General features: G+C 37.7%; 1 protein-coding gene across 1 annotated transcript; it reads right to left on the reverse strand.

Moving 5' to 3' along the window:
* Positions 1-53,742: 53,742 nt before the first annotated feature.
* HTR1A (5-hydroxytryptamine receptor 1A) lies at positions 53,743-55,011 on the reverse strand. Its single transcript, XM_036848916.1, has one exon. It carries the CDS (start codon positions 55,009-55,011, stop codon positions 53,743-53,745), a length of 1,269 nt encoding a protein of 422 aa, XP_036704811.1.
* Positions 55,012-72,089: the final 17,078 nt, after the last annotated feature.

Below are 72,089 nucleotides of genomic sequence, written 5' to 3' on the forward strand. Positions count from 1 at the left end.
AAAGTCACTTTAATTGGTTAGTTTGGCTATTTAGTGTATTATTTTAAATTATTAATTATTCCTAAACCATGCATGAAATGTATGCATTATAAGTTTTGTATAATATACAGTATTGTTAGAGAACTGTTGGGATGATAGAAATGACCAAATATTCATGAACTTTAAGAAGTCATTCTTAAGTATCCATCTCCCTTTAATCGTAAACTCTTTGAGGTCAGGAACTATCTATTATTCACTTTATTCACTTTTTTTAATATAGTGCTTATTGTTTTTGTTCTAGTTTTAATTGTTAAAAAATGGAAACTTTTAAAAATATACAAAGTTTTACATTACATATACATTATAGTTAATTTGATTTTTTCCAGAATGGCTAATATATTGTCTTGCACATAACAGGTATTTAACAAATGCTTGTTAGGCTTAATTCAAAGAAAGGTTTAGAAAGATGGAAGTACAGTTTACTGGGGCTAAGAGTGAGAAGTAAGGTATATTCTGATGACCATAAGTAAGTTTTATATAATGACTGGCAACCAGAGATGAAGGGGCTCAGGTTTAACTTAATCAAACACCCATCTTTTGCTTGAATCCTCTATAGAATCCCTACCCTTAAATATCTCTGTGATGGGAAACTCTTCAACTCTGAGGCAACCCTTTCCATATCTAGGAGTACTTTGTTAGCTGATAAGAAAACAAAAACGAAAATACTGGGATTTTTTAGCATGTAGGGAAAGTGACAGAAAAGAAGCCATTAATTGACACATATCAAAAACTAGGAGTTAATATTTATAAGTACAAATTTTGTGATTTATTTCACCTATGTTTTTCCCTCCTTCAATGAAAGAGAAATTAGGTGCAATATAGCTCAAATCAATGTTAACTTCTAGGTACACTAAAGAACACAGAAGCATATTCCCATATTATTAACTAAGGAAGAAAAATGATTTCGAATTGTAATAATACTTCATTGTATAGTTAAAGAGTTGTTCCATATATAAGTGTTCCACATATAAAATGAATGCTTTCATAGGATGCCAGACTTCCATTTACTAACAATTCGGTTCTTATTTTTGTATCTACTCTAATTAAACCACTGTACATAAACAGAATTTTCAGTTTCATTTTCTGAAATAATATACAACCTAATAGAAGAACACCTGCAAGGTAAAAATATTTTCCCCTCTTAGAGTACTATCAAATATTTAAAAAATAATAAACTACAAAATCACTGGTTTACATTGTATTTCTCTTCTCCCTCAGCACTGACTTACTTGTGATATTAAGAAAATATGGGTAATCTTGAGTTAATGCTGTTCCAGATTTATTGAAACCTCTCCTAGACTCTGTCTTTCTTACATGAAGTTATGGACTGGTATTGGCAGAGACAGAAATACTACAAGAGAGCACTTTTCACTGTAAGCAGAATCCTAAAGTCAACTGCAAAAGAGACCCTAGATATTTTCCTAATAGGAAACAGAAAGACAAATTTCATAAGCTTGAAATTTAAATGGAAGTCTTAGCCTGATCATTTGAAAAGAGTTTGTCTTCTTTTACTCCCTCACAAATCAGCATAGTTGGGAAATAAGACCAACTACTGGTCATGTATATGAATAAATATTAACTCTCCAATATACACAAAATTGATATTCCCACTTTCTTTCGTGTTTTTAGTTAGGTAATGGTACATGTTGATGACAAGAAAATTACCACATTTTTCATAGACTGCACCCATGGCCTAGCCAGGTATCTAAAAAAGAATGTTTTTGGTAACAAGAGAGCCAAGCAAGAGAGTGAAGATATCTTGAGTGAGTGTCCATCACTTCTACTGGATTAAAAACAAGTTTTCTATCGATAGTAGGCCATAATTGAGAGCACACTCTTGTTTCCTGATGACATTTCCAATGATGTTAACCTATAATATACAATTTTCTTTAATTCTCTCTTTAAAAAAATTTTTTGCCTCTCTATTCACACTATATGACTTAGCAAGAGTTTTATAGACTTTGATTTTAACTAAGAGTACAATGCATCTTTGGATGTATTGTAGCATACATGCTAAGGTCCTGCTCCCTACAGGCTCCTCCCAGCCAATAACTAAGCACAGCAAGGTACTAGAGCCAGATCATTTCTGACCAACACAAGATTCTGCTAACAGTCAATCTCTGCTCAGGGACTCTATTGGCCATAAGTTTCTCAGAGCTATACAGCAGACTAAAGTCCAACCTATCCAATCCTCTTCCTTCCCTCTCTCCTTTCACAAGTGTCAAACCTATATTGTGGTCTGAAGACTCTACAATGCCTCCTCCTGCTTCCCCTCCTCTCTATCCTCAGGCTTGTTTCCCCCAATAAATCTGCATGTCTAATATTGTTTATGCATCTGCTTCATGAAGGACCCAAAGGGACTCTTATAATTACTAATCTTCTTTAAAATCTTAATTATTAGTGACGTTAGCATTTAAATTTGTTGTACTTGGATTTCACACTTTTCGCCCCTGACTTGAACAGTATACCCAGATATTGACACTTATATTTGAATTCCTTGCCTTTTAGCTGACTTCCCTTTGGGAGTATTATCTACTCAAGTGAGACAAGATTGAATAAAAGGTTCTTTTCAGTTGGATCTTCTGCTTTCCCTGGGAACTGATGGTTTGTTTTGTTTTTCGGTGTCTTCTGTTGGCATTTTTTCTTGGGCTTCCAGTTCATTGAGGTCTTTTTCTGAATGACTGTAAGCACAGAAGGGTATAATTTGGAGTAATTTGATCCTTGCTATTGCAAATGGAAGAATCAGGTTATAGAGGACCCAGTGGGAGATCAACACCCAGAAAACTGAAGGACAGGCCTTTAATGGCATGCCCACCTAGGTTTTTGAAATCACCATCTAGGACAAACTCTATTTTATAGCATGAGCTTAATACTACTCCTAACAAATGGAAATGCAACTACCCTCCAAAAGCCTTACCAGTATGACCTTCAAAACTCTTGAACATTTTGAAAAATATTTCCATATTAGTAAGGGCTGTTTTCTCTGTATTTTCCATTTATTCTTTGAATCCAAGATTTATAAATACAGGACATTCAAGAGGAAAACCTTACTCTATTTTTACCCACATACACTCAACCCCAGACAGTCGCTGATCTACTTCGTATCATTATATATTAGATTTCCCCTTTCTAGAATATTATACAAATGGAATCATACAGTATACACGATTTTGTGCCTGGCTTCTTTGGCTTAGCAAAATCTTTTTGAGACTCATCCATGTTGTCAAATGTATCAGTAGTTTGTTCCTTTTAATTTGAGTAGAATTCCATTCTGTGAATACAAGATGAATAATTCATTCATTCACCTGTTGATGGATATCTGACATATTTTTGGTCGTTACGAATAAAGCTGCTATGAACATTTTAGCACACGTCCTTGTGTGAAATTTGTTTTCATTTGTGTTGAATAAATACCTAGCAGCGGAATTGCTGAGACTTGGAATAAGGGGCTTCCTTGCTTAATTAGACAATCAAATATACCAAGTTAAATGTTCAGGTAACTCCTAGATCCTTCTAAATCCTCATTGTTAGACTACTTCTTCCAAATATGTTTCCAGAGAAGTTATTTTGTATTGTAGGTATTCTGAGGTCTTATATACCTGTGAATATATTTATTGTGCCATCATATTTGAATAATATTTTTGCTGGATATAAAATTCTAGATTCACAGTTGCTTTACTTCAACATTTTAAGTTTATTACTCTAAGGTGTCTTGTGGTCACTGTTGAGTAGTCAGATGGAAACCTAATTCTTGTTTTTTGAAGGTGGCCTACACTGTCCTTCTGGAAACTTGTAGTATTCTCTCTGTGTTGTGTGTTCTCCAATTTGAATATTTTAATGAGTAGTGTGTTCAGGTGTGGCTTTCCCTTATCTCTCCTGTATTACACTCTATGAGATCTTCCAATCTATATTCCATTCTCTTAGCATTTCTTTTATATATTCCATCTTTTAATTCCGCTCACATATTTCCTCAGATGTTGCTTATATTAATTCTGCTATTTATTATATCTTATATTCTTGATTTTGCTATTATATTTGTCATCTCTATGTTTCCTCTTGGATATTCCTTAAAAATACTTGTTCCCTCTTCACTTTAACAACCTTCACTTTTATATTTTCCAGGATATCAACTGTTTTTTATACAATCTTGATGTTATATAAGTTACTTAATTATCAAATAACATTTTTTGAGCAGTTGTGCTGCTCAGGTATCTTTTTTTTTTTTTCTCTGTCTTATGTGTGCTCATTTTCCTGAGAGTATTAGTAACTTTGGTTAATAATATCCATCCAAGGTGTGGATCAAAGGCGTCTTCTACTATGTTCCATGTCTGGCAGGTTTTAGGGATGGAGCCTTGCCCAGGACTCTCCACCCATGCCTCACTCTGGCTTGACCACACCATCCTTACCAGACAAATCTGTTTTACATGAAGCACGCTTATATGTCTACCATGGCACCATCCTTCCCAAGTAATTTTCTCCCTTCAGTATTATCACCTACCCTTAGATGTAAGAGAAGAGGGATGTGAGGGAGAAGAATATTCTCAGGATCTGGCCAAGAGCTCAGTTTTTTGCTCCTCACTCCAGCCAATGTCTCCAATTTCTCCCTAACACTATTATTGCAGTCCTCGTGATACCAGGCTGGCGCCGTTTTCCTGACTTGCAGTAGTTGTGGTGCAAACAAGCCAATCTGGAGGGGGAAAATTGGCACAACTCAAAGAGTTCTCCAAAGAATTTTCTGTATCTCAGAACCTATTCATAGTGAGTATATTAACTAATCTCTAAGGGAGAAAGCACTCAAAGAGAAAATAAGACTTTGGCCCTTACCTGACCCACTTCAATTCAAAGGAGAATTAAAGACCACTAACCCTGTGTCTGCTGCCACCCATCCCTCTCCTTCTGAAATGCAGCAAACTTGAGATGGAGAACAGTGGTTAGTGGGAAGTGGCCAACTCTGGCAGTAGAGAAGAGGCAAGACTGCCAAGAAATGATAGGGAGGATCTAAAATGTTCTGAGAACTCCCCTTTCTGCTGGCCACAGTGGTAGTCCAGTTCACCACTAACTTGCTGTGTGATGATGACCAGAATATTTAACCTCTCTGGGCTTCAATTTCCTCATCACTAATATGAGGATTCCTTCCAATTCTAGTAGTATATGACTTAATCTTTATATTTTCAATGAATGAAAGATTCTTTAAATTCTATAGTGCTTTACAGTTTTCTAAAGTTTCACAGATGATTTCATATAATCCTATAATAATCCCTGTTTTTAAATGATCATTTCCAATGAAGTTTTGTACCTACACTTTAACCCTTACTCCTTTTGTCTTCCACATCACAAAGCTTTGCTCTTCTTTCTCTAACTTTATCTTTGTCTTTAATTCCACACACTTCACAACTTACACCCATTTCCCATCAGTATAGGCATGAAAGGTAACATGATGCACCAATGGTATAAACTTTAAAAATTGAGATCAAGTCTTTCTACTTCAGAATCTCTCTTCGGCTTAATTACCATCAGAAAAACTAACATCCCACCTTCACAAAGGCATCCCTTTATTTTTATATGCTTAGATTAGAGAGAGAAAAAAATAAAAGTAGAAAAGGCCCTGAGGTGCAAGTTTTGGAAATTAAACCACAGGTTTTCTGTGCTCTCAACCAGAAATTTCCAATTGATAAATGACCTGTTAAGAAATGCTTTGCAGATAGCAGTTTCTCCAATGACTAAATACTCCTACCTTCTTGGCCATGAGATGCTAATGTTCATTTATAGTGTTTGAAGTAGAGAGAGCAGTATGGAAAATGGCCTGGAGATAAGAGGGAACTCAATGTCTTGGATTATTTCCATGTGGCTGGAGCACAGAGTACACGGTAGGAAGAGGCAGCATCAGAGGTATAAGCAAGGCCAGGTAGAGAAAAGCCTTAAAAACCATGATAGGAAGCCTAAGGGCAATGGGAAGCCACTCCAGTATTTCAAGCATGAGAATATCATGCTCAAATTGCACTTCAGGGAAAATCACTGTGATTTAAGCATAGAGCCTCGATTGTATAGGGGAAGAACTATAGGTTAGGACCCCTGTTAGGAGGTGATAGAAGCAGCCCAGGCAGGTGGCAATGGTCGCCTGGCCTAAGTATCAACAGTGGGGATGGATAGAAGTGAGTTAGTGTGACAGAAATAAGCAGGAAAAATTGACAGGACTTTGTTATTATATTTGTGTAGGGAAAGAAAAAGCGAGAAAAATCAAGGAATTCATGCAGTTTTCTGGCTTGGGCAGGAGGGAGAATGATGGTGCCATTTATTAGGTGAAGGCACATAGAAGCAGTAGCATACATGCAAGTACATGATCAGATGAGTTTTGGGCATTTTGAGCTTGAGACACCCTTTAAGAGCCACTACAAGGTCTTTGGCAACGTGTGCACTACTCTATCCAATGGCATTCTCTGTAATGGTCTTTCTTCCTGAATTGCACACAAGCATAGATGCTGATCCCCTCACTTAAAGCCCCCCAGCATTGCCACCAGAAACCTGTGCTGGGCAGAAACCTTGGCTACGGATCAGACCTCCCCACTGCATAATTCTAGGAGGCATGATTCACATTATAGTGCTGCTGTCACAATGTACTTTTCTGTCTCATAAACAAATGTTTTAATGGAATCTCCAACTAATGGAACTCTGGGGCCATGTGACAGAATCCCTGTAGTGTTTGCTTACTCTTGCTGCCCTCTTCTTTACATCTTTGTGGTGGAGAAAATAAACAAATCCCTATTTGGATAGTGCAAGGGGAGGTCAATACACTAGGCTTGGTTTTTTTTTTGTTGTTTTTTTTTTTTTACAAAATTGAGGTCTTGCTGGATACAATTTGTGTAGCACAAACAAAAATCTGGTTTGGGGAAGGATTTCTTCATTCCATTAGGCCAGTTGTAGCCCAACTGGAAAATTTTCCTAATTTCTTTGAGGCAGACCTCTGCAAGACTGACAACTAAGCTCTGACTAGCAATATTTAAGATTTATATGTGAAAAGGATATCAAAAAATCCAAGAATGAACTGGGAGGGGGTGGCATTAATTGCTGCATTATAACTGAATCAGCAGTCTCACTGTCACAAACTATAGTATGCTCAGAAAGAACTAATTTGCCATATAAGTAATTCAGTATTTGGATAGAAAATTGTTAGTTATTAAATCAAGGCAGGGCCTTGGAGGTCATCTGGCCCAGTTACCTACATTGGCAAATAATAAAACTGAGGCCCAAAGAAGTGTAAGCTTTGTGGAGCAGTGGAGGTGCTGTGCATAGAAGCCAGGTCACCTCACTCTAGCCTATGCCTTTACTGCTAACCTACACAGCTTCTCCATGGAATATCTCATAGGCCACTCTACAGAATCCACAAAAGAGCACAGGAAGCTGACACTATATCCAGCTCATACCCTACTGCATGTGTTCCAAATAATGCAATCATCATTTTAATAGTATGAAAACAGGTGGTTCCTATAACTATAAATTCATTGGCCAGCTGGCCCCTGTCAGCATTATTAAGTGTCCAAAGTACTTTACAGAACACACACACACACACACACACACACACACACACACCACAAGACATATTATCAATCCATGGTCAAGGTCTAGCTTAGTGGTTCTCAACCTGGCGTAACTTTGCCCCCAGAGGACATTTCCAGAGATATTTTTAGTTGTCACAACTGGAGGGTTGCTACTGGCATCTAGTGAGTTGAGGCCACAGATGATTCTAAACACCCTACATTACACATGGCAGATCTTCATAAGGAGAACTATCTGGACAAAAATGTCAGTAGTGCTGAGGTTGAGAAATCCTGGTCTAGATTAATTACACAGGCAGTAACTCAAAAGTCCTCCATCATCCATCACTGGCTGGTGATCATGATGTTTGTTACAAAAAATTTAGAAAATGAAGAGTGGTAGACAGCTGTCTAGGTATAGATGAAATGCACCCCATAAGGCAAATGCAACAACAAGCAGAAGATAGACTCTCAAGAGGAAGGGTAGGGTAGTGGCTAAGGTCAGAGGCTAAGGTTCATGCTCTCCTGGCTGTGTATCTTGGGTAAGTTACTCTAACCTTCCCAAGTCCTAGTTTCCCCAGCTCTAAAATATGGGTAAAAAATTAGTGACAACTAATATATATACTATATATAAGTGTGTATATACATATATGCTTAGTATAGTGCCTGCATCTAATAAATGCTTAATAAATGGCTATAAGTTTCACCAACTGTAGAGATTAACAGAATTATTTGTTGAATCCAAGGCTCCCATTTTACAGATGGCAAAACTAATTCTCAGAAAGGCATAAACCTATCTTATATTTTCTCTACCATTATAAATCAGGCCTAGATTGTAGACATTCAATAAATATCATGTCGGTTTTATTTGTGACTAAATTCTCAACATCTCAGGAAAGGAAGAAAAAAATCTGGATACTGTTGTCCTTTTTCACAAATTGATAACTGAGGCCAAACATTAAGTATCTCACCCAGATCTCCCTTTTGCGAAAGTGAGGACCTGGTCCTGAATGTAAACGCCACATGCTCATTTGCTAATGTCACAGCAGGGCAAGTTTCAAATCATTTCGAGTTATTTTTTCAAGTCTTTGGTCTAAATCCAACCATTTAGATCAAATTCATATTTCCCTCAAAAGTGCAAGTTTCCAAATGAAAGATGATTGATCAATTGCTGACCACATAAATCATTCATAGGCACTAGCTCAGACAGCGCCCAGTTCATTAGGCATCTTCCTGACAAAAAAGCAAATTAATACACCAGTTCTAATAAACCTTGGGCCAGTCCATCTAAATCAATCAAGAATAATAAAATATTAGCAGTTACAATGCTAATGAGCAAACCCCTTTCCTCATAAGGATTCTAGATTAGTGATGTATTTGAAAGGGTATCTAGCAAGCAGCTCAAGATTCTCAATACATGTGATGTGCCCTGTCTAGTTCTCCAGACTCTGGGTGGGTCAGGAGTCTATCTGAAACTCACAGAGTGGAGCTATAGGAGCCCTGATCAAATAATAAAGTCTTTAATCCTAAGGGGAAAATACTATGATTCCCTGCCCTACTCCACCTCAGGCATATAGAGAAGGGTCAGTCACTGGCTTCAGAGGCTAGGACTCCAGGGTTACATTTCTTCCCGTTTGGGAAGGAAAGCAAAGATCCAAGAGAGGCCTTGGGATTAGACTTGAAGGCTGCAACTCCTCTGGGAGTCTGTTCCCTGTTCTGTTACATTTTCACTGAAGTGCCATGATTCCTTTGACATTGTTGCTGGACTCGCCATTCCAAAAGCTGACATGTCACATGCCTGGTTTTAAACAAGCCTGTTGATCCACTGCAATTACTATGCCAAAGGGATACAGTTAGCTCAAAGGGTATCATACCCACAGGAAATCAAGAGAAAAACCATACCCCTACCATACTCCTCTCTCCCTCTGATTTTCTGCCAGCTTCCCCACGACCCACCCCATTGACACACCTAGAGGGCAAGGGCCTCCAATGATGAAGTTCATACCTGGCAGCTTCTTGGAGATAGAGAGCAGCATGGCAAAGGAAAGCCATCACCGCTGGAGACAGACAGAGGCTATGTGGTACACTTACTTTGAACTGAAAATCTCTGGCCCTTTGTCACAGTGAGTGCAATAGGACTGCACTTCTTAGAGGTCTTTAGACACTTACAACCTGGGTGTGAAGCCGAATTATCTCACTGGCCATCTGTATAGTCCTAAGCAAATTATGTTACCTCCCCAAGCCTGTTTCCTCATCTGAAAAATTAAGAAAATAATAATAGCTAATTTTCACTGTGTGTCTACTATATGCCAGGTACTGTTCTGAAAGTTTTAAATATTTAGATGTTAAATCAGTTACTCTTCACAACAAGACTGTTATTATTATTCCCTCCTTACAGATAAGAAAATTAGGCACAGGACGTTTAGGAAAAAAGCCCAACCTCACACAGCTAGTCTAGCAAATGACACAGTCAGAATTCAGTCAGGGAGGTGAGCCCTAAAATTCATACTTCAAAGCATTATGCCCTGCTTCATCTCAGTAATACGTATACCTATTTCATGGGGTTATTCAAGTAATTTAAAAAATAAATGCATGAGAGCAGTTGGTGCTTAATAAGTAGGGGGTTCTCAAGAGATACTACCTAAAATTAACCCTATCATTTTGTAATTTCCCAAGATTGTTTTTTTTTAATACCTAGGCATAGTAGACAATGTTTAAAATGTTCCCCAAATAAGATTACATTACCCTGGGGACATGGGGGAAGGGAAGACAGTCTGGGAAAGAAAAACATGAAGGTGTTCCTTCATAGCTAAAAATATCCTGAGATTTAATATTGACCCCTAGGACCCAGCTTCAGATTGCTTTCTCTCCCAGGATGTGTCAGGACCAAGGTCAAGAAAGTTTCTGACTCAAAAATGCTCATAAAGGGTTTAGTAGACATCTAAATTAAACATCTGGGCTTCTGGGAGACATGGCTCCCCTCTTTTGTTTCTGTAACTTATGTTTCTGAAAGAGTTCTCACCTCCTTTCTTATTTCTTTTCTTTGGAATCTTCCTCCTCTTACTGATGCATGAGATAAACCCCTATTTGTCTATTCAGTATATGTATACGTATATCCCCATATCCCTTTCCACCCTCCCTATCTCACCCCTCTAGGTGGTCACAAAGCACCGAGCTGATCTCCCTGTGCTATGCAGCTGCTTCCCACTAGCTACCTGTTTTACATTTGGTAGTGTATATATGTCAGTGCCACTCTCTCACTTTGTCCCAGCTTAAACTACCCTCTCCCCATGTCCTCAAGTCCATTCTCAACGTCTGCATGTTTATTCCTGTCCTGCCCCTAGGTTCATCAGAACCATTTTTTTTTAGATTCCATATATATGTATTAACATACAGTATTTGTTTCTCTCTTTCTGACTTACTTCACTCTGTATGACAGACTCTAGGTCCATCCACCTCACTACAAATAACTCAATTTCATTTCTTTTTATGGCTGAGTAATATAACATTGTATATATGTGCCACATCTTCTTTATCTATTCATCTGTCCATGGACACTTAGGTTGCTTCCATGTCCTGACTATTGTAAATAGAGCTGCAGTGAACATTGTGGTACATGTCTCTTCTGAAATATGGTTTTCTCAGGGTATATGTCCAGTAGTGGGATTGCTGGGTCGTATGGTAGTTTAATTTTTAGTTTTTTAAGGAACCTCCATACTGTTCTCCATAGTGGCTGTATCAATTTACATTCCCACCAACAGTGCAAGAGGGTTCCCTTTTCTCCACACCCTCTCCAGCATTTATTGTTTGTAGATTTTTTGATGATGACAATTCTGACTGGTATGAAGCGATACCTCATTGTGGTTTTGATTTGCATTTCTCTAATGATTAGTGATGTTGAGCATCCTTTCATGTGTTTGTTGGCAATCTGTATATCTTCTGTGGAGAAATGTCTATTTAGGTCTTCTGACCATTCTTGGACTGGGTTCTTTGTTGTTTTGATATTGAGTTGCATGAGCTGTTTATATATTTTGGAGATTAATCCTTTGTCAGTTGCCTCATTTGCAAATATTTTCTCCCATTCTGAGGGTTGTATTTTCGTCTCGTTTATGGTTTCCTTTGTTGGACAAAAGCTTTTAAGTTTCATTAGGTCCCATTTGTTTATTTTTGTTTTTATTTCCATTTCTCTAGGAGGTGGGTCAAAAAGGATCTTGCTGTGATTTATGTCATAGAGTGTTCTGCCTATATTTTCCTCTAAGAGTGTGATAGTGTCTGGCCATACATTTAGGTCTTTAATCCATTTTGAATTTATTTTTGTGTATGGTGTTAGGAAGTTTTCTAATTTCATTCTTTTACATATGGCTGTCGAGTTTTCCTAGCACCATCTATTGAAGGGAATGTCTTTTCTCCATTGTATATTCTTGCCTCCTTTGTCAAAGATAAGGTGACCATATGTATGTGGGTTTATCTCTGTGCTTTTTATCCCGTTCCATTGATCTATATTTCTGGTTTTGTGCCAGTACCATACTGTCTTGATTACAGTCGCTTTTTAGTATAGTCTGAAGTCAAGGAGTCTGATTCCTCCAGCTCCATTTTTCATTCTCAAGATTGCTTTGGCTATTCAGGGTCATTGGTGTTTCCATACAAATTGTGAAATTGTTTCTTCTAGTTCTGTGAAAAATGTCATTGGTAGTTTGAAAGGGGTTGCACTGAATATGTAGATTGCTTTGGGTAGTATAGTCACTTTCACAATGTTGATTCTTCCAATCCAAGAACATGGTATACTTCCCCATCTGTCTCTATCATCTATAATTTCTTTCATCAGTGTCTTATAGTTTTCTGCATACAGGTCTCTTGTCTCCTTAGGTAGGTTTATTCCTAGATATTTTATTCTTTTTTGTTGCAATGGTAAGTGGGAGTGTGTCCTTAATTTCTCTTTCAGATTTTTCGTCATTAGTTTATAGGAATGCAAGAGATTTCTGCACATTAATTTTGTATCCTGCTACTTTACCAAATTTATTGATTAGCTCTAGTAGTTTTCTGGTAGCATCTTTAGGATTCTCTATGTATATTATCCTGTCCTCTGCAAAGAGTGAGAGTTTTACTTCTTCTTTTCCAATTTGGATTACTTTTATTTTTCTTCTCTTATTGCCATGGCTAAAACTTCCAAAACTATGTTGAGTAATAGTGGTGAGTGTGGGCAACCTTGTCTTGTTCCTGATCTTAGAAGAAATGGCTTCAGTTTTCCACCATTGAAAATGATGTTTGCTGTGGGTTTGTCATATTTGTCCTTTATTATGTTGAGGTACGTTCCCTCTATGCCCACTTTCTGGAGAGTTTTTATCATAAATGGGTGTTGAATTTTGTCAGAAGCTTTTTCTGCATCTATTGAGATTATCATATGGTTTTCATCCTTCAATTTGTTAGTATGGTGTATCACATTAACTGATTTGTGTATATTGAAGAATCCTTGCATTCCTCAGGTAAATCCCACTTGATCATGGTGTATGATCCTTTTAATGTGCTGTTGGATTCTGTTTGCTAGTATTTTGTTGAGGAATTTTGCATCTATGTTCATCAGGGATATTGGCCTGTAGTTTTCATTTTTTGTGACATCTTTGTCTGGTTTTGGTATCAGGGTGATGGTGACCTCGTAGAATGAGTTTGGGAGTGTTCCTCCCTCTGCTATATTTTGGAAGAGTTTGAGAAGGATAGGTTTTAGCTCTTCTCTAAATGTTTGATAGAATTCACCTGTGAAGCCATCTGGTCCTGGGCTTTTATTTGTTGGAAGATTTTTAATCATAGTTTCAATTTCAGTGCTTGTGATTGGTCTGTTCATATTTTCTATTTCTTCATGGTTCAGTCTTGGAAGGTTGTACTTTTCTAAGAAGTTGTCCATTTCTTCCAGGTTGTCCATTTTATTGGCCTATAGTTGCTTATAGTAGTCTCTCATGAGCCTTTGTATTTCTGCAGTGTCAGTTGTTACTTCTCCTTTTTCACTTCTAATTTTGTTGATTTGAGTCTTCTCCCTTTTTTTCTTGATGAGTCTGGCTAATGGTTTATCAATTTTGTTTATCTTTTCAAAGAACCAGCTTTTAGTTTTATTGATCTTTGCTATTGTTTCCTTCATTTCTTTTTCATTTATTTCTGATCTGATTGTTATGATTTCTTTCCTTCTGCTAACTTTGGGGTTTTTTTTGTTCTTCTTTCTTTAATTGTGTTAGGTGTAAGGTTAGATTGTTTATTTGAGATGTTTCTTGTTTCTTGAGTTAGGATTGTTTTGCTATAAACTTCCTTCTTAGAACTGCTTTTGCTCCATCCCACAGGTTTTGGGTGCTTGTGTTTTCATTGTCATTTGTTTCTAGGTATTTTTTGATTTCCTCTTTGACTTCGTCAGTGATCTCTTGGTTATTTAGTAACATATTGCTTAGCCTCCATGTGCTTGTAGTTTTTACAGTTTTTTTCCTGTAATTGATATCTAGTCTCATAGCGTTGTGGTCGGAAAAGATACTTGTTATGATTTCAATTTTCTTAAATTTACCAAGGCTTGATTTGTGACCCAAGATATGATGTATCCTGGAGAATATTCCATGAGCACTTGAGAAGAAAGTGTACTCTGTTGTTTTTGGATGGAATGTCTTATAAATATCAATTAAGTCTATCTTGTCTAATGTGTAATTTAAAGCTTGTGTTTCCTTATTTATTTTCATTTTGGATGATCTGTCCATTGGTGAATGTGGGGTGTTAAAGTCCCCTACTATTATTGTGTTACTGTCAATTTCCCCTTTTATGGCTGTTAGCATCTGCCTTATGTATTGAGGTGCTCCTATGTTGAGTGCATAAATATTTACAATTGTTATATCTTCTTCTTGGATTGATCCATTGACCATTATGTAATGTCCTTCTTTGTCTCTTGTAATAGTCTTTATTTTAAAGTCTATTTTGTCTGATATGAGATTTGCTACTCCAGCTTTCTTTTCATTTCTATTTGCATGGAATATCTTTTTCCATCCCCTCATTTTCAGTCTGTATGTGTCCCTAGGTCTGAAGTGGGTCTCTTGTAGACAGCATATATATGGGTCTTGTTTCTGTATCCATTCAGCCAGTCTATGTCTTTTGCTTGGAGCATTTAATCCATTTACATCTAAGGTAATTATAGATATGTATATTCCTATTACCATTTTCTTAATTGTTTTGGGTTTGTTATTGTAGGTCTTTTCCTTCTCTTGTGTTTCCCGCCTAGAGAAGTTCCTTTAGCATTTGCTGTAAACCTGGTTTGGTGGTGCTGAATTCTCTTGGCTTTTGCTTGTCTGTAAAGGTTTTAATTTCTCCATCGAATGTGAATGAGATCCTTGCCGGGCAGAGTAATCTTGGTTGTAGGTTTTTCCCTTTCATCAGTTTAAATATGTCCTGCCACTCCCTTCTGGCTTGCAGAGTTTCTGCTGAAAGATCAGCTGTTAACCTTATGGGGATTCTCTTGTATGTTATTTGTTGCTTTTCCCTTGCTGCTTTTAATACTTTTTCTTTGTATTTAATTTTTGATAGTTTGGTAAATATGTGTCTTGGCATGTTTCTCTTTGGATTTATCCTGTATGGGACTCTCTGTGCTTCCTGGACTTGATTGACTATTTCCTTTCCTATGTTAAGGATGTTTTCAACTATAATCTCTTCAAATATTTTCTCAGACCCTTTATTTTTCTCTTCTTCTGGGACCCCTATAATTCAAATGTTGGTGTGTTTAATGTTGTCCCAGAGGTCTCTGAGACTGTCCTCAATTCTTTTCATTCTTTTTTCTTTATTCTGCTCTGCAGCAGTTATTTCCACTATTTTGTCTTCCAGGTCACTTATCCGTTTTCTGCCTCAGTTATTCTGCTATTGATTCCTTCTAGAGAATTTTAAATTTCATTTATTGTGTTGTTCATCATTGTTTGTTTGCTCTTTTGTTCTTCTAGGTCCTTGTTAACCATTTCCTGTATTTTCTCCATTCTATTTCCGTGATTTTGGATCATTTTTCCTATCATTACTCTGAATTCTTTTTCAGATAGACTGCCTATTTCCTCTTCATTTGTTTGGTCTGGTGGGTTTTTACCTTGCTCCTTCATCTGCTGCATATTTCTCTGTCTTCTCATTTTGTTTAACTTACTGTGATTGGGGTCTCCTTTTCGCAGGCTGCAGGTTCATAGTTCCCATTATTTTTGGTGTCTGCCCCCAGTGGGTGAGGTTGGTTCAGTGGGTTATGTAGGCTTCCTTGTGGAAGGGATTGGTGCCTGTGTTCTTGTGGATGGGACTGGATCTTATCTTTCTGGTGCACAGGGCCATGCCCGGTGGTGTGTTTTGGGGTCTCTGTGAACTTAGTATGACTTTAGGCAGCCTCTCTGCTAATGGGTTGGGTTGTGTTCCTGTCTTGCTAGTTTTTTGGCATGGGGCATCCAGCGCTCGAGCTTGTTGGCCATTGGGTGGAGTTGGGTCTTAGTGTTGAGATGGAGATCTCTGGGAGACCTCTTGGCAATTGATATTACGTAGGGCCAAGAGGTCTCTGGTGGTCCAATGTCCTGGACTTGGCTCTCCCACCTCGGAGGTTCAGGCCTGACACCCGGCTGGAGCACCAAGACCTTGCCAGCCACGTGGCTTGGAAGAAAAGAAGGAAAAACAACGAACAGATAGAACCCTAAACCAAATGGGAAAAGCAAAACTAAACAGACAAAATCACACAAAGAAACATACACATACACACTCATAAAAAGAGAAAAAAGGAAATTAATTAATTAATTAAAATTTTAAAAAATAAAAAATAAAAAAAAGAAAGGAAGAGAGCAACCAAACCAATAAAAAAATCCACTAATGATAACAAGCACTAAAAACTAAACTAAGGTAAACTTAAAATCAGAAACAAATCAGGTGCAGAAAGCAAATCCCAAGTCTACAGTTGCTTCCATAATCCACTGCCTCAATATTGGCAACATTTGTTGTCTATTCAGGTATTCCACAGATGCAGGGTTATCAAGTTGATTGTGGGTATTTAATCTGCTGTCCCTGAGGCTTCGTGGAAAAATTTCCCTTTCTCTTCTTTGTTCGCACAGCTCCTGAGGTTCAGCTTTGGTTTTGGCTCCGCCTCTGCATGTAGGCTGCCCTCAGGCGTCTGTTCCCACCCAGACAGGAGGGGGTTAAAGCAGCAGCTGATTAGGGGGCTCTTGCTCACTCAAGCCGGGGAGAGGGAGGGGTACGGTAGTCATAATTGGAATGTGAGGCAAGCCTGCGGTGGCAGAGGCCAGCATGACATTGCAACAGCCTGAGGTATGCCATATGTTCTCCCAGGGAAGTTGTCCCTGGATCATGAGACCCTGGCAGTGGCGGGCTGTATGGGCTCCCAGGGGCGTATGGGTAGTGACCTGTGCTTGGACACAGGATTCTTGGTGGCAGCGGCAGCAGCATTAGCGGTTCATGCCCGTCTCTGGGGTCCAAGCTGATAGCCACGGCTCATGCCTGTCTCTGGAGTTCACTTAGGTGGTGCTCTGCCTTCTGTGGGCACATGGAGCAGGAATCCCTTCTCCTCACACACCCCAAAACAATGGTCCCTTGCCTCTTAGGCAGGTCCAGACTTTTTCCCTGACTTCCTCCCGGCTAGCTGTGGCACACTAGCCCCCTTCAGGTTGTCTTCACGCAGCCAACCCCAGTCCTTTCTCTGGGGTCTGACCTCCAAAGCCTGGGCCTCAGCTCCCAGCCCCCACCCACCCCAGTGGGTGAGCAGACAGGCATCTCAGGCTGGTGAGTGCTGGTCAGCACCCATCCTCTGTGCAGGAATCTCTCCGCTTTGCCCTCTGCATCCCTGTGGCTGCGCTCTCCTCCATGGCTCTGAAGCTTCCGCCCCCACACCCCCTGCCCAGCCCTTGTCTCTGCCAGTGAAGGGGCTTCCTAGTGTGTGGAAACTTTTCCTCCTTCACAGCTCCCTCCCACTGGTGCAGGTCCCATCCCTATTCTTTTGTCTCTGTTTTTCTTTTTTGTTTCGCCCTACCTAGGCATGTGGGGACTTTCTTGCCTTTTGGGAAGTCTGAGCTCTTCTGCCAGCATTCAGTAGGTGTTCTGTAGGAGTGGTTCCACATGTAGATGTATTTTTGATGTATTTGTGGGGAGGAAGGTGATCTCCATGTCTTACTTCTCCGCTGTCTTGAAGGTCTCTTCGCGTGTATCTTTTTGAATTAGTGTTTTCATTATTTTTTGGATATAATAACAGGAGTGAAATTTTTGCTGGGTCATATGGTAGTTCTATTTTTAGCTTTTTGAGAAACCTCCATACTGTTTTCCACAGTGGCTGCACCAATTTACATTCCCACCAACACTGTGTTACAGTTCCCTTTCTCCACATCCATGTCAACATATGTTATTTGTGGTGTTTTTGATTACAGCCATTCTGACAGGTGTGAGGTAATATCTCACACATTTCTCTGATGATTAATGATGTTGAGCATATTTTCATGTGCACAGATTCACTTTTGCAATAATATTGTTCACCATATTTCAAACAAAAGAAACCTTCCAATCAAGAAAGCCCCCAATTGTAATGGCCAGTTTAGTTCCCATCTTTGCTCTGCTAAGCTTCTACTCTTCTAATTGTCTCCCACACAGAAAGGCATACTTAGAAATAACTTTAGACAATCAAGAATAGGTACCTCAACCTCAGGAATGACCAGATGCTCTGGAGGCCCCCTGTGATGCCAAATTAAACCTTCTCCTGGCTGGAATGAGAGGGATTGACAGGCTGTTTGAGTGGAGACCAACATGTATGGGACTCCTTAGTTTTTTAACACTGAATATTGGCACCTGTAACCTCTTATCCCCTTCTCAATCAACAACATATACCAACACCACCTACACTATTATCAGACATGGCAAGTTAGAGGTTCTGCTCAAAGGATATTCAAATTACTGAGACTAAGGAGCCAGGAATCTGTGGCTTTTTATTTCTTTTCTCCTAGTGGTAAATATTATAATTCTAAGTAGTGAATTAAGACCTGATGTGTTTTGAGTCCTGAGCTAAACACTCAGATCCATATATGTAAGGATTAAGTCAGAAAGGGAGAAAGTCATATCACAGACTAAACTCTCATGTCAGTTAAATGTAAGCCAAGAGGTTCTCAGCTTCAGATGCACATGGTAGGTTTTAAGGAACTTCATAAAAATACAAATACCCACACCCCTCTCCAAACCTACTAAAGCTTGACCTTCAAGGATATTACCAAGGCAGACATTAAGCCATTAAAAAAAATAGTAAGGTAAAACACAGCTTGACATATAATTCTCAAGTACAGCCATAGTTAAGAGCCACTAATGTGGCCAAAATTTCTAAGTGTACGCACACATCTCCCTACCTCCCCACTTCATTAGTGTTATCTTCCAGACATTTTCAGATCTGGAGTGCTTGGTGTCAGCGAAACCAGGAATCAGGTGCAGGATCTCTCTGCTAAGCTGTCACTCATGCTGCAGACCCTGAGCCCCACCCCATCCCATCCCCACCACTGAAGCAAAATAGAAGGTAGCTTAAGCCATAGCAACAATTCAAGTAGGAGGTTTCTTTATTCCTGTTTCCCAATACTAGATGCCACTTACATTAACTTTTTTACAAAGCATATTTGCTGGAAATCAAAATGTTCCCTGTATTTTGGAACTACAACTTAGGCAGTGACTCATAATTAAAGCTTTTTCCAGTCCTAACCAAAAAAATAAACGAGTAAAGGTAGACAAAATTTTATCATAATGCAGGCTGCAACATAGTCTCTCTATAACTGTGTCGTGTGAATTTCATGTCTTTGGGGTTTGATATTCTTGTCTAATTATTTGTGCAACCATTTTGCATCTAGACAGGATGAAAGCATCATTATTTTTGGTATCCTAGTCATGTCTCATAGCCCCGAGTAGAGCAGATGTTTGTAAGAACAAATAATGAAAATGGCCCATGGAGGGAAAATGAAGTGAAAGAACTGCTGCTAACCTTTCCCTTATGCATGTGAAATGTGAAGACACCATAAGTATGTAAGTGCTGCTTTATTAAACTCAGGGAATTGAAGTCCATTTTTTTGCCTTTAAGGCTTAACTGTTTCTCTTTAGCCTTGTGAGTGTACCTTTTGTGGCACTCTGTTAGAATTTAAAATCTGAAAACTTGAATATTTCACATGAAAGTGAGAAACAAATAAATTACACAATTAAATGAATCATTCAGAATTTTTCATCTCTCATTGGCTTTCTAAATTTAATCTCCAGTTGGATGTTGAACTCATAAGTTCTGCAAAACTTGATAAAACTATTTAGCCATTTATCAGCTAATCATTCATGACTTGCCTCATCTTAAATTTTTGAGAATCAAACGTTCAAAACCTTAAAAATCTATGGGTTGGAAATCTGAATTCCAATTAAGTAAGTATAAATGTTCTGAGTATCTCACCTTCCACTGATTCAAAATATTCTGTTAGGATTTATATAGCACATAAGGCACATTTCTGTGTTGAATGACTGTTTCAAATGTAAAAAAGATAAGTGTATATGTAACATGGTTAATGTTTTAATAACTCTACTACCATATTAACAAAAATGAAGATCTCTGGTCAACCCACATCTTGCATTAGCCCCCAGAATTTCTTTCTAAAGCCACTCTTCTCCTTCCACCTAACCCAATGTCCATTAATGATTCTTCTCAATTAGAATAGATTGCCAGACATTTAGAACATTCTGCCTTATATGGTCCAGATCAAATCGCATAAACCATTTTGAATGAACTAAGTAAAGGAGGACCAATTTTACTGTGTCAAACAACCATCATTTTTTGCTGTGTAACCATGCAATAATCAATGACTTTAATATTTTACATTTTGACCAGCACTATTTTTTGGTTTTCTTTTTTTGTTTCTTTGAGACTTTGTAGGCATAAATAATTTTTACCAAAAAATATATTAAAAAATACTACTTGCTGGCTTGTTTAGTTTGTTTATTTACACCCTTACTATGTTCACCAATAATTTGAGGTAGCTTTTAATACATACAATAGAATAAAAAAGAAAAAATCTTGAGTTCAGTAATCCAGAAAAAAGAAAAACAAAGTCAAGAAAAGAAATACCACCAGATGTTAAGTTAGAATAGAAACTCTATTACTTAGAGACAAGAATCAGGCTCTGAGCTTTCTAGCAGCCAAAACAACAAGGAGAAAAAGTATGTTATGTAACCCCCAGTATGAGGTATGTGACCACATAAAATAAAAACAAACTGGTTGTGTCACATAATTATGTGACATGATAGAGGTGTTAGCAAACCAACTATGGCAATTATATTGCAATATAAAAGTATCAACTCAATATGTTGTACACCTTAAACTTATATAATATCATATGTCAAATACAACTCAATTAAAAAAAAAAAGGTTGCTTAAAAAAAAAAAAGTATTACTAAAACTAAGTCCTGAGAGATATTCTTGTCATGAGTCCTTATGCAGAAGATTGTGTGAAATGTAAATAACAGTATTCTCAACAACAGTCCTGCAGTAAATACAAAACTAAGATGCTCAGGGCTGTTTCTAACAAAGTCCCTCAAGGCAGGTCAATAAAAACCGCAATGCAAACACAGCAAAACCCAGTTCAGTAAACGCACTTGGAAAGAGAGGGGTGCTAAAATGATGCAGTACAAGCAAGCAGGTGTCTCTTGTCTGACAACTCATGAATTCATTTTGTAGGATCTAGAAAAGTAGTTGGACTGTATCCTTCAAGCAACACTCCATAAACTTTTGATAAATATTGAGTGGCTGTGAATTTAAGATATTATTTTCTAACAAGTAAAAACATAAATAAACGATTAAAAGTTTCTCAGTGGATCTTTATCTAGATTTCATTCGAAGTCCCTATTTATCTAAAGCTTCCCTAGAGATAACTGATATTTTCATCAAGTGTTACCAGAGCTAAATCCTCAGATGCATCCCTTTACCACAACCAGCTCACCCCAGACATGTGAACTGGCATGGTCCTTAATCCTCATCCTCTTCCCTTATCGATCCTTTACATTAAGAGGAAAGACATTATTTGAAAACATTAACACAAAATGAACAAAGTTCTATCACTCCATTCACCCTCATTTTTTATTTGGAATTAATTTAAAAATTCACAGAAAAGCAACACCATAGACGCCACTGTTCTTACCTCTCTAGGCTACTTAGTGCCAAACCAGTCATGTATAACAGTTCACAAAGCTCTAGGACCAGATGGTAAGGACACAGCTTGCTTTGCAAAGCACTAGAAAGCATCGGCATCAGCCTGGTGTTCAATGGGCTGCCCAACATTTGCCCTGCTTACAAACAAACACACATGCAAGCCCTACTCGTCAACAGCTCCTAAAATGGACCACTATCATTTGTTGGCTAGATCCTAATTTGTCCCAGAACAGATAATTATGCCTCGAGTTACTAGGCAAGTACTACTTTCATAATGAGCCAGAGGTAGAGTGGCAGTTTGGTTGAGTCAGTTTTGGTAATCCACATCCTTTTCACTGAAACTTGCCTCTCTTCCAGCCCAAGACAACCCGGCTCAACAACCTAAGCCTTACTCTGAAATGGGATGCTGGTTGATTCTAAAAGTTGTTACAAAATTACCACTTTCTGTCCAGGAAGCAATCTGAAGGAGCCGTAAACTCAGAATCATTCCGAAAGTCAATATTCCCAACTCATCAGCCCAGTGTTCGGAGAAAAAAAGCTTAGTGCTTTCCCACTCAGTGTCTTGGAAGGAAATAGAGACACACTCAGCTGGAATGTTGAAGGAACTATTTATTCACAGAAGTGAGGTGAGGGTTAAGAACCCACGAGGGATTCTGAAAGCATTCAGGGACTACAACAGCAGGAAACTGTTTCCACCTTCAGGCCCAAAAAAGAGCGTAGAGGAGAAAAACAGTGTAATCAAAAGCATGTCAGAACTGAAGGACTGGGAATCTCAGAAGAATAAATCCGCGGCTGGAACCATGAAGTAGAGGTAAAGTGGGAGGGGCGATGGCATAGAAACACCTTGATGTCTAACTCTTCTGGCTCTATTGTCTGCTGAGGAAACTTCCCATTAGAGGAACCTAACTAAAAGTCAAGTCAAGGGAGCTTACTAACACAGCCCAGACCAGAGAAGAAGCGGAAAATGGGCAGAGGGTGGAGAATTAGCTCAAAGACCTTGCAAAACAATGGCGTTTCTGGTGCTTCCATGGAGGGCTAAGGACTATCCTGTAAGTCCTGTGGGTGCAACTGGTGTGAGGTCAGAGGCACCCAGGTAACCCGCACTGTGTATCTAAAACTCATAATCGTTCTTGGTCTCCTTCTCCTTCAGGGGGAAAAACACCTTTACACTGTCAAACAGAATTTTTCACTGATGGTTCTGAAACTACTTGCTGATATCATAAACTCATTTCCAAAGGCAGCGTTTTTATTTCTCTCCTAGAATCGCAGAGCATTACGTGGGAATACTGGAAATGTGAGGGTATCCTGCAATGCATCCCCCAATTCCATGCTAATGAAAAAGAAAAGGAGAAAAAATACTTAATCCAGCCATACTCTGATCCTCATTATAGACTCTAGTTTCAACTCCTTTGTAATCAACGATGCACAAAGAACCTCATTTATTTAATTGGGAGGAAAAACGAGTAAATATAAAGGAGAGAAGATTGAAGGAAGGATGCTAGCAAAGACTCTTCACCTACATACAACCATTTTCACATCCAAAATGTAATTTGCACATATTCAACAAGGAAACATGGTTCAAAAAGTAATTTAAATTTAAGCTAAACAGCTGGTCTGAAACAAAAGCATTTTTGCCTCCATGCATTTTTTTTAATGTAAAGCTTGGAAGAATAGTTCCTAAAACACCCCACAGCATACATTGTTAGTGAAAATTATATGCTGCAGAGGGTATGGTGACACAGCCTAGCATATATTCACCCAATATTGCTCCATATAAAGAAAGGGGAAACTAAGGTCAACAGTAATAATTTAAAGACATTAAAGCATAAGAATTATTCCAGAAACCTATGCATACCCAGACTAAAAGTTGGACAGTAAGCTGGAGTATTCCTCTTGCCAGCAGATAAGAATACCCTAGAGATCTGTATAAGAATCCCCTAACCCTGGGAGGATGTGACTAGAAACACAAAATTATAATTATATGAGGTTTGAATTGCTCTGGGACATGCAAGGTACATGTTCTACCACAATCCCTTAAGTGTTTCAAGTGAATTAGAAGAAGCTCAATTCCCCACCCACTCAAATTAGCAGGAAGACATAACAGTCATTTTGGGCTTTCTGCACCCTTGTAGGATTGCCAAAATAGATAGATCAGCAGATCAATATATCAACAGATAGATAAAACTGACCTTCCAGCCTTCCAGTGTTTTGAGCAGAGAAGAGCCTCAGTCTGTGACTGCCACAGCTGCCATTTGTTCTTTGGGGCCACATGATGCTACTGTGAAGCACTAGTCTCTCACCATCTCTCCAAGCTGTCATGCCATCTGTGGCCCAAGCCAACAAGCTCCATTTGTTGATGGGCAGCTCCCTAGCAGCTTCACTCACTTTCAGGCCAAGCCTGGCCACAGGGAGGCTTTGCCTGCCCCTAAGGACACAGCTCTGTCCTCACAGGCATCCTCTCAGACTCCTGACCCTTGGAGTTGCAGCATCTAAATGGGTTCAAGACTTTCTACCTCCCAAGAGGACTATGACCTTTTCCTCCTCTTACTCGTGGGGATAAAGCCAGGTAGACACTTTTTTCTCCTTTCAACACTATAAACCCAGATTGGTTTGTTCTTCTACCTTTTTGGGAAAATTAGACCTAATTGTTTAATCACCTTAAACACACCACACACACGCCACAGAAGTCTTCTTAATGGCTTTTTTTCCAGAAGGGTCCACACTAGCCTGCCTGTCACCATTGCCAAAGTGGAAGACACTCTGTGGATAAGAAAAAGTCAGGTATTAGCAATCCAAAGATTCCTGGGGGGAGAAAAAGATCATTTTCCTTCCTCTCTGATGAGATTGCTACAAGAGAAAATGAAGCACATAATTTTTCCAAAGGTTGCCCTGCTCTACTAAATAAATGATAAATCTATTTGTTCATTCACTTCTTCAAAAATATTTGCTGAGCTCCAACTATGTTTCAAGCAGTGTGAAAGGCAGATGGAATAGTGAGAAAATAAAGTTTGTTCCTGCTATTATGGAGTTTATAGTCTCAAGTTACCATCATACAAACCAATAGGCTCATCTCTGGAGAAACAGAAACAGTGCAAGACACCAGCCCTGTGTGGGAAGCTCAGGTAGGATCTGTACATAAAATGATCTATGCTAAAAACCAAAAGTGCATACAGTAGGTTCCATACACAATTCTAAGAGTGACTGAACAATTGCCAGATTTGAGGGAATTAGAAGTAATTCCAGGAGGGATAAGCATTTGAGTCAGAACCTGAGGAAGGTGAAGAACCTTGAAAAAATGAAAAAACAAGGAGGAGAAGAAACCCCCAAATTACATAAAAAGTGAGAAAGTGCCTGAAAATTCAAGATATTCAAAGAACTTTTAAGGGGAGCAAAACACACTTACTTGAATTTTGTTTTTAAAGGAATGTTTAAAATACACAGATTCTCAAATTTTATCTATCACTTCACTCTTTAGGGAGCTGCTCTTAGCTATGTTTTCAACTAGGAAGTATTAGAGAAACTCACAACCCATAAAACTATCCCTCAATTTTCTTTTATCAAGAAAAATTATGCTTCTCTCTGCTTCTTCCTCATCTGGAAGAATTAGGTAGAGAAACTCCCCTTCCAAAAACAAACACTTCATATAATTCCAATAGAAGAGTAAATTGGCATGATATTTCTGAAAGATAATTTGGCAATTAGCATCAAATGTCTAAAAATGGGTAAACCATCTGGACTTATAAATCCACTTTTAAGAATTTATCTTGAGAAATAATAAAAATATTCACAAAGATTTGGGGTAAGGATATTCATTATAATGGCATTTGTAAAAGTAAAATAAATTTATGGCAACTTGAATATCAAAAGTCATAGATAAGGCTAAATAATTGATAGTATAGTCATATGAAGAAGTGATCTTGAAAATATTTAAGGATAAGTGAAAAAATCAGGTTATAAATTATGAACCATATGATCTCAAGTATATAAAATATTATGTGTATATAATATATACAGATGGAAAGAAAAATATCAAAAATAATAAGATGTTATCTACTGCTGGTAGCATTATGAGCAAAAAGTTTTTCTTCTTTATGCTTTCCTGTATTATTTCAAATTTTCTATAGTAGACATGTGTTGGGAAAGACAGTCTTGTGTATGCAGTCTTTTGTCCCCCATTTGGCCACATAAGAATGGGCCTTGAACTGGAACATTTCCTTACCAAGACATAGCATCCTCTCAAGCTGTGCTGGACTTAGCACCATGTGTGAGAATATCTTTCCCTGTTTCAGACTCAATCTATGCTCCTTTGTTCAGCTTAAGCATGTACATCATATGGTACCTGGCCAACCCTACTGCTATATCTGTCCCTTTGGGGAGGGAACGGGGTCCTTCATTCTGCTGCACAAGAGGGCTGTGAGCAAATCAATTGCCTTGCATCAGCCATACTGATATACACATAAATATGAATAGTCTAAACACATCAATTAAAAGAGAAATGTTCAGATTAATGAAAAAAACAAGATCCAGCTCTATGCTATCTATAAGAAATCCACTTTAAATATAAAGACAGATAAATTAACAGTAAAAGGATGGAAAATGATACACCTTCTTACCACTAGCCAAAATAAAGCTGCAGTAGCTGTATTAATATCAGACATACAGAATAAGAAATATGATCATGGGTAAAGACAGACATTAATAAAAATAGAAGTGTCAATTATCTAAGAATACATAAAAATCCTAATTGTGCAGACACATAACAACAGAGCTTCAAAAATACATGAAGCAAAAAATGATAAAACTGACAAATCTACAATTATAAAGGACAGGTAGAACAGATAGATAGAAAAATCAGTAAAGATATAGAAGGCCGGAACAGCAGTATTAACCAACTTGACATAATTGACATTTATAATACATTTTACCCTACAACTGCAAATTACACATTCTTTTCAAGTGTACATGGAAGATCCACCAAGATACATAATACTATGCGAAAAAATCAAATATCAACAGATTTAAAAGAATAGAAATCATACAGGGCATTTTCTCAGAGCATAATTGAATTTAAATAACAATAATAAAAAGATATCTAAAATATCCCCAAATAGTGAGATAAAAAATCCCCAAATAGTGAGAAATCAAATGAAACCCTTCTGAATACCTCCAAGTAGAAAGGAAAGTCTCAAAAAATATTTTTAACATTCTGAACTAAATGAAAAGGAAAACAAACCATGCCAAATTTGTGGGATAAAGTTATAGCAGTACTTGGAGAGAAAGGGATAATATTAAATACTTATATTAGAAAAAAATGGCATTAAATCAGTAAGTTAAGTTTTTCCTCAAGAAACTAGAAAAACTACCAAATTAAACACAAGGTAAATGGAAAGTAGAAAATAATTAAGAACAGAAATTAATAAGATTGAAAATAAAAATCTATAAAAAAAAAATCAGTGAAACTAAAGCTGGTTCTTTACAATACCTACAAAATTGATATACCTCTAGCCAGACTGATAAAAAGAGAGAAGAAACAAATTGTCAGTATTAAGTATGAAACAGGTGGCATCATTACAGATTCCACAGCCATTAAAAAGGAAAATAAGAATACTATGAACAACATTGTATTTCTAAATTCAACAACTTAGATGAAATGAATCAATTCTTGAAAGACAATGAAAAAGAAACCAATCAGTTGAAACCAAATCAAAAAGAGATAGATAACCTGAATAGTCTTATAGCTCCTAAGCAATTAAATTCATGGTTAAAAACTTTCCAACAAAGAAAATCCAGACTGAAATTATGTCACTGGTCAATTTTTCCAAACATTTAAACACAATAATGATACCAACTTCACACAATCTCTTTCAGAAAAGGAAAAAGAAATACTCTCCAACTCTTATTATGAGGTTAGTATTACCCTAATACCAAAACCAAATAAAAATAGTACAAAAAGAATGAAAAATACAGACCAATAACTTGCATGAACATATATGCACAAATCTTCAATAAAATATTAGCAAATTGAATCAAGAAATGTTTAAAAAGAGCAATACTTCATGACCAAATAGGAAAATGAAGAAATTAACATTGGTACAATGCTATTAATTAAACTACAGACTTCATTCTGATTTCACCATTATTCCCATGACTTGTCCTTTACTGTTACAGGATCCAATCCAGAATCTCATATTGCATCTAGCTGTTATTTCTCCCTAGTCTTCTTCATTCTGCAGTACTTTCCAATCTTTTTATATCTTTCATGACCAGGACACTTTTGAAGAATAGCTATTTAATCAAGTTTCCCTCAATTTAGCTTTGTCTAATATTTCCTATGCTTAGGTTAGGTTGTCCATTTTTGCCAGGAACACCACGGAAATGATGTTGTGCAACATGTCACAGTGAACATGATGTTGCTATATCTTACTCTACACATTATTTATTTCTGTATATATCTCTCGGTATAAAGTAAAAACTGAGTTTATTCTGATATTTCTGATTCCAATCCAACACTGCAGGGTTCATTCTAGCTTTCTCCCTTTCCTTATTTGTAACATTTCTCCAATAGTGAGAAACATGGCTCTTATTATTTATATTTATTGATTTTTCAACTCTAGTATACACAGAAGTTTTTTTTAATTGTTGACATATACCCCTGTAAGAAAGAAATTTACCAGCTACAGTACAATTTTTGTGTATGGTTCTTTTGTCTTTAGTCTTAACAGTATCCTGTGAAAATACTATTTTTCAAAGTTAATTTAGGTTAAGGACTTCCCTGGTGGTGCAGTGGTTAAGAATCTGCCTGCCAATGCAGGGGACAAGGGTTCGATCCCTAGTCTGGGAAGATCCCACATGCCACAGAGCAACTAAGCCCGTGCGCCCCAACCACTAAGCCTGTGCTCTAGAGCCTGCGAGCCACAACTACTGAGCCCATGTGCCACACCTACTGAAGCCCGCGCACCTAGAGCCCATGCTCCGAAACAAGAGAAGCCACCGCAATGAGAAGTCCACGTACCTCAGCAAAGAGTAGCACCCACTTGACGCAGCTAGAGAAAGCCCGTGTGCAGCAATGAAGACCCAACACACCCAAAAATAAAGAAATAGTTTTTAAAAAGTTAATTTAGGTTAGTTCTTTCTTTCCGCATTCCTTTCACCAGGTTTATGCTATTTATTTGTAATTCACTTAAATTCATTTATTACAATTTGCATTCTATTTTGTGTTCCCTTTATTCCTGGTTATTTTTATGTTTTTAAAAATTAAAAAAATTTTTTACTGGAGTATAGTTGCTTTACAATGTTGTGTTAGTTTCTGTCGTACAGCAAAGTGAATCAGCTATACATATACATATATCCCCTCTTTTCTGGATTTCCTTCCCATTTAGGTCACCACAGAGCACTGAGTAGAGTTCCCTGTACTATACAGTAGGTTCTCATTAGTTATCTATTTTATACATAGTATCAATACTGTACACAAGGAAGAATTTATTCTCTGTTGTGTACACTTTCATGGGTTTGGACATATTCAGAGAACTGTGTATCTACCCACACTATAATGATGTTGAACACTTCTATCACCTCAAAAATTCTCTCCTTCTGTCCTTTTATAGTCAAGTTTACCCTCTATCCCCAGTCCTACTGATCTGTTTCCTATTCTTATTATTTTGTCTTTTCCAGAAAGTCATATAAATGGAATCATACAACCTTTTGTTTCTGGCTTCTTTCATTTAGCAAACTTTATTTAAGATTCATACATGCTGTTACATGAATCAAAAATTCTTCTTTTATTGCTTAGTAATATTCTATTGTATTATGAACCACATTTTATTTATCTACTCACTGGTGGAAGACCATCTGGGTGATTTCCAGTTTTTGACAATTATGAACACAGCTGATATAAATATTCTTGTACAGGTTTTTGTGTGAACATAAGTTTTCATTTCTCTTGGGTAAATGCTAGGATTGGGATTGGTGGTTCATATGGTAAATATATACTGAACTTTATAGGAAACTGTCAAGCTGCTTTTGTTCCAATGTGGTTATACATTTTACATTCCCACCAGCAATATACAAGAGTTTCCCCATATCCTCTCAGAACTTGATGTAGTCAGTTTTTTGTTTGCCTTTCTTTTTTAAAAAATATTTATTTATTTGGCTGTGTCGGGTCTTAGTTGTGGCATGGGGGATCTTCGTTGTGGCATGCGGAATCTTTCGTTGTGGCACATGGGCTCTTCGTTGCAGCATGCGGGCTTCTCTCTAGTTGTGGCACTCGGGCTCTAGAGCACGTGGGCTCAGTAGTTGCAGCACACGGGCTCTCTAGTTGTGGCTCGTGGGCTCCAGAGCATGCAGGCTCAGTAGTTGCAGCACGTGGGCTGTCTAGTTGTGGCACATGGGCTCTAGAGTGCACAGGCTTAGTAGTTGCGGTACGTGGGCTTAGTTGCCCTGCAGCATGTGGGATCTTAGTTCCCCAACCAGGGATCAAACCTGTATCCCCTGCATTGGAAGGTGGATTCTTAACCACTGGACCACCAGGGAAGACCCCTTGTTTGCCTTTCTAATGAATGTATATTAATATAACATTGTGGCTTTCAGTTACATTTTCATAATGATTAGTGATACTGAGCATTTTTAAATATGCTTATTTTCCATGTGGACATTTTCTGGGTTAACTGTTCAAATCTTTTGTTCATTTTAAAAAATTAGGTTGTTTGTTTTCTTTTTGTTGAGTTTGAGAGTTCTTTATATATTGTGTATACAAGTCCTTTGTCAGAATTGTGATTTGCAAATATTTTCTCCCGGTTCATGGCTTGTCTTTTCATTCTCTTAACAGTGTCTTTCACAAAGAAGAGGTTCCTAATTTCGATAAAGCCCAGTGGATCATTTTTCCTCTGATGGATTGAACATTTGGTGTCATATTTTAAAATAATCTTTGCCTAGCTGAAGGTGTAGAAGATTTTCTCCTTTTTTTTTTTTTTCTAGAATTTTGAGAGTTTTACTTTTTACATTTAGGTCTATGGTCAATTTTTGAATAAAAGATGAGGTATGTGCTAAGGTTCATGTTTTCCTGGGTATTCAGTTTTCCAAGCACCATTTGTTGGAAAGATGATCCTCTTTTTTTTGAAATGCTTTTTCATTTTTGTCAAATATTAGTTGACTATATTTGTACAGGATTATTTCTGGACACATTATCCTTTTCCATGGATTTATGTGTTTATCCTTTTGCTAATATCACACTCTTGATTAGTAAGTCATGAACTTTGTAGTGTGCCCTCTACTTTGTATTTTTTTTCCAAAATTTTTTTGCTATCCGATCTCCTTTCCTTTCCCACATAAATTTTAGAATTTTGATAATATCTACAAAAAATATTATGAGTATTTTAATTTGGATTGCAATAAAATTGTAAATCAAATTGGGGGAGAATTGATGTCTTAACAAAATTGATTCTTCCAATTTATGAGAATGGTTAATCTTCCCATTTATTTATATCTTTGCTATTTACCATCAGTGTTTTGCAATACAAAACACTGCCTACAGAGTCTACATACAGACTCTGTATACAGAGTCTATACATATTTGTTATATTTATATGTACTTTATGCTATTATAAATGGTTCTTTAATTTTATATTCTAAATATTCATTGCTAATATATAGAAATACAATTGATTGTTTATACTGACCATGCATCTTGGGAACTAGCTAATTTCATTTTTATATTCTAAGTTATTTTGGAAATTCTATAGATTTTTCTGCAGGGATAATCATGTTATCTTTGAATAAAGAGAGTTTTATTTCTTTCCTTCCAAACTATATTCCTTTATATCTTTTTCATGCTTTATGGCACTGGCTATTACTTCCAATATGATTTTGAATAAGAGTAGTAAAATAGGACATTTTTACCTTATTCCTAATCTTAGGAATCCTAATTCTTAATCCTAATTCCTAATCTTAGTAGTCTTTCCTAATTTATTTCTTTTACATATCTCTACATTTCATACACACATTAAAAAACTTAACAATGCATCAAATGAAAGCGTTCTGCAAAGTCTTCTGCTGGTGGCGCTCTTCATTCCCTGGATGTAAGGTTTACTCTGTAAACAGACAAATGTGAGCCAATCTACAGGTTCATCAAGCCTCACTTAGTTTCCGGAGTGGAATTCAGGTGTTGCTTTGCACATCAATGCAAAGCATTGTCTTTCACAATTAAGTATAATGTTAACTGTAGGTTCTTGTACATGCCTTTTATCAGTTTGCTGACAGTTTTTAACATAAATAGATGTGAAAGTTTATCAAATGCTTTCTCTTCATCTATTGAGATGCTCAAATAGCTTTTCTTCATCAGTCTATTAATATGGTGAATAACACTATTTGATTTTTTTAACCAGTCTTGTATTACTGGGATATTTGGTAATAATTTTCTTCATTTTCGTACTATGATTATGTGAAATGTTAAAGGTACAAGGGAACTCTCAGTACTCTTTTTGCAACTTCTTCATGAATCTGAAATTAGTTGGAAATTTTTTTTTTTTAATTGGTAAGGAAGTGACCCTGGGTAGCGTAGGCCATGTATCTAGAATGGAGACACAGCATCTTTAGTCACAGCCGCCAGATTTATAGCTCGGTACACAACCTTGACCATGAAAACTGAGGGTCAAGTTAAAGATGGATATCAAAGTATCAACAGCTAATTCTGAGGCCCAGGTAACCAAAGCATGGCATATGGAATGAGGGACGATTGTGTCATGATTTAGTTCAGAAACACAAAACATGGAAACACAGGACTCACTCTGGTCTCCTGACTTCAGTAAGTAGTGCCGATGTTTCCTTGAATGGTCTCACAACACCATCCTGACAAACCCTGTATCTAGCACAGGCCAGTAAGTTTGTCACTACTCTCTTGGTCAGTGGTCTCTTCCCTTAATCCCTCCTGCATGGAATAACTTTACCAAAATGACACTTATATCTCATATGTCTCTACTGTTCAAGAGACCAGAATAATTTCCTGACACCTATTCCACTGCAAATGATGGATTCATAATGAAATTTATAAATTCTTTTTCCTAGCTTACCATACATCTTATAACTTTATTCTTTCAAATATGAAAACGAGGTCTAATTATACCAACTGTTTTACTTCTCCCTTCATAAGTCATTAATCTCTGCATCCAAGTGACTCCTTCTCTTATTCACTGACTCCAAACCTATCAGCCTTAAAAGCCACACTCATCTCATTTCATGCAAAAGGCAGAATGAGCTGACTTCCCGGGTCCCTTTAGATTCCATCTGTACTGATCTGATGCAAACTGTATCACTTACTTCACTTACATTGTGTTATTTATGTAATTTCATTCCATCTAATTGTTTTTTGTGTGTACTCGTCTCCACAACTAACATATTATGGAAATAAATTTTTAATGGATTATAGCTACATATAAAATGCATCCCATATGGCAAAAGATATTTGCTTTGGAGTCTCAAAAGCTATAACAAACACAATACAAATTTTCTATAAAGTATTCCCTACCACTAATTAAATTTTTCATTTTCTATATCACACAAGTTATGAAAATTCATGACAGAAAAAAAATTTTTAATCATCCTTAGTCCTACCACAGAAAGATAAACATTGTTAGCACCTAGATATATACTCAAGACTTTTTCTTATTCATATGCATAAATATTTCTTCATATACAAATATTTTGTAACTTGTTTTTCTCTTTAACAATATATTGCTAACATTCAAAACTGATACACATGTGTTTATACATTCATTTTCAATTACTACATGGTATTTCATTGTCTGGATTACCATTATGAATTCACCCAAACCCATATTATTGAACATTTAACTTCTGTCCAGTTCTTCTGCAATATTAACAATGCTCTAAGGCATATCTCTATTAATACATCCTTCATCAGTGGTCTGATTATTTCCACAGAAGAATTTACTAAAAGTGGAATTACTAAACCAATAATCAGTGGTCTGATTATTTCCACAGAAGAAATTACTAAAAGTGGAATTACTAAACCAAAAATAACATGCATTGAAAGGTCCATAATACATAGCACCAATTTCTCTTCCGGAAAATTTGTGCCTATTTACATTTTATTAACTGTACGTATGAGTGTTCGTTGTCACCACATTTTCACTGATAATGAATGTTATTCTTTTAAAAACATCTCATTAGCATTTTATGTCATGGTTTGGTCCACTAGTACATTTCTCAAAGTTATTAGTATCAAAGTATTAGTATTAGTATTAGTGACTTCTAGTCACTACCAACTACCCACCCATGCCTTCAACTTAGACTTGTAAGGATATTTTTTAGAAATGTCATTCAGATAATTTTACACAGATCCCCTTCTCTCCATCTCCATTGCTACCTCACTGTTCCAAGCCACCATCTCCTAAGCCATTGGGGCAACTCTTTAAAAGCCTCCTAAGGGGCCTTGCTTTATATTCCTACCTACCTGTCCATCCACTAGACAGTGGCCACAAAAATCCTTCTACAATATACGGCACACATCAGGTCATAGCACTGACTTCCTGACGCAAACCTTCCAAGGCTTCCCAGATCAGCAACAAAAAGTTTAAATGGGGACTTCCCTGGTGGCGCAGTGGTTGAGAATCTGCCTGCCAATGCAGGGGACACGGGTTCGAGCCCTGGTCTGGGAAGATCCCACATGCCACGAAGCAACTGGGCCCGTGAGCCACAATTACTGAGCCTACGCATCTGGAGCCTGTGCTCTGCAACAAGAGGCCGCGATAGTGAGAGGCCCGCGCACCGCGATGAAGAGTGGCCCCCACTTGCCGCAACTAGAGAAAGCCCTCGCACAGAAACGAAGACACAACACAGCCATAAATAAATAAATAAATAAATAAAAAAAAAACTTAACTAGCAACTTTCACGTTGTGCATTTAAAAAAAAAAAAAATTTAAATGTCCTTCCTAGAGACTATAAAATCTTACTGTTGACCATAGATCTCTGACTCAGGGGTGAATGCAAACTTTGAGGAACCTAAAGTTTACGGAATTTGATGGGCCCAATTCAAGAAAAATAATACAAAATTAGATTCAAGGTCTTGCAAGAACTGATGCAAATGTGGGGCCCTGAAGCTTACACTTTGCTACCTTTGTAGTAAAGTTGCATCTGTCTTGACCTCATATCTTGCAACACTCTCTCCTTCACTCTTCTTCAGCCACACTGGACCTCTTTGATTCTTCTTAGCACTTGCATTTGTTATTGCAGCTACCTGAAATGCTGTTCCTCCAAACTTTCTTCTGGCTGCTTCCTTCCTGTTATTCAGACCTCAGCACTACTGTCATGTCTTCAGGGAGGTCTTTCCTGACACACAATAAAATACAGCTTCATACCACCACCGCTAGTGCCTCTCCCCCAGGGAGTCTCTTCATTACAATATTCTATTCTGTTTTTTATAGTCCTTTATCAGTATCTGAAAGTATCTTGTTTGTTTATTCATTAATTTGTGGACTATGTCTCCCCTCACTAGATCCCAAGAGAGCAAAGATTGTGTTAATACTCTTGCTTTTGTGATCTTCAGTGTCTCAAAAATGTGAGACACATTGTACTTGCTCAGTAAATATTTGTAAACTGAGTAAAAGAATGGATGGATGGATGTATGGATGGATGGATGGATGGATGGATTAATTGCATTCTAGCCATTTGGTATCTCCCTCAGATCTGGTACTATTTCTACTGTACATCTTTCAGAAATTTCTCAAAATACCTAGCCTGTTGATGGCAGGTTTACCTCTTCATCCCCACTGATATAATCTATGTGTGTAGTTTTTCCATTTCTTATTGATTGTATTAGGAATTTAGGAAAGGTGAGAAGTAAATGTGGGAATGCAAATGACTATCGGAAACTAGAAAATTCTTGTCCAATTTTAAAGTTTTCCATTTTTAACTTTAAGAAGTTAGATTGTAGGCATGATGCAAACAATCTATAAACAACTTTTAACAGCAAATTTATTAGGACAGTTATACTTCAACAAAATTAACATCTATCATGATATAGTACTTATTCTCATCATCTAATTATTTTAAAACTAGTCCTTAGTTTCCCTCAGAGAATATATTTTTGTCAAATAATTTGCATTTATAAGTTCATTCCTATTAAAATAATGACAGATTAAATAAACTGTTTCATCTAGGTTAGTGCACATCTCTAAACAGTGCTAAAAATCAAATTTAAGGACAGCAGGACCAAATTTAAGGACCAAAGGTTTAGGACAGCAGGAGATCAAAATTGTATTTGCCAAAATGATCACTGACCTACATTCCTGCTCCTTGTTAATATTCCCTGTTTATTCGTGAGTTATTACATGGATCAATCACCTTCCTCAGTCTACAACTCCAGAAATGTGATTTATCATTCACAAACTCAGATTTTCAAACTTCTTTATCTGTCTATAAAGGTGATTTCTGCAAAAGGTACATATATATCTCCTTCCTGACATTGAGCAGTAAATGTTCTACCAATGACAAGGCCTCATTCTGGTTGACAGAGGACACCGTTAACCTTTTCATCTCTGGCAGCCATTTTTAACTTCATAAGACCTAAAATTGATGCATCTGTATAATGTAGATACCCTAAATATTAATCACTTTTTTTAAAAGTCCATTTACCGTTAGTTTCTATTTATGTTGAGTTCTAAATTGTTTGCTATATTGTTGGTTCCTAGAAGGCTTCCTGGCATAAGCAGGAGACCAAGAGTAAAGTTTTATTGGCCTTTTCTCATTTTTTCTCAAAGGGTAGAGGATAGCCCCAAATGTCATATATCTCTGCTATAAAGTCTCAGACTCATAAAGTTAACATCATCATGAAGCGCACACCACATCTTTATATATGAAGATTTTTCTGATATGCCATCGAATATTTTCTAACCTCTTTGTATCCGTAGTTTTCTGTATTTTAAAATCACCCATGGAGTTTTCTTTGTTAATAGCGATTTCTCAGGCTTAACTCCAGACTCAGTGAATCAGAATCTCCAGGTTGGGGTACAGTCATTCATATATTTAAAAACTCCCCAGTAATTCAAATTAGCCAGGATTAAGGACAACTATTAGAATATAAGTATTTACAAACAACTCCTCCAACTTCAACACACTACTTCAGTGAAGAGTATGGGGAGTTTTGATCACAACTCACTTCCTCACCATTCAATTAACTAAATAGCTTGAAAATACTGCTGTGGGTTCATTTTATCCCCTGATTTTCCTTGTTCTCTTACCTTTCAGTGTTTTGCCCACCACCCACTAAGCTGCAAATCCCTAGGAATTTCTCCTTTATATTGGGACATTGAGAGCCTTCACCTTCTCTGTTGCTAGGCTACTCCGTTTCCCTGTGGGTATGCCAGAATTTACCCCAATCTACAGCCTAGGTAATAAGTGTTTAATTGCAGAAAACATGTATGAAAACTATGTGCCTCTTTGGTGTATCCATAGCGCTGGATACCTGGCAGAAACACAGCAAAAATATTAAAAACAAGTCCTTACTCCAATCTGTAGACCCTAAATTTTAGGAAACGCTTGATTGACAAATAAGTTAATAAGATAAGATGGATGGCTTTGTAAGTTTTCTCTATTCATTCATTTTCAAAGGTTTGTGCAAGTTGCTGGAACATATTTAAATAGAACTTATTCTGAATAATCAATGTTTATACAAAGATAGTTTACACTACAGCTCTACTTGATTTAAAAATAATTACCTCAACTATTCAAACAGAAGGTATTATGTCACAATGTTAACAGTTTCCAAGTTAAAGCGTGAATATCTAGCTCCTGACCAAAATAACACAGTAGGAGCAACTTTGAGATGGAAATGACAGTGGATTCCTCCTCTAAGTTAAATATTCTGAAAATCACTGACACCATTATCCAAGGTTAACACCACGGTTTTTAGGCATCGATGCTTGTTCCATTTCTCACTTAAATCTGTCTCCTGACTGATGGCGTTCTGTGATAAATGCATTCATTATTCAAGAGCTGAAGGAGTCATAACTTAGAAATTGAAGAGGAAAAACATGGACAGCCCATATTGCTTGAGCTGTCCCAGTTTCAGAATGGCTACATTAGCAGAATTTATAGGATTAATTTGAGATTTACTTTACTTGAATGCCATGATTAATGCTAAATGTAAACTTCAAGTTACCACAAGTGAATTTAATCCTACATCAATAAAGACATATGTTTTAATTAAAATGATGATCTGAGATAATTCAGGGTTTACTAATAGATAGATGGTGACCTTATTCTCCTTGGATTTTTCATTTAACTGAGGAGACAGGAGAAACTGAGAGAAGACCAAACAGGCTTTTTTGCACACTAGTACTTCTAGCCTGTTTTCCTCCTAAGAACATAAAATATCTCCCTCTTAATTCCTCCCCATCAGTAGATTGGTAGATATGCTTCTTTCTCAGGGCCTTCAATGCTCTGTGGACAGAGAACTGGAATCTCTAACCAACCATGTAAAATTAGGATAATCACTTAAATTCTCTGTGTCTGTTTTGCATCTGTAAAAAGGCATATTTATTTGGAAACTCTTCCATTTCTACACCCCAAGGATAATATAAGAATTATATGACATTCTAAGGGTGAAAGCTCCTGGAAAAGCTAACAAGCACTACAAACACAAGGTAGAGTTTATGGCATTTTTATTCTCGCACTCTTCCTAAATGCATGCACTACCTCTTTGCTAGCCGTCAGAGTACTTCGACTTTGTTTCTTTCCAAAACATGAGATCACGTACCCATCCACCTAGATCAGAGTTTCTCAACCTTGGCACTATTTATATTTAGGGCCATGTTTAGTTGTAGGGACTGTTCTGTTTAGCAGTATCTCTGGCCTCTACCTACTAGATGCCGGTAGCACCCTTCTCATCGTGAAGATGAAGAATGTCTCCAGATGTTGCCAAATATCACTTGGGGGCAGGGGAAGCTAACCACTCCCGGTTGAGAACCACTGACTTATATCCTAATTTATACAAGTGCACATAAAAATTATTTTCTTAAAAGTACATCATACTTTATAAGATTGTTTAAGTATGCCAAGTAATAAATTATATATGTATATACATAAACATTCATGAAAAAAATCAGTGATGATGCTGTCAAATCCATTATTAGCACACTAGATGTTATTAAAATATGACTTAAAGGATAAGAGGCATGTGAAACCAAGCAATTTGAAAAGTTACACAAAAAAACGATCAAGGTAAGAGCACAATATTAGAAATTTGTAGCAATTGAATATTCAAATATGATCAGATACCATGTCATCAAAGCTTAAATGGCAAATGAGAAACAGATAATTAGGTCAATTTAAGATTAAGCTTTTTCCTAAATTGCTAAAGCAAAAACTGTAATGTCATCAGATGACACCAATCAATTGTGTGTGTTTGGGATGATCAAGGCTTAATTATATAACAATGAAGAATGAGAACAATGGCCCAGACTCTTAATATTCTGTGAATTTCACAGTCAGCTCTTGAAGTCTCCATTATTTAATGACACTCTCTTAGGACTAAAATACAAGAAAAGAAAATATATAATTTCCTCATATTTTATGGTTTTTATTACTATTGTTTTGGCAGCTCCAGTATACCAGCCATCTGGTTCTTCTGCAGAAGCATAATAATAGTAGCAGTGTGGTCCACTGTGAAAACCGTCATGAACTGAAAGCAAGATAAGTTCTCCCACCCCGCTAGAGCTAGAGATCAGGGAGAGAGTGAGAGAGAGAGAGAGAGAGCCTCACTTCAAAGTCAGGCAAAAGCAAAGCAATACAAGGAGGTAGGAAGATTGATGCTACATTTTCTACTATGTAATCAGTTACCACACTCATTCTTAAGTCTTACTTATTATCTTATTTCTTTAAAATAAAAGCTCTATTTTACGGGCAATGATAGTTTATAAATGCCCTCTTATTTCTCCCTCAGACGTTGGTAATGGGGGAAGTTGGGGAAGAGCAGTGAAGTAAGCCAGGCATCAGCCATTTACTACAAAGCCAGACTATCTAATGTCAGCTGATGACTCAGAGAGCTTGACAATTCAAGAATACCTCTGCTATAAAGTCACTAGTGCAATTTTAGTTGCATTAACTATTCTAGACCTTCTTTACTTTGCTGAAGTCATTGTCCATACTCCTATCACTTGTTAACTTACTTTTTTCATTTAAAAAAAATCATCAGGCACAAATACCCTCCCAGTTGTCAAAGTTCCAATAATTGAGTCCTATAGATTTTTAGAGAGACAGTGGTGAAGTGGAGGAAATCAGAGCAACAGCCAGCCCTAGAAGGTACACATATGCTTTGATTCCCTGATCCCTAAATTTTGGATCATGCCAAATGTAGTGGAGAAGCAAGAAAAAGAGAAAGAGGCCAGGAGGGGCAGAAAAAATGGTCATACGTGCTCTAGCTTAAAGGTCAGCACAAACTCAGAGGCAACTTTCACCAAGTACTGCTGCAGCCTCCAACTCCACTCAATTTTATCTGGCCTTCTCTCCAGCTCCCAGGTAACAGATTCTCCAGTACAGATGTGCTTTCATTTTGATTGTTCACCTGGGGCATCCATCGAGACATGTAACTCTCGAATGAAACCACTGACAAGTTGATCCTCATACAACATCTTCCTTTCTCCCCAAAGCTGGATTATGTCTCTACCTGTTCACACATTCTCCCTTCATCTCCTATGTCACAGAATGTCTCCACCTCAAAATTTAACCCTTCAACCTCTAGCCTTCTTCAAGACTTTGCTTCTTCAATTATTCCTTCTTTCACCAGAATCTTCAGTTCTTCCTGCCTTCAATCTTCCTTCTTTGTTATTTCCATTTCCTCAGTCTCTATTGACATGCGTTGGTTTCCTTTTATCTAAAAGAAAAAGAAATGTTTATTTCATCTAACACTTCCCTTTAGTTCTTATAACAACATAACCTCTCACGGTAGTGTTCCACATGCAATGACCTCATGGCTTCTCTGTGCCCCCTTACCTCTCATTAGTTTAGCTGCTTTCTTCCTCTTTCCCTCTACTGAAATTGAATTCTGTAAATTTATCAAAGACCTATTTCTTCTTTCCCAGAGTAGCACCTTCAGTTTGTAATTTCCCTATTTCTAGTCTATTCCACTCTCTAATCTCTAAATGTGGGTTTTTCTTTAGCAACTTGTTTCACATCCAGTCCATCTCTAAGACCTCTCAGCTCTTTCTTTGCAAACCTCTATTATTAATCACTCCCTTATCAGTCCATCCACCATCATGGTAGTCTAAGCCATGCCAACTGCAATAGCCACCTAAGTATACTAGGGAACTCTTGAATAATCTCATGTAGTAATACAGGAAGTGTTCTTGGCCATTTGTATCTTATTATCATCTACCTACATGTAAAAGCACGTGGCCTTGAAAAACTTACTAGAAAAGCATGGTACACCTAAAATCAGATAGTTTCATTTCCCTTGAGATAATTTATATGTTATAACCATGGAAATATACCACATCACAAGATGTTCTATAGTATTTTTGTTTTTTGTATAATGTCATTATGATTAGCAGTATCTCTGTTAAAGAATATGGAATGCCCCCCTCTCAGTTGTCCAACTGATAAAAGAAAAGTTGTCATTGTACGCTATCCTTGCTAGTCAACTTAGTCAATTTTCTTTTTCTTCTGGGCTGGCCTGCTACTCCACCACCTTTGGCATGATCCAAAATTGAGAAAATGAGGAATAAAAATGCCAAGTAGGAGACTTCAGAAGGAAGACAGGTAGTGCAAGTTTTGAGAGACAAATGGGGAAAGCATAATGGAAGAAAAGGATGCCTGAAATAAAAGAAAAGGCATTGAGGGCTTCCCTGCTGGCGCAATGGTTAAGAATCTGCCTGCCAATGCAGGGGACATGGGTTTGAGACCTGGTCTGGGAAGATCCCACATGCTGCAGAGCAACTAAGCCCATGCGCCACAGCTACTGAGCCTGAGCTCTAGAGCCCACGTGCCACAACTACTGAAGCCCGCATGCCTAGAGCCTGTGCTTGGCAACAAGAGAGGCCACCGCAATGAGAAACCCGCACACCACAACAAAGAGTAGACCCCGCTCACCCCAACTAGAGAAAGCCCACGTGCAGCAACGAAGACCCAACACAGTCGAAAATAAATAAATAAATTTATAACAAAAAAACCAAAAAGTAGACTAAGCACACTCCAGTATTAAAAAAAAAAAAAAAAAAGAAGAAGAAAAAGAAAGAGTATTGAAAATCAGTTTGCCTACTTCATAATTTTCCCAAAGTCCCAAGGAGTAGCCAAAGATGTGGCTCAGGGACCTTACTGTAAATGCACTCCATAAAACTAAAGCCAGAGCAAAACTAAATCTCTGAACTAAGGCACCAGTGATGGGCACTAGTCTTCCTCTTGGATACCCAGTACTATTCAGAACATGCACTGAAGGTTTGTCATCTTGACCTATGTCCATTCCTTCCCAGCAGGTCTGTACCTTGACCAGAATGGAAAGAAGTTGGTAGTCACTTCAGTTATCTAGAGCAACCTCCCTGACAGTGTCCCTGACAGGACACTGCAAATTTTTCACCCAGTGTATTACATATAGATATTTTATATTGATCAGGATAGACTAACTGCTGTATAAACAACCCTAAAAATCTCAGTTTAATTAATTTAAACTCAGGTTTCATTTCTGTTCATATCACAGTCAAAGGCTGGATGGTGGGGTGTGAAGTGGAGAAGATTCTGGTCTACATAAAGAATCTGAGATCCAGGCTCCTTATACCTGTGGTTCCATCCTCCTCTAGGTGCAAGGAATCCTCTCTATTTAGCTTCCAAATGGGAAAAGAAGATCACTCTGGAGGTTTTCACAGGCCATCCTTCAAAGGAATGATATCAATTCTGTACATATTATATTAGCCTAACACCAGCCTCATAAGAAAGGAGGTTAGAAAATGTAGTCTAGTAGTGTGCCCAGGAAGAAAAGGCCTTGGATATTGGTGAACACAATCAGCATCTAATACATTATTAATCCATAATAAGATTTTGTTTTAACCGAAGAGAAAGTATTAACACTAATGTCAATGTCACTAATTATTATTAAGGTTGTTTCTAGAATTGTGGATACCCACCCAGATTCTTTATAGGAACTGAATGCATTAGGGCCTTTCTAACACCCTAATGCATGGTCAAGCCCTCCTAAACCTTGAACTGCCTGTGCATGTCCTTAAACAGGTCATCATTACACAATTGCATTGTGATATGCACACAACATGCCTAGTCATTATTAAAAAATGATGGACAGGCCAGTATAATCCTAATATCAAAATCAGATGAAGCTATAACAAAGACAGAAAGTTATAGACTGATATCTCTTATGAATATAGATACTAAAACCTTCAAAAAATACTAGCAAACCAAATCCAGCACCATAGAAAATGAATTATACACCATGACTAAGTGGGATTTATCCCAAGAATGTAAGGTTGGTTTCACATCTGAAAATAAATTAATGTAATACACCATATCAATAGAAGAAAGCAAAAATAGCACATGATCATCTCAATTGACCCAGAGAAAGCATTTGATAAAATCCAACAAACTTTCATGATGAAGACACTCAACAAAGCAGGAAAATAAGGAAATTTCCTCAACGCAGTAAAGTGCAACTATGAAAAAATCCAGAGTAAACATCATACTTAATGGTAAAAGTCTGAATGTTTTCCCCATAAGATTGGGAAAAAGACAGGATATCTGGTCTCATCATTTTCATGCAACCTTGTACTGAAGTTTCCAGCCAGGGGATTGGGCAAGAAAATGAAATAAGGCATCCAGATGAGAAAAGAAAAAGAAGTAAAACTATCTTTATTTGCAGATGGCATGATGTTGTATATGGAAAATCCTAAGAAATTCACTAAAAGTCTATTAGAATAAAGTAGGTTAGCAAGACTGCAGAATAAAAGATCAATATACAAAAATCTAGTGTGTGTCTATACACTAACAATGAACAATTTAAAAATAAACTATAGAAAGCAATTATATTTATAATAGCATTGAAAAAAAGAAAATGCCTAGGAACGAATTTAACAAAATATGAACAAAATCTACACTGTAAAAACTATGAAACATTATTAAAATTAACTAAAACAGACATATAAATGGAAAGCCTTTCCATGTTTATGAATCAGATGATTTAATATTGTTTAGATGATGATACTTCTCAAATTGATCGACAGATCCAATGCAGTCCCTATTAAAATCTCAGTTACTGTTCTTTCTGAAATTGACAAGCAGCTCTTAGAATTCATACGGAAAATCAATGGACACAGAATAGTTGAAACAATCTTGGAAAAAGAGAACAAAGTTGAAGGACTCATTTTTTTAATTTCAAAACTTACTACATAGTTACAGTAATCAAGACTTATGATACTGACATAAGGATAGACATATAGATCAGTGGAATAAAATTGAGAGTCCAGAAATAATCCCTTACATTCGTGTTCAACTGGTCTTCATCAAGGGCACTAAGAATAATTCAATGAGGAAAACCAGTTATTTTTTTCAACAAATGGTATTGGAAGTGCAAAAATCTGAAGTTGAGCACCTTGTTTACACCATACATAGCAGTTAACTGGAAATGCATTAACTACCTAACTATGCAAGCTAAAATTATAAAACCCTTAGATGAAAACATAGGAGTAAATCTTTGCAGACTTCTCAGAGGCAACACAAAAAGCACAGGCAACAAAAGAAAAAATAGATATACTGGACTTCATCAAAATTAAAAATGTTTTTGTTGCAAATGATAACATAAAGAAAGTGTATACAGATGGCCAAAAAAGCACATGAAAAGATGCTCAACATGACTAATTATTAGAGAAATGCAAATCAAAACTACAATGAGGTATCACTTCCCACCGGTCAGAATGACCATCATCAAAATATCTACAAACAATAAACGCTGGAGAGGGTGTGGAGAAAAAGGAGCCTTCCTCCACTGTTGGTGGGAATGCAAACTGGTACAACCACTATGGAGACCAGTATGGAGGTTCTTTAAAAAAATTAAAATAGAGCTATCATTTGATCCAGCAATCCCACTCCTGGCATATACCTGGAGAAAACCATAATTCAAAAAGATGCATGCACCCCAATGTTCATTGCAGCACTGCTTACAATAGCTAGGACATGGAAGCAACATAAATGTCCATCAGCAGAGGAATGGATAAAGAAGATGTGGTACATTTATAAAATGGGGTATTAATCAGCCATAAAAAGAATGAAATAATGCCATTTGCAGCAACATGGATGGACCTAGAAATTGTCATACTGAGTGAAGTAAGTCAGACAGAGAAAGACAAATATCATATGATATCGCTTATATGTGAAATCTAAAAAAAGGGCACAAATGAACTTATCTACAAAACAGAAATAGAGTTACAGATATAGAAAATAAATTTATGGTTACCAGGGGGTAAGTGGGGGGAGGGATAACTTGGAAGATTGGGATTGACATACTACTATATATAAAATAGATAACTACTAAGGACCTACTATATAGCACAGGGAACTCTACTCAATACTCTGTAATGACCTATATGGGAAAAGAATCTAAAAAAGAGTGGATATATGTATATGTATAACAGGTTCACTTTGCTGTACACCTGAAACTAACACAACATTGTAAATCAACTGTGCCCCAATAAAAATTTTAAATAAATAAATAAATGGCAGAGTTGGTTCCAGGACTTAAAAAAATAAAAGAATAAAAATTAAAAAATAAAATAAAATAAAATTTGGATCATTCTTTAAAAAGAAAGAGTGTAAAGACAATAGAATTGAAGAAAATATTTGCAAATCATATATCCAAAAAGAGTTTAGTATCCAGAAAATATAAACAGCTCTTACTACTCAGGATAAAAAGACCATCTAAGTTTAAAAATGAGAAAAGACTTTGAATAGATATCTCTCTGGATAAGATATACACATGATCAATAAGCACATGAAAAGATGTTCAACATCTTTAGTTATAAGTGAAATGCAAATCAAAACCACGAGATACAAATTCCAACCAACTAGGATGGCTATCACCAATAAGACAGATAATAACGAGTACTGGAAAGGAGAAATGGTAAGAGACCCTTTTACATTGTTGGTGGAATGTAAAACGATGCAGTTACTTTGGAAGTTCCTCAAAATGTAAGACATGGGATTATCATATTACCCAGCAATTCCATTCCTAGGTTTATACACAGTATTATGAAAACATGCCCACACAGAAATTTGTACATGAATGTTCATAGCAGCATTATTCATAATAGCCAAAAAATAGAAACAACCCACATGTTCATTAATGGATGAATAGATAAATAAAATGTAGTATGTCCATGAAATGGAATATTATTTGGCAATAAAAAGAAATAAAATATTGATACATACTACAACATGGATGGATCTTTACAACATTATGCTGAGTAAAAGAAGCCACACATTATATGATTGCATTTATATGAAATGCCCAGAATAGACAAATTCATAAAGATAGAAAGTAGATTAGTGGTTGCCTAGGGCTCAGGGTTTAGTGCTAAATAGGGAGCGACTGCTGGTGGATACAGAGTTTATTTGGGGTAAGAGTGATGAAAATGTGCTAAAATGGATTGTGCTGATAGCTGCACAACTCTGTGAATATACTGAAAACCTTCAAATTGTAAACTTTAAATGTGTGAATGCAAAGATGTGAATTTTATCCCAATAGAACGGTTTTCAAAATAAAACTATACAACATAGCAAGAAGCAAGTGGTAGTATAGTAGGAAGTTAAACTCAGGTAACTTGGTGTGTCAAAGACAGGTTTTCTTCACCATATAGGGTACATGCCAAAATTCTGGGGCTAGAGGACTGTATGAGGCTTGATAAGGTCCTCTTCAGGGCTTCCCATGACCTGGCTGGTCCTTCTCCTGAACAGGTTGAATACTCAAACTTTCAACCTAAATTAGTCTGCTGTCAGGACCTGGGAGAATCCTAGAATTTGAGAACACAAGTCCCCAAATCCGCCATTTCCTAGCATCTCCTGTTGGAAATATACCCTTTGTAGTTTTCACAGTAAATTGTCTAAGATTTAAGATTTACTTGTTGGAGCGCTCATTTCCTACCAAGCTACAACCTCATGCCTTCGATAACTCTTTCAAAGCAACCATTTAAATATAATCTTATCAGTAAACCCTTCCCTGAACACCATACAAAATAAATAGAACCTTTCCCTCCACCTTGGCACTCTCTATATATCTTACTCTAGGTTTTGGGTTTTTTTTTTTTGTTTTTCTCCATAATACTGATCACCATCTGATATATTACATATACACATGGTTTTGTTGTTCATTCTCTCTCTCCTCCTCTGGAATGTAAACTTCTAGGTCTGTGACTGTATTAGTTAGCTTTTCACTATGACAAATTACTCCCCAAATTTAGTGCCTTAAAATAACAACCATCTATTTAGTCCACAAGTGTGTGCCTTGACAATTTGGAATGAATGAAGCTGGGAGGTTTCTCTGAGGTCAGTTGTGCTCACTCTTGTATCTGCAGTCAGCTGCTGAGTTAGTTGAGATCTGTCTGGTCCACCATGACTACTCTCTACTCCAGGTGATCTCTCAGTCTCCAACAAGGGAGCACTTGTGAAGGCTTGTTCACATGGTGCTTGGGCAGAGTTCTATGGGAGCATGTGAAGAGTGCAAGGCCTAATGAGTTCTCTACACAGATCATAATCACATTAATTCTGACCTGTTTTATTGGTCAAAGAAAGTCACAAGGCCAGCTCGGATTTAAGCAGTGAGAAAGCCTCCATAACTTGATGGGAGAAACTGAAAACCTCATTGCAAAAAAGGTGGACATGTGGAGGGGAATAACTGTGGGAATAATTTCTGTAAACAATCTACCAGAGAGACTTCATCTGATTTTCATTTTGCTGTATCCCAAGCTCCTAGAACAGTGCCTAGCTCATAGATGCTCCAGAAATATTAGTTAAATGAATGAATGAATGAATCACCTGCCTACCACTCCTGAACCAGAGACTGTTCCATAAATCACCCCTTCACTGTTGCAAATCTTTACAATATAGTATATGCTTTCAAGACAGTACATTGTGAATATTTGCAATTAGAATCCTGTTTCTACTGTTCTTTTAAAATTAAAACCAGCTTTCAAAGTTTGCTTTCTCTCTTTTTAGTTCTTGCAAAGTCAGACTGATTGCTTCCAGAGACCATGAAGCACACCATATTTCATAGAATGCTTCTCCTCCAACTACTTTGGAGAAGTTTCAGAACACTTTCTCATCAGTCTCCATAGCCAGCCAGCCAAGTAACAAGATAGGTGAATCCTATTGTCTCCTCTTTCCTTTCCCCCTCTCTTCTCTTCCCAGCCAACCTACTTCCTTTTCTTTCTTCAAAGATGACAACTCGCCAGTGTAAGACAGCTCCTTGAAATTCTGGCCTGGTGAAACTTCTGAAAGGCTGAGCAATTCTGCATGGTTACAGACAGGCAGCTTGGATATACCTGAGTTAGGACTGGATATGGAATTGTCTGTGGACCCGACTCATTTCCCCATCCTTGCCATTGCCACATAAGCAAAGTGATTTGGAAAATGGAATTCACTGGATATTTTAGCCTCATGGATCTAGATTTTCTAGTAATATCTAGTTTAAGGATCAAACAGGTCTGCTGTGGTTCTTGATAAGTGGACTTGAGCAAACTGTATTGCTCTGCTCTTCACCTGGTCACCTGGACAGACCCAGTCTTCTGGGCTTCAAATATCATTCTTGGCACACGGCCTAACATGGTGTGTTTGGGGTACTCTTCTTGAAAGGCTGCTGTAGTCCCTTGGAACTGTGCTCTCTCCAAAAACAAAGCACACACTCTACTTTTAAAAAACACATCAGTAATCAGGGAATTGATCCGACCATTGCTCTATGAGGTGGCATTCTTCACATAATCACCCAAACGACAGATTGTTCAAATGCTGTGCCACGTGTATCACTACCTTTATCAGCAGATCCCTTCCATTTGGGCTGGGAATTCTTTTAGCAGAGAACAAAGCCTTTTCATGTTTATAGATAAAGCTGAAAAAACAAAGACCCATAGGAGAAGCAACTCTGGACTTTCCCGTTTCTGTCGTTCGCCCAAATCTCCTTGGCTCAAAACTGCATCAGCATTTTCAGCTCCCTGTCTCTTCACATCCAGGCACCAACTCTTGCCAGTTCTCTCTCTGATGTATTTGTCAATTTTACCAGCATCCCACATTCAGGCATTTATTGTTTCACACCTGCACCATTGAAACTACTCCCAAACAGTACACTTCTGCTTTCATTATTAGTGGTTCCCCACTAACTAAAACTATAGTTCTTGTTTTTAACCTGGTATTATAATGCTTCCATATATGATCTCTAGCACATTTTCATGTATGTACCAATTACTATGTGAATCTTCTGCTTTGGCTAAAATGGTCTAATTAGTATTTCCAGAAGGATCTGCTATTTCAAATTTAAATCGCATATTTGTGAAAATCACTGGGCAAAATCACAAACATTACATAAATGTGAATTGTTGTACCTACCCCGGTCACCCTGTTGTCACTGTTTAATGGTTTAATGAGTTTCTCCTTATTCCTATGCTCTGCCCCTTACTCTGCTCAGAACATTCTTCCTCTATCTAGTTACCTTAATCCCTATTCCTTTGGTTCTAGACTCATCTTCTCTCTCTATTCCCAGACCCTTCATGTTGTTATAACACATGGGAAGTTTTGAGCCTGCATCTTTCTCTAGCATTACCACCTTCATAATCAACCCAGACTGATATATCTAGGAATACAGGTAAAAATGTCATCCCAGGCACCCCACTTGATAGAAAGAGGGAATCAGGCTGTCTTTGGCACCTCATGAAGAATGTCTGGCCTTTTATATCACTCCTCATGCATTCAGAAGTCAATCCTGGATGCTTTACACAGCTTTCCCTACCCGATCTTCCCTACCCACGCCCAGCCCACAGTGATCTTGTCCTCTGAATTCTTATAGAGCCAAATTCCTGTGATTTGTCCTGTTTAGATGATACATATATTCTGCTGTGAGTGTTTACTTAACCTTAGTAGTTTATTCTTGAATACCCAAGTAGGTTGGAAACTCCTTCAATGTGTCAACAGCAGCTTATATTACTTTATAGTCCCATATTTCAACATTATCCAATAGAGCCTGACATGTGATAGCTGCTAATTGGTTATCTGGGCTTGTTAGTCACACTGGAAGTAACTGATAAAAAATCTCTCTCTCTTAATTGGAGTGTTGATAAAGGTTCAGGAAGCCCCGTAGAAAACAGAAAGCCACTGTCTCCCTGGAGGAAGAGACACCAGAGCAGAGAGCAGAGGCCAAGAAGGGAAATATCCAGAATCTAGAAGACAAATGTGCCAAATGCATCATTTTACTCAAGGTCAGGGATGTGTTTATGTAACACTTTTCAAATGAAAAACCCTCGATTCCTGTCTTACCTTTTCATTATTGGGAGAATATGTATGTACATACATAGCCTAAATTAGGCTTCACACAGCTTCAGAGTGCCCTCTTCTGTGGCCATAATAGCTCTGACCTTTGTTTTCCCCTTGAGGCTTACTAGGGTTTACCCTGCCCTGCAGCCATCATTCTGACACCAAAAAACAGTGAAATTAACAAACATAACATGGGAAACAAAAGGCCTTACTGATGATTCCAGTATGGAAAAAGAGAGCATTTGAATTAATTTTAATATAGTAAAAGATCTTACATATAAAACCGCACTATCAAATGAGACCCAGCCAGAAAGGAAATTGCCCTTCCACTTTTAATTGAGTGACAAACCCCCAAACAATGCGTTACTACATTTGAAACCAGGGAGGCTATTTTCTTCCAGCTGGACTTTGTGGGGAAGACACAGAAGGCGGTTCATCACCGTCCACTGCTTTAAAAAGGCAGCATGAGCCCCTGGTGCTTATCCCAGAGGCTGCATTTCTCTTCTATAAGTCCCCCACCCTGTCCATATTAATTAGACAGATGCCTAAATCTTTGCTAGTAGGTGTCAGGGAAAATGCATGGTTTCATGGCTAAAAGATGAAATGTGACCTTCTCTTTCCAGAGACAGGAATTTTTAAAAAAGAACTCACTCATCTATGATGAGTTTCTGTACTAAAACTAAATTTATTTCTCTAAGTGACAGATCCCTGATGGGTATAGCAGGATCTTCTCCTGATAACTGTATTTTTTAACTTCAGCTTTAAAATTATACAAATAAATACAAGTAGACAGTGATTCTGATTAAAATAAAGATGCATGTGTTACTGATATCAGTTTATTGTAGCATTACAATTATTAAAGTCCTTTATTGTCACAGGGAAGAGTAAAGGTCAATTTTAATGCATATATACTTAATGCAATAGGTTAAAAGGAAAAAAAAAGCATCAGGGGTTCTTTAGTGCTATGCAGCTCTTTTGCACTTATTCCTCAAATTTCTCTATTGCTTTGGCAATTATATACTCCAGTTGGATGCTCCTTCCCCATTCTTGTGTAAATCCTCCAAAGCAGGAAGAACAAATGCCCAAAAGCCATTGCCATAGTTCTGTAAAAGACACAAATAAATAGAAGTCTCAAGACTTCAAATGCTGACCAAGGAATAATTTGGATGAGCAAATTTCAGACTTGAATTATTTTATATGTAGAATTTGTTCTTAAAATTTAGAGAGACATACAGCAAAGTTTGTTTTTTCATATAGCTCTACTTAAATTATTGTGAGCAAAAAAGAAAATGAATTTTCGAATAAATAACTGATGGACTGGAGAAGTCTCCCTCATTTTATCCACCATAGTCCCTTTTAAGCATTACATATGCATAGACAAACCATCCACTAAGTTCCCATAGTTCTTATACTTTCTCTATATTAACGGGATACGATGCTTACTCTCAGTTTAGGTCTGAGAAAAAGATACCAAATGGAGCTTTGTTCAGTTTGGCAAACAATAAAATGGCTACAAGTGATAGAGCTGTCTTTTCACCTTAATTTTAACACAAGTGAACTTTTTTCATTGGCAACTTTTGCAACATGGTTCTCAAAACAGCCCAAGCAATCATTCAAAAGGTACACATGAAGGGAGCGGGGAGTAAGAATCAATAATGTTGGGCAGTTATTGGAAAACGAATCTAACTGTAACAAACCTCTTGACCCCGGTCACACGGATGGAAATTTACATTCAAATGGAGCACCGAAAAACTTCCCTTCTGGGGGCAGTAAAGATAACCAGTTTTTCAGCAGGAGTGGCAAGGCTGAAAGAATACTTTTAAGGGGGAGAAAGCTTGGAGTGCTTCACATATTCAAATGGCAAGAGGCCGGTTTCCCAGCAAACCTGTGTTGCAGGACAGTCAGGCCAAGGAGCAAATGTACAGGAGTCTTCGGGACTCCGCAGAGAGAGCACGCCTAGCTAGTTCTTTAGGGCCTCGTTATTTAAGGTAAGCGCCTGTGAGGTCACAGTACTAAACCTATCGGGGGCCCATTCTATTGAAAGCCCAAATTTCCCTTTTGGAAACCAAAGTCGTGGTTAACTAAGTGTCCTGGACGTCCTGCAGAACAAATCCTGTGTCGTGTTAGGATGCGCTAAACAGACCTATCTCCCTATCCGAAAAGGGCGAGGGGTGGAATTAGGAGGAAAAGAATCTGCTTCTTTTGGATAAACTTGCTCTTTCAGTTTCCAAGGGGGAGTGCCAGCTAGAGCTCGGGCCCACCTGGAAAACGCCACCGCGTGCGACTTGCTGGTCTTTCTGGTCTCTAGAGCTTGGCTGGACCTAGAAGCGCCGGCTTCCGCAAACCTTAACTGTTGTTTACCCTCTCTTCAGCTGGTCCTGGGGCGTAGGCGGAGGGATGGCTCCAGTCGGGATTAGTTTTCAGTGCGCGCAGAGCGCACGCCAGACCTCAGAGAAGGGGGGAAGGCTCGGGGATTCCCGGCACGTGGCACCCACCCCACCCCCGCTCCCCGCCCCAGCGCGCGCAGCTTGGTCGCCGGGCGCCTCCCACAGTAGGTAAGTGGCGATGCCAGCCAGTTCAGACTCGCCAGCAACCTGTAAAAACAGAAGTCCGCTCTCCCTTCCCAATGATTGTCAGTTTCTTTGGTGAGTGCTGACACCAAGGCAGGCAAGGATAAATTCGTTCTGCCTCGCTCTGCCCCACTGGCCCAGCCTTGTACTTACAGGTCCACTCTAAGAGACAACTTCCAGACACTTGTTTTGAATCCAAGAAAACAAAGCATGGGGCTGTTCCCGGGAGAGTTACTCTGGGAGTCTGCACCAGGAGGCGGAGATTCCCGGGGACACCTTAGGCACCGGGAAAAGCAGACCCTCCCAGACTTCCCGACTAGCAATTTAGTGCGTAGAGACTGGCGAGGGCATAAAGGGAAGATAGAAAAGGAAATAAGGGATGAGACCGCCAAAACAGTGAACGTTTCTAGGGCAAGAAGGCGGGGCGGGGATGGGGTTGCCGGGGAATGAAGCAAAGTCCTGAACCTTAAGTTCAAGTAGTAGCAGTGAGGCGATCAGGTGGGAGCCTTTAGTGGGCGCGGCGGCTGGGTGTACACTTTCTTCTTCTGTGTGGACTTTTTGCCTTGAACGGCTAAGGCTTAAACTTCCGCCGCGAAGATTTGGGGGCAGAAGAGGGAGGAGGCAATTGCTGGAATCAAAACTGATTCCCAGACCAAAGTTTGAGCCAAGGTCGCCTCTCACAGACTCTAGAAGTTTCCCAGACTCTCTTGCCCCGCGGCTGTAGCCTCTTTGCACGGGGCTCCCTCCTTCCCCGCTGGGAATAGAGGGCTGTGGGAGGGGGAGGGGGTCTGGAAGCAGCGCGCGGAGCAGCTGTGAATGTTAGAGGAAACGTAGCAAAGGTTTTGATTCCAGAGGGCTAGGGGAGGCAGGCTGGGTGGGGTGGGCCTACGCGCCTCCATCATCATCGGCGGCAGAACTTGCACTTGATGATCTTCTTAAATGCGTTTTGGAAGTCCTTGTTGAAGTAGGCGTAAATGACAGGGTTGAGCAGAGAGTTGGAGTAGCCCAGCCAGTTGATTATGGCGCCCAACAGGGTGGGCATGTGGCAGCTGCTTTCGCAGAAGGGCAGGACCAGGGCCACGATGAAGAAGGGCAACCAGCAGAGGATGAAGGTGCCCATGATGATGCCCAGCGTCTTCACCGTCTTCCTCTCGCGGGCCAGGGCCATCTTACGCTTGGCCTCGGCGTTGCGCTCATTTTTCTTCTCGAAGGGGGCGGGGACGCAGGGGGCAGCACCGGCCTCGCTGGGCAGCGGCAGGTGCTCTTTGGAGTTGCCCACCCGGTGCACTTCGATCACCTCCAGGGCGGCGCCTTCTTCGCCCAGCCTCACGGCTCCATTGGCGCACGGAGCCCCTGTTGCCTTGTTCTCCATGCCCTGCCTCCAGTCTTTGCTACCCGGCTCACCATTTACGCTCTTTCTGGGCTGCGGGGCTGGCGACGCCCCAAGGCGGTTGTTGGCTACCTTCTTCTCCTCCTTCTTGACTGTCTTGCGGATGCGGAATCGCGCGGCTCGGAAGATGCGCCCGTAGAGAACCAGCATGAGCAGCAGCGGGATGTAGAAAGCGCCGAAGGTGGAGTAAATAGTGTAGCCGTGGTCCTTGCTGATGGTGCACGCGTCGGGGTCCGAGCGGTCTTCCGGGGTGCGCCAGCCCAGCATGGGCGGGATGGAGATGAGGAAGCCAATGAGCCAGGTGAGCGAGATGAGTGCAGCTGCGCGCCGGGGCGTCCTCTTGTTCACGTAGTCGATGGGGTCTGTGATGGCCCAGTACCTGTCCAGCGCGATAGCGCACAGGTGCAGGATGGACGAGGTGCAGCACAGCACGTCGAGGGCGATGAACAGGTCACAGGTGACCTGTCCCAGAGTCCACTTGTTGAGCACCTGGTACGACGCGGCCATGGGCAGCACCAGCACCGACACCATGAGGTCTGTGACGGCCAGCGAGCCTATAAGATAGTTCGCCACGTTCTGCAGGGAGCGCTCCAAGGCGATGGCGGCCACCACGCACGCATTGCCCAGCACCGCGCAGAAGATGAGCGTGCCCAGCAGCAGAGAGGTGATCACTTGGTAGCTGAAGGTCACGTCGGAGATGCCAGTAGCGTTGGCGTGTGTCCCGAAGGGACCCTGGGACGACGTGGTGTTGTTGCCCTGTAAGGGGCTGAGCACATCCATGCCTGCGCGCCCGGCAGGGGAGGGGGAGGGGAGAAACAGCTGCGCCAGGATCCCCTTCGCCCCTCCCCCTGGGGTCTTCCGCCCCTCTTTCCTGGGGAGTTTCAACGGGGGAGGGGATGCAGGGACTCAAGCAGGAAGTTCTTACTGCTCAGGCGAAGGCATCTCCGAGGAGCAGCTAGCTTCTAGGCGCTCTCTGGGCTCTCGTAGTCCAGCGCGCTCAGAGACTCCAGCTGGGAAACGAATTGGCTGGAGAACAGCTCCGGGATCTCTGGGCGGCGGAAAGGTGGCTGGAACGTTTGTCTCTCGCTGTCCATTTTATTTTGCCGCTGCCTAACTGGCTGCCAGACCCGGAGTCTCCCCACCAGCAAAGAATATCCAATCTTAGAAGTATGTGGAATAGAGAAACACCGTCCTCCACAGTCACTCTGTAACCCTCCTCTCCTTGCTTCTCTCCCTCCCTCTCTCCCACTCTCTCCTCTACTCTCTTCTCTTTCTCTTAAGCCTCCTCTCTCTTTCCCTTTCTCCCACTAGTTTTCCCTTTCAGTGTCCCTCTCCCTTCTCACTTCCCTTTATCTCCCCGGTGTTGCTCCGACAGCCAGTCTCCCTCCCTCCTACGCTAACCCTCCCCTCCCAACACTTCCCCAACCCCGAGTGCCTCTTTCCCCTGGTTCCCCGCCCTCCTCTCCCTCTAGCTCAGCCTCTTTGCGTTCACGTCCCTTTTTGTCGACCGAGACTCAGAACTAGCTTACACATACCCGATCCGCCGGTCAGACCAACATTACAACAAATAACTCCGCCTCCCACCCGGCCAAACTCGAGGGAAAAAAAAATCTAACCACGTAAATTGCTTCATATTTCTGTCAAATTCTTAAGTAGAGTCAGCATCACAGAGTGGCAATAGGAAATGAGAAAAGGAGACACGCGGAGCCTGAACGGGGAGGTGGACAGTCCTGGGTCAGTCTGTAAATTATTACTAATTCATGGAAAGAAAAGGGAATGTGTCTTAGCTTTTTAAAAATCACCCCCGTTTATCATCGCACAGTCCAGCCTGTCTCCTTTGGGGAGGATATTGCCTCTGCCTTTTTTTAACCTTGAGGAATTGAGGGAGAAAGTAATTATAAAGAACCGGTCAAAGGACCGGTAAACAGCTGCATCTCAAAGTGAAGAAAAAAATCAATTCAGTATGTACTCTACACACACACACACACACACACACACACACACACACCTGCCTTTTCATCTCCATTGCGTTTTTAATTTCAGTGAACATTGCCATTTCCCACAGCTTCGCAGCAAGTAAATTTAGGGAAGGGAATTTTTTGGTCTTTGTGTTATAAATGAGGTCGGGCATTTTTATGGCCTTTTGCTTTTCTAACCAGAGTTTGCAGGCCTCTAGGGAGAACTTGGTGGAATCCCTGGTCGCTGGCTGCAGAGTTTTTCATGGGCTCCGAAACTGGGTTCAGCACCTGGGACAGCTCTAGGCAATGAGGGCTATGTCGCCACCTTCCGGCAAATGCTTTAGAGCGCCATCTATAAACCCTTGTCTTGCAGAAAATAAGCAGGTATTGAGGAAATCCCACAACTTCAAGAAAGAAAACGACGGTTACTAAAAGAAAAGTAACTTCGAGTTTTCTATTTTTTCTCCTCTTTTCTTCAAAAATTTCTTTTAGTGTCATCTTTTGCTCTTTATCCTCTATATCAAGCCTATATTTTCTAGCTCTTTTTTGAAAGCCTGCAGCATTTGTCATTCACAAGTTCTATCTAGAAATACAATTTTAATAGACCTAGGCAAACACCTTCACTTGTGTTGCTTTTGTGCTAACAAAGGCTGAACTTTGGAACTCATACATTTGCACACATTCACCAATGGGGGTAAAAACAATATTGGATTTTCCAAATGGGGATGACTTAAAATAGAAGATAAAGAGACTGCTATGGGTTGGTTCTAAGCTGTTTCCTTTACCAAGAAAACCAAATTTAATCCCACTTGCACCTAGATAAAGAATGGGATTTCTAATCCACTAGAATAGCATATAACAAACTTCACTTATACATTCTGATTACATGACTGAAGTAAAGGAAAAATACAGAATGCAGTCCCAAAAGTAGATGACTCTAGATAACAGGCACAGATTCACTGCAGATAGTCTTAATATTGTGTTCAAATTTGAGCTCTAAATTCTCCAAGACCAAACAAAAGAGCAGTCATGAAAGCATCAAAGAAAATCTAGTTGGGCCGATGCACACTGTAGAACAATGTGTTTGGAGATCAATTGTTTTACAACACAGTGCTGGGCACAGTTCCCACTCAATCATTTCAACATGCCACAACAATGAACCTGACATTTATAATGATTCATGGCATTGAAAAGAAAGAGATACGTATACATGTCGATACTGGCTACAGACTCTGAAGAAATCTTTAAAAAATTTGTGAAGGTACTCATTCTCCCTTTTAAAATCTCCTCACAAATACAGAACTAAGTAACTGTTAAAATACAGTAGCAGTTCCAAAAATTTTAATAGGAAAATAATTAAAATCTGGATTCTCCAAAGATAAAACTTTGGAAATATAGGTGATAACATAAACAAAGGGTAAAATAAAAGAAATTTGAATTTTAAAAAATATTTACATGTCAAGTACAAACTTGAATACGAATTTTGTCAAATTTAGCACATATAAACATAGTGTAAGTCAGTAAGTATGTCAGTCAGCAACTGTGCATTCATTATTATTAAACCCAAATTGTTTAATAACTGACAAGTTTATTTTTCCTTTTTTAGAAAGCTAAATGCTGTAAATCTAGTGTTAATATTTATAAGATCTGGCATTTGCTATTCTGCTTTAATATTCTACGACACTGCTTTTTTTTATTCAAGTTGAAAAAAACTCTCAAGTAGCTCATGTTTTTCTTAGAAATAATGTACATAATATTTCAAACATTTCATTTCAATAAGAATGTATAGGCACTCTTATGAATAGAAGTATAAAAGGATATGCAGCCCTATGGTTCTACAACCTTCAAGTGAATAGATAATTATGTAAAACTTTTTATTAAACTAATAATATTGTGATATATATTAAAAGCACAATGATGTTACATTTCTTCATGTTCACACTTTGCCAGTTCTTCTATGTTTAACCCTTAACGATACAGAATCCCGGATATGCCAGAAGAAAATTGTGCAAACTGAAGATCCTGGATAAAGAGTTAAGCTCTTGTTCTTCAAGGCCTCTGATATTATCCTAAAGAAAAACTAACCTTAAAGCGAATATTACTGATGACATCATTTGAAAACAAAGCTTCCAGTCATTCTGCTTTTATTTCTTGTTTGAATTTACTAGATGCAAGTATAAACTTGTCAGTTATGGATCTGGAGTATGATGCATCATCCATCATGTGAAATTTCTCTAAAATAGGTTATGGGAGATAAAGATTTTTAACATCTTTACAGGAAATTTGATACAAGCCAAGCATTTCAATGTAGTTCTTTGACCAGGGATATAAGATTAAAAAGATGTTAGGCTGAAGTTTTGCTGTGCACCTGACTGTCTTATCATTGCTGAAAGCTCAGTAATGGTTGGGTCTTCTCAATAATTGATATGTTCATCCATAATCCCAAATTATGGCTGATTTTTGTATTAATGAGGAAATAACCTACATAATAAAGAATTGAAATTTTGCTTAAGAGATTACAGAAGTAATTTTTTAAAACTCCTATTTTAAAAAGGTTTTATATTTTTAAGTAATTAAAACTAGGATAGATTATTTTTTAAATTAAACATATTCTGAATTTTATTCACCCCAATCTTCAAATACTAAAGCAACAAGGCAATTGTAGATTTTACAGAACTGTGAATTTTCTACTGGAATTTGTTAGGGGAAAAAAAATACTTCAAGGAGAAATTGTTGCTTAGATAATTTAGGAAGTGTGGTCTTCTGATTATCGGCAAGAATTAACTGGTCCTTAATAAGAAATGCAACCAAAATGCAAGAGAAAAAATTCTCCTTTAAAACTGAGCACAGTGTTTTTGTTTATCTAATTCTCACCCTCCACCTTCCTCAGATGGTATCGTTACTTAGCTGCTATTTCTACATGACAGACACTTCTCCGAGACCCAGAACCACACTAAGTTTTCAGTAGCAAAACACAAGTGATAGATGCCTCAGTCTCTGCTCCTGGAACTGTAAGGTTGATTTGGTTCATTTAACACACATGTTGAAAACACACCACGTAGAGAGTGAAAAAAAAAAAAAACTGGTAACATGTATTCGCTAGGTGTGTGACCTTGGGCAAATTAATTAACCCTCTTGTTTCCTCAATAGTAAAATGGGTGTAAAATAGACTTGTGAAGATTAAGTGATTTAATACACTTTGCTGGCCCATAAAATAAAAAGCACTCAGTAAAGGTCAAGCCATAATAGTAGTAATAGTGATGCAAAGTAATAATATTAATTCTCTCTCTACTGATAATTGTTGAGAAGTGCAGAGAAAGAGAATTAGGTAGGCTTAGTGAAAGAGCAAGTGCTTGAAAAAAAAATTAAGGCCCTTTCAGGTGAGGATTTATTTTGAAAACAATTTGCACATGGATGTGTTACCAAACTAAACTTGGGTCTGCTACCCCCACTACATGCAGCAAATACAATCTACTGATACCAGGTTGTGGTGAAGGAAAATAGAGCATTTATTGCAAGGTACCCAACGTGGGGCTGAGCAAGGAGACCCAGCACCTCCTGCTCAAAAGACCCGAACTCCCCAATGGCTGTCAGGGAAGGGTTTTTAAAGACAGTATGAGGGAGAGGGTTGCAGGGTGCCTGATCAGTTGGTAGACATTCTTCTGATTGGTTGGTGGTGAGGTAACCGGATGGTATTTCTGGAGTCAAGATCATCAACCTTCTGGTTCTAACCGGTCTGGGGTCTATGTGCTGGTGGTCAGTAGTTAACTTCCCCCGCCTGGTGGGGATTTTAGTGTCTGCAAAACAACTCAAAGATATGGCCCAGGATATTATCTATAGCCCTTACAGAGGAGCTAAATGTCCTTGACTTTGTTTTATGGCTAAACGATTATTATTTTATCTTGCTTGACTGTTTTCCTTTGTTTCTGCATTTTCTCACTTCTGTGATTAAATCTGGTCACTGGAACTTGGGAAGGCCTAAGACACTAAAGCGTTTCTACAAACAAGAGGCAGGGGAAATGGCAGGGTCTGTCCCCTACTCAGTTTCAGATGTGACATTCTCCCTATTCTTTAAATTATTTGGTAAGCTTCCAATTCTTTGGAAAATTCTGAGTATGAGACAAGTGAAGAAAGATGTGGCCTCTGCATTCTGGAACTTCTTGACTTAAATCAGAAGTTATTGGGAATTCCCTGGTGGTCCAGTGGTTAGGACTCTGCTGTTTCACTGCCAAGGGCCCAGGTTCAATCCCTGGTGGGTGAACTAAAATCCCGAAAGCCATGCAGTGAGGCAAAAAAAAAAAAGTTATTGCGCGTGGTGATGAATATGTCAACAAATGTTCAGTAATCACTGAGGAAAAGGAGTTTGCTCTTCTCTGGGAGCTCAACGGTTTGTTCAAAAACATAAATCAATAACTGAAATTCATAGACCCCAATAAAATGTTTAAAGTACAGCAAAACCCAAAATGCAGTATTTTTGTCATAGGAAATCATCAGATTAGAGTGACAGGTGTTAATAAATGTGCTTTCCTGAGCACACTTCCTCTATACTGCTCTCTTTCTGACAATATTTTCATGGCTCACTTCTGAAAGGATAAGAGCATAGTTAAGATGAGAAAAGTGTTTGGAATATTAGCTCAGTATTTCCTGTTAGTCTAAGGATAGTTGGAAATTAAATTCAGTTTAATAATTATTTGAAACAAGATTTAATTACTGCATTTAATCTAACAATAATTGGGGGTAAATACCCACTTTTACTTTGTTTTGACAAATAACCTTTTTTATTATAAAGCTAAAACCAATACCCAATACATTATTTTAATCTTATTTTAAAACATGCTACTTATATAAAAACAACAATTGTGGTTACAAAATATGAGTCTATAACTGTGCCATCTGGCCTGTTGAAACAATAATTTGTTAGTTGGGAGTAGTGGCTCAGGGCCACAGTTCTGGATTCAAATACCTGTGCTGCCATTTACTGGCCTTGAATTTTTTCTTAATTTTTTCCATTTTTTACATTATATGAGTTACCAAAAATATAAAGAATGATATAGTATAAATAATAAATACCTATATACTTAAGAAAAATTTATGAAAAAGAAGAGTATGATTCCATAAAGTTCTCTTTACTCTTGAATTTAGTGTTTATCATTCCCATGAATGACGTTATACTTTTACACCATATGTACATGTCACTAAGCAATACAGAAATGGTATCATTCTCTATGTATTCTTCTGCAACTTCCTTTTTTTGCACGACATTATCTTTGTGAAATTCATCTGCATTGATACAAGCACCTCTAGTTCATTTATTTTCACTACAGTGTAGATTTAAATTTTATGAATAAAGCCACAAATTATTTATCCATTCTCCGATTAGTGAACGTTTAAGTCTTTTCCAAACATTTGCTTTTATAAATAATACTGCTGTGAGCATTAATGTGTATATTGCTTTTTTTTTTAATCCATGTAATTTAGAGTAAACTGGATTACAGTGTAGTGCTTTTCAAACAAAGTATATGGGGATCTTGTTTAAAATGCAATTTTGACACTGTAGGTATGGAGTGAAGCCTAAGACTCTGCATGTCTGCCAAGTTCCCAGGTGACACTGATATTGCTGATTCATAGACCATACTTAGAGTAGCAAGGATCTAAGCATCCAGAAGTGGAATTATTGGATCCTTTGATATGCCCAGATTCAACTTTAGTAGATATAGCCTAATTCTTCTCCAAACTGGTTGTGTAAAATCTCATAACCACTTTTGTAGGTTGAATTGTGTCACCCAAAAGGATAAAGGACTCAGTGTCTATGACTGTGACCTTATTTGGAAATAAGATCTTTGCAGATGTAATTAAGTTAAAAGGGCATCATAAAGGATTAGGGTGGGCCCAGATCAAATGACTAATGTTCTTATAAATTGAAGGAAATTTGGACAGACACACAGGGGAAGAACACCATCTGAAGACAGAGACAGAAATTGGAGTTATGCTGCCATAATCCAAGTAATGCCAAGGACTGTTGACAATCACCAGAAGCTTAGACAAACAATGGAATCTCCCCCAGAGCTGTCAGAAAGTTTGTATCGGGCCAACAATTTCATTTCAGATGTTTAGCTTCCAGAATTCTGAGACAATACATTTCTGTTGCTTTAAGCCACCCAGGTTGTGGTACTTTGTTATGGTGTCCTGAGGAAACTAACACAATCACTAAAAATGTGTAAGTTCCCATTGCTTCATCAAGGTTGAGTGTTGTTTCAAGTTTCTTCACTGTGAGTTATTTATTCTTATATTTGCTTACTTTTAAACTGGGTTCTTTGGGATTTTTTTGACTTACTAATTTTAAAATCCATTATCTATTAGGGGTATTCATCTTTTATCATTTGTATTATTGGAAATATTTTCTTTCAATCTTTGGCTCACTTTTTAAAAGTGTCTTTTGATGAATTTACATTTTTCAGTTTAATGTAAATAAATATTTATTTGTTCTGTGATTTTCTGTCTTGTGTAAGAAATCTTTGTCTACTTTGAGGTTATGAAGATACCAGCCAACATTTTTTTGAATTTCATATTTAGTTGGTGAATTCACCCTAAATTTGGCTTTTGAGTGTATTGTGTGAGGTAGGAATGCAGGTTAATTTTTACCATAAGAATAAAAAAATTACCTAGTACTATTCATTTAATAGTCCATCCTTTCTCCCCCTGATATACAGTCTCTTCTGTCATACATCTTGTTTTCATATACTGGTGAGTTTACTTTTGGGTTCTCTATTCTCTTCCATTGATCTGTTTGTCTATTTCTGTTCCAAAAATACAGTGTCTTAATTTTTACAATAAATTTGATATGTGCTAGATCATCCTCTTTACTTTATTCTTTCTTAGAAGTTTCTTGGCAGTACTTAGCCTTTTACTGTTACATATTAATTTTGAATCAACTTTTCCATCCCACCCCCATATGTATACTTAAAATTGTGGAATTTTATTGGAATTGTATTGAAATTATGTGATAGCTCCTAAAGAACAGACATCTTTATGTTATTGGATCTTTTTATCCAGGAATATGATGTAACTTTTCATTTATTTAGTTCTTCCTTTCCTATCAATAAAGTTTTTAATTTTCTCCATTAATGGCATGAACAGCTTGTGGTAGATATTTTTACCCTAGGTACCTTATTTTGTTGTTATTGTAGTTGTGCTTTTATACATGGTAGCTAATGTGAATGGTATATTTTTAAATTATATTTTCAATTTTTGTAGGTATATAAGAATGTGATTAAGTTATTTGATTGGTTTTACTTCTGTGTACTTGATTAATTTTAATAATCGGTAGATTTTCTTTGCTTTTCTATGTTGACAACTAAATTATCTGCAAATACTACAACAAAACTTTCTTTCTAAGCTTTTTGCCCTTAATTACCTTTTTGTTTCCTAATGAACTGGCTAGAACTGCAGTTTAATATGTCAGAGATGCAGGAATAGAGGGTATACTCATCTCATTCATGTATTAGAGAGAATACTTCTAATGCTACGCCACATAGTATATTTCTGAAAGGGATGCTTAGTCAGCTTAAAGAAGTTATATTTCCTATTCTATTCCTTTCTTATACTTGGTTTTAGAATTAAATTACTAATACTGTGTTACTAATACTTTGTTTTAGGTTTTGCATCTAAATCCTTGAGTGAGATTTGTCTATAAGTTTCCTTTCTTATACTGTCCTACTCTGACATCAGTACCAAAATTTATACCAACCTTATAATAATGAAGTGTGGAGTATTCCCTCATTTTACTATTCTCTGGGATAGCTTTTATAAGACCTCAATTATCTGTTTTTTGACTATTTGGTAAAACTTATCTGTAAGACATTTGGACTTGGTTTTTCTTGATAGGTATGTTTTTAATTCTTGATATCATTTATTTAGTGGCTATATAATAATTCAGAATTAATACTTCTAGAATCAATGTTAAGTTATAGTTTTCTTTTAAAAGTTTTCCATTTTTACTAAGTTGTTTAAATTATCTTTCCTGTATCTACAGTGAATCTCTTGTTTTGATCCTTATTAATTACTTGTGTGAGTCTTTTCCCTTTTATTCTTAATCAGTCAAAACAGTGTTTATTTATTTTACTCAATTCTATTTTATACTTTCCATAATGATTTCCAAATTGTGTAATTTGGAAGCACTCTTCTAAATGCCAATTAAGTGAAGATGTTCTTAGTAATCTTTTGTTATTGGTTTGTAGCTTAATTTCATTGTTGTCAAAGAATGTGAAGTAAAATACATCAATTCTTTTAAAATTTGAGATTGATTTTATTGCCTAGTACATGATCAATTATCAGAAATTTTGCAAGACATGTCATCTCGTCATGATATGCATAGTTCTACTCATATTTTTTTATCAGGCTTGTTAATTGTGCTGTTCAAAGCTTCTATATCCTTACTAATTTTTGTCTGCTTAATCTGTCAACTTCAACCCTTATCAGAAGTTGATAGATCAAGCAGACAAAAATTAGTAAGGAAATAGGATAGGATAGAGTAACCTCTCACAAAGACAGGAGATTTATCAACTTCTGATTGTAGTTCCATCAATATTTGCTTTGTATACTTTCAGGACATAATCATAGGTACATACATAATTACAATTAGTATATATTCCTGCTGACTTAATTACCTTCCTTATCCCTACTACTTTTTGTTGCCTTAAAGTCTATTTTGTCTATACAAGTTCTTTTCTGTATTTGCCTAGTATATCTCATTCCATATATTAATTTTCATCTCTTCTGTGTCTTCAAAGTTTTAAGTGAGTCCCTTGTAAAAATATTATAGTTCTTTTCTTTCCAATTCTGAAAATTTTAGTGTTTTAGTAGGTGAGTTTAGTCTTAATTTTACTATGACTATTTTATGTTTTCATATACATCCTGTCTCATCTATGCTTCTCTTATACCCATTCCTTCTATTCTGCTGACTGAGTTTCAAAATTAATTTTCTTCCTCTATTGTAGAAAGTTCTGTATTCTAGTCATGACCTTCCTTAATATTTTAACATGAATAAACAACTTAAAGTATTATTTATGATTTTCACTACCTCTAAGCACATATAAGTACCTTTAAACACTTTAATTCAGATCATCCCTATCCAAGGTACAGTTGTGAAGTAATTAGTTTTATCAAGATTTCTTAATTAGACATGATTATTGTTATACAGTCAATATTTGCTTATGTTTGCTCATGTGGTTACTAAATTTATTTGATCATCATTCCTTTTTTTTTAACATCTTTATTGGAGTATAATTGCTTTACAGTGTTGTGTTAGGATCATCATTCCTTCTTGCATCTCAGATATTTCTTCTGGGATTATTTTCCTTTAGCTTTAAAAATACTCTTCAGAAATTCCTTTTATGAAGTCCTATTAGTGGTAAGCTCTCCTAGTATTTTATTGACTGACATGTTTTTATTTCACTGTCATTTAACTACATACATAATTCTAGGTTGATACTTTATGCTTCTCAGAAGTGGAGGATATTTTAATATTTTTTTGCCTTGCATTGTTGCTATTGATGAGAAAACTTCTGTTTGTCATTATGTATAATCTTCCTTTTCTCTAGGGCTGCCTTTAAGATCCCGGGTTTTTAGTTTTTACTGTGTTCTGCAATTTTACCTCAGTTTGTCTAGAAGCAGATTTTATTTCAGTTTTCCTGAGATTTATTTTGCTTCCTGAAATTAAGGATTCATAATTTCCATTATTTATGGAAAATTCTAATTCATTCATTCACCATTAATTTAACAAATACTGCCTTTCTCTCATTCATTCTATTCTCTCCTTCTGAAATTCTAAATATACTAAAAGAATTTCTCCTGTCTTCCATGCCTCTTAATTTCTCTGTCATATTTTCTATTTTTCCTCCTGTGTTATATTGTGGTTAATTTCTTCATATCTATCTTCTAGTCTATAAATTCTCTCTTCAGTTTTGTCTAATATACCAAAGGATTGGTTAAATCCTTTGTCTTCAATTTCAACTATATATTTTACTTTCATGAGTTTTGTTTTATTTTTCTAATGTAGCTAGTTATTTTAGTAGACCTTTTTTTCTTGCTCGTTTGTAATTTTATTATTTCTGTTAGCATTTTAAGCACATTTGCTTTATATTCTGTCTCTGATTACTCCAATATCTGTAACCCCAGTTGTCTAATTCTTTCTTGCTGAGTCTCACTCATGCTAGCTTGGTTACTATTGTGATTGGTGATTTCATATTGTGAATTTATATTTGACCAATCTCTGTTTATGGGAATCCTGAGAATCTTGGTTCAATGGACATTATCCCAGGAATATTTGTGTTTCCTTCTGTTATATACAACAGTAGACTTATTATCCTATGTGAGGGCATCATTTATGACTAGGTATTATCAGAGGAGCATTTATCCCTGTGTAGGATTCAAGCCAGGCAGACACATTGTGTTTACTGAAGCTCTTTGAGTATTCTAGCTTTCTGTAGCTGTCTCCATTCCCACCCCTCCTCCCCCACCACCACACCATCTTTTATATGCCTTAGGAGTTGTTCTGTTTCATTGAAGAGACATTAAAACTTCAGGATTTAGGTACCATTGATCAGCAAATGTCTCTAAGATATCTATAACTTCAGTGCTAGATTATTACTCTGGCTTTTGTTCCTGTCATTTTGGGATACTGAAGATTCTCCTTAATTTTTTGAGAGCTCAGCTCTGCCTGTTAGTTTTAACTTATCTATCATCCTTTAGTATTTTGCAGTGGGAAAATTTTTTGAATACAGAGTCTGCAAGATTTACCAAAAGAAGATAGAAATATTTCTACTTTATTAGGTTGTATTTGGATTAAATAAGAAAATGCAACTAAAGAACTTATCAGAGTTCCTTATATCTTATGTGTTCAATCAATGTTAGTAAAATGAAAATTTTAATGAATTTTCCAAAATATTTTCTATCTTGGGCTTTCTTCATCTTTTCCATTTATGTGAAATATACCTGTCTTCCAAAAAGAAAAGAAGTGTAAATTCCTATGCATAAATAGTAACTAGAATTTTTATGTTTTATATTTTAACAGATAAACATACATAAATTATTTAATGTAAAATAAGTATGGGGAAATTATACTAAATCACAGTGTTTGAGTTTATAGTCAATTACTTAAAAATTCTGTGGAAAAGAACTTCTTTAAACTAAACTAAAATTAGTCAAAAATTGCTGTTAACATTTTATCAAATGTAACTTCTTACTTGAAATTATCCAAGAAATAACATTTTGAAAAGTTGTTTAGAGCTCATTGTTAGCAGTGTTTATTTTTAAAGTGAATGATATCCATCTTCTAAAATTATTATATTCTTAGTTTCCAATTCCACTTTGAAAACTAAAAATAAATAGCATTTTTAAAGCATGAGCCAACCAGCACATCTTTCTATAATTTTTATTGTGAATGAGAAGGCATTTATCACAGACCCATCACTTAATGGGAAACAAAACAAAAACAAACAAAACAATGATTCTCTAAAGACATAAATATTCAAAATATCTACTTCTGTTAGAGAGATGTAGATGAGAAGATGAGTGTGCCGTAGTATCTGACTGTTACTAAATGTAGTGTTGATATAATTTTAATGTCAAACACAATAATACCAATCTTTTTCTGTAAGAAACCTAAAATTGAAATTTGCCTCCAGACTAAGTATCTCTTTGTTTTGGTTTATTTTTGGATTTTGCAGCTTTTCCAAATTGGGAAACACAGCTGGGCTTATTAATATACAGAGGCATTTTAATTGAAGAAGATGAGTATCATCATGTGCAGTTCTGGATCTCTTCCTCTGGACTTCATAGCCAACTGCTCCATCTTCAGTAGAAAGAAATGGAATCAAGTGCCAGTATTTGGGATTAAATATTTTGGCTTCTAGCTCATGGCTTGCATAATATAATAACAGTGGTAGCCAACTTGATTGAGTGTTTACTATACGCCTAACTCTATACTAGCCCTTTCCATACAATGTTTTATTTAATCTTCACAGCCTAAGCCTGTTCAATTTTTCAAAAAAACAAATGGAGGCCTAGAAAGACCTTTTGCTTATTTGTTTCTAAAACACTTGAATACAGTGAGAAAATAGAATTTTCTACCCTGGAGAAATACTTCCTGCCTGCAGCTACCTGACCTTAGCAACAGTTGTTGCTCATTTATTCAAGTTCACCAACTGATGAGAAGGTACTGCTCAGTGGCAGGTGAGCAGAGAAAGAGGACAACATAAGTATCCTAGGTAGAAAGCCCAACCCTGCCCTGAAAATATGACTTGAGGGCTGCCTGGATCATTCTTAGTCATCCATCATGTTTTTAGAAAGCAGCCTCTGGTCTCCCTTGGAGGATCCTGGCTACTATCTGGATTAACTGCCTGATTACTTCCTCAACATCCCCTTTCTGACTCTCTGTCAATTTATATAGCAGATTTCAAAATGGTAAGGGACTGCAGAACTCACCAAACCCACTTAACCGATTTGCAGAAAAGGAAACTGAGGGTCTTCATAGTTATTTGCCATAGATCACACAATGGATGCCTCATATTAGCCTGACTGCATCAGTTAAAAGACCCCTAACATTATTATCCAGGTTTCAACCTTAACTGCTACCGGCTCCTGTTGAAGATTTCCAAAACTTGGAACAGACCAAAGAAATTGAAGTTTGTGTTCAATTACCTCTATCTTCCTTCCTTCATCTCTTCATTCATTCACACAACAAGCACATATTGTATGTCTGCTATGAGCCAGGCAGTACACCACCCACTGAGAATATAAAACTAGAAAGATAGAGTCTTTGTCTTTGCCTTAACTCATGTTAAGCATGAGTGAAGCATGTTCCCTGGCCACACTAAGTGAAGCCTCATCCAGGAATAGAGAATATCCAGGCCTAGTCACACTTTTCCCAACAACCTGCTATGTTTATTGAGTACTTACCATTTTTTTCTAGGCTTTTTGTACATAACGATTAATAGGACCTACAAGTATTCTTGCACTCAGTCACTTTATACTGAAACTAGTAGAAACAAACTATAAACAGGTGAAGAAACAAACAAGATAATTGCAGGAGCTGGTAATGTTATGAGGAAGATAAAATTGAGTAAGGATGGGGGAATGACTGAAGTGGTCTATGCTTGTGTGGTTGGTGAGGTGAGCTGCTCTGAAGAATTGACATTTAAGTTGAGACTCAAATAATACAAAGAGGACAGCCATTCAAAGATCTCATTGGTGGTGTATTGCAATAATGTATTGATCATCTCAGCCTTTGGGCCAGCAGGGCAGAGCCTGGGGCAGCAAAGGCCCTGACCAGTCATCTGTAGTGGTCAATAGTCTCCTCTCTTTACTCCAGTGTGTTGTAAAAATGTTACCATTTTCTGTATGTTGCATGATATGAAGAGCATTGGGAAGCACTATTCTAGTTTAAGAGAAAATCCAAGTAGAAGAAAAGCAAAGGAGATTGAGCATGGTGTGCTGGGTAACTAAAAGAATAGAGTGCGCAAAAGGGAAAATGAGGGGAGAATGAGGTCAGAGAGTGGGCAGGAGCCTTGGTATGGATGTAAGGATGAAAAGTGGATGGATATAAAAGTTATATTTGTCTATTTCCAAAAGGAATTAGATACATTACTATGTTAAAATACATATTAAATAGGATAATCAAAATACATATTAAAAAGAAATGTTGAAAATAATACAAAGAGTGGAGAGAGAAAATTTTATCTGGAGCCTAGTGTGAGCACTAGAATGAACTAAAATTCAAATTACCTAAAATTAACACTGAGTATTAAAACTAGTAGCTGAAGTATAAAGTAAAACATCTTGGACCATGTAATTTTCTTTGTCTCGTTACAGGAAACATGAACTTGCATTAGGAGATAAAAGACTTTTTCTTGACACCCAAAAGGAAGAAATGTATTGCAAGGTTCATTACCAAGTAGTTTAGCAAATTATATATTCCTTGCCATCTTGCATAATTTAGGAATATTTCTAAATGTCATTTCATGAAAACTAAAACCTAAAGTTTCATCTTAGTGAAGGCATTTCATCAGAATCTGAGTAGTTGATAGATACAGATATCTCCACGTACATTGTTTTCTGGTGATGAAACCTGATTAAATTTGAGTCTGCTTGCCTTCTAGACCTCTCCATACACCCACGCCTCCACATCATTGCTTACAGTTCCCTCAACCTGGCATATTCATTCCCATCTTTTGTACCAAAGGAACTCCTACCTCCAGTGCAAACAACACTCAATCCCAAGCCCTTAGTAACTACATAGTAGTTCTCTAGCTTGAAGTGCACCTAGGTAGCTTTTAAAATAGAAAAGTACCACCCCAAACCAATTGAATCAGAATTTCTAGAGAGAAGGGCCCAGGCGTTGACACTTTTTAAGCTCTCCAGGTGATTCTCGTGAGTTAACCAGGTTAGGAATTGCTGAGCTAGGTTAACCCTCCCTCCTACTTAAAGTGGGCTCTAAATAGAGTGTGGAGTTTCACCCTTGCTACTTGGGTCAGATGGGTTTCTCTTGCGAGAGAGGAAAAAATAACTGAGCAGCTACAACAGAATGTGCCACAAACACCGAAGTCTTTGTGGTCACCTACCATGGAAGGTAAGTGAGCAATTACCTCCTTGACCTTGTATTTAATGAGAAAAGCTGCATAGAAAATCTGCTTTGGTTCTGGCTTTGCTCAAAAGCTGTACAGGAATAGATATTTCAGTGAGTCCTTTTCATCTTCTCATTGAGAGAAGAGGAGAAAATATTATAGAAAGATTTTAGAAGGGAACAAATTAAAGTGACTCTCGAACCTGAGTGTATATAAAAATCACTTGAAGAGCTTGCTAAAAATGCAGACACCCCCTCCACCCAAGCCCCCAAACACTGCTGATTCTGATGGAGTAGTTCTGGGGTTGGTCCTAGGGATCTGTATGTTTAACAAGCCCCCTAAATGATTCTGAGGCCAGCAGTCCACAGGCCAATGGGAAATAGGAGTTTACAAAAAGCTACCCCATTTTACTGCTGTATAAATATTCCTTCCTGACTCTCACAAAAACTCAAGGGCCCTTTGACCACTATTGAAGGGAAAGAGAATTAAGAAAATCTAAGTTTGCAGGCAAATTTTAAAGACCACAACAGAGTCATGCCAGCTGAAGTAAGAGGACAGTAGAGAGAAAAGAAGCTCAGGCAGCAAATGGAGACAGCTGGGGAGTGAGGGCGCCGGCGTTAGAAAAGTACTCAGGTGGGGAGGCCGGATCTGGGTTGGAGAAAAGAAACGTGCTGTCAACTGGAGCAGATTCTCTGTGGTGAGCAGGCTGGAAGATAATGTCCCAGCTGCTCTTCTGGAATTCAGATGTAATAATCCTGCCCTTCTTAAATGCAAACTCTGCTAATCAAGCTGTGAAAAATATACTAACTTTGGTCTGCTATTGTTGGCCGAAGGCTAATTTGGTCATATCCTGGGGCTTCAATTCTCACATCCCTATCAGAAAGAAACTGCTTCAAGTTTAGGAAATGTGAGCCTCAGGAAGTTCACTTAGAAACACACACCAGCCTCTATGTGAGGCAGAGAAAACAGGGGGAGTAACCAGCAGCCCGGCTCCTCTAGCAAAGCCACAAGATAGATCGTAGGTTTCCAGCACCCGTTCTCTCCGTTGGAGTCAGCAAAAAGTAACAGAATACAAAGTGTAATAAACCATAACATGCCAAATACATAACTATTTACTTTTTCGTTCATTGCCTCATTTGTTTATCCATCATTTATTCTTTCATTCCAAAAATATTTTTAAACATTACATGTATTCCCTTTTAAGCACTATCTGAGACAAAGAATTAGGTGCAAGTAATGTCTTTGGGAGGTGATACCAAGGAACAGAAGTGAGAAAATG

This window comes from Balaenoptera musculus, chromosome 3 (assembly GCF_009873245.2).
Source record: "Balaenoptera musculus isolate JJ_BM4_2016_0621 chromosome 3, mBalMus1.pri.v3, whole genome shotgun sequence".
In the NCBI taxonomy this organism is placed as follows: Eukaryota; Metazoa; Chordata; class Mammalia; order Artiodactyla; family Balaenopteridae; genus Balaenoptera; species Balaenoptera musculus.

Excerpts from the sequence above, each read along its gene's own strand:
- HTR1A (XM_036848916.1), bottom strand. The coding sequence starts at position 55,011 with ATGGATGTGCTCAGCCCCTTACAGGGCAACAACACCACGTCGTCCCAG.